The sequence below is a fragment of the Pteronotus mesoamericanus genome, unplaced genomic scaffold (genome assembly GCF_021234165.1).
Source record: "Pteronotus mesoamericanus isolate MK-2021 breed Mesoamerican mustached bat unplaced genomic scaffold, CSHL_Meso_final scaffold_1066, whole genome shotgun sequence".
Classification (NCBI taxonomy): Eukaryota; Metazoa; Chordata; class Mammalia; order Chiroptera; family Mormoopidae; genus Pteronotus; species Pteronotus mesoamericanus.
The window spans coordinates 1,738,158-1,808,683 of NW_026555299.1; the positions used below are offsets into that span (position 1 = coordinate 1,738,158).

Below are 70,526 nucleotides of genomic sequence, written 5' to 3' on the forward strand. Positions count from 1 at the left end.
TTCTGTACTCAGCAGCAGGAGGCAGCTGGTCCCTGGGGTGGGGCAGTTGCAATAGAATTTTTTGACCTTCTAGTTTGAATTCTGTCTGGCCCTGGCTGGTGTGGCTCAGTGGACTGAGTGCTGGCCTGTGAACCAAAGGATTGCAGGGTCTATTCCCAGTCAGGGCACGTGCCTGGGTTGCAGGCCAGGTCCCCAACAGGGGATGCATGAGAGGCAACCACACATTGATGTTCCTCTCCCTTTCTCCTTTCCTTCTCTCTCTAAAAATAAATAAATAAAATCTAAAAAAAAAAAAAAAGAATTCTGTGTCTGGCTGGAAGAGGGAACCGGAACCCAATAAAAACACCTTCCCAACACCCCGCACCCTGGTCAACCTCATCAGAATATAAAATAAACTCACTTTCTCAATCCCCCATTCCTCAATCCTACCTACCCCTCCCTATGATGAAGAAGGACACAAAGTCAGGAATTGATGCTGAATCTTTTTTTTTTTTTAATTTTGCCTTCTTAAAGCATATGCTGAGCGGATGGATGAAGCAATTTGGCAATTAAAAAGGCCCAGCGGCTTGGGCAGCGGCAGGGGGAGGCCAGGTGAGGTGGGGGGGACCCTCTTTCCCTGGCCAGGGAACAGCAAAGCCCGCACTAACTTCATAAAATATAAAACAAGAGAGGGGCGAAGGTAAGAGGGAGACTTGTAAAATACAATATCTTACGGGATTGGCAATAATAAAAAATAAGGTTCATTATTTACAAACAATTTCTGTTCTTGGTCTCTGTACAGTGGGGGTGAGGGGTGCGTCTGTGTGTCGGCATGGTGATGTGGGGGGGGCGGGGGGCGGGGGGCGCAGTGGTCCTGCTGGTCAATGTGAGAAAGGGGCGGGGGTAGCCCAGTGAGTGGTTTATCTGAGAAGGACGGACGGTGGTGGGATGGAGGGTGAGATCGGAGTGGTTGGCCCAAGGGGACAGTCCAAATGGTGGTGGGGAGGAGAGGCCCCAGTCAAGGTCTGGGGCAAAGGGGGGCTGGGGAGAAGTGGAAGCCTTTCTCCTGAGATGGGACTCCAGGGGGCGGGGGTACAAGCCGGATCCGGGTTAGTGAGCAAGACAACCCCTCTTCAGGGCTGCCAGGGGGTACGTCCTGTGTCTTGGGTCTTGGCGTGGCCTAGGAGAGCTTGATGGTGGTGTTTGGGCCAAGATCCCTGCAGAGAAAAGGAAAATCAGGGGTGGCTCTGTTGAAGGAGGACCTTCTTGCCGCTCCGTGAGTGGGGAAGGTGTGGCCGGCCTGGGAACCAGGGGTGGGCAGGGGGCAGGAGGTGCCTGGGACCCCAGGAAGGGAAGGGACCACCCACCCACCTCTCGTGGAACCAGTCCTTGGGGTGGGAGAAGTCGGGGCTGGTGCCGTTCCCACCGACGTCTTGTGGCCAGGCCTCACTCAGGTACTTGGTGGTCTCGTGGGTGCTGTCCAGGCGGTCATGCTGTAGGTGGTCTTGGGGTCGCTGCTCCGCTGGCCCCCCAGGCTTGATTTCCCAGCCATCCGGGGGCTCCACAGGCAGCAGGGCACTGCGGCCATCCTCCCAAGAGCCTGTCCCCTCATCGTAGAACAGGAGGCTTCGGGAGGGCACTGGAGAGGGAGTTTGGGGTCAATCCTGGTGACAAGAGGCTCCCTTCCCGCCCCAGCCACACTCATGGCCTAGTAGTTGCAGACATGAGCCCTGGAATATGAAAGGCCTGGGTCTGAATCCAGCTCTATCAATGCTGAGCTGTGTGACCTCAGGCGGGTCAGCTTTTGCCTTAACCTTTCTGAGCCTCAGTTTGTTCACCTGTAAAATAGGGATACTAGGACCAACTTCATGTAGATCTGAGGTTTGAATGAGATAATACAGGGGAAGTGGTTGAAACTGTGTGTAGTAAGCACCCAGGGAAAGATCTTTCTAAGCAGAGGGTACCTTCTGGGCTAGGGCACTTGAGAGCTGGTTTTGAATCCTACTTCTAACACTAAATTTCCATGAGACCTTGGATAAGTCTCTTCTCCATTCTAAGCCCTAGAGTGCCCTTCATGGAAATGGTGGGAAAGAAAACCCAGGCATTAGCCTGGAATTGTGCCAGGCACTAGCCCTGTAGGCCAGCCTACTCCAAAAGCACTTCCTACCCGAGATGTTCAGACACTGGGTCTGTAACCATTGCATCCATTAGAGGAACTCATTCCTCCTCCGGCCTCCTTGGACTCGGGCTTTGTTCATTGACATTGACATGCCCGCCCCCAACTTCTATTTCTTCCTCTGCTCAGTGGTCCTCTATGCCAAACTCACAGGGGCCTCCCTGGCCTTGGAAAAACAGCACATGGCTCTCAAGACCTTGCACCTTCTTAGTCACTGTCCTGTTCTCTTCTTCTCAGGCTCAGGCTGCACACGTCCAGGGAGTGGTTCTCATTCCCCGCCGCCACTTCCCCTTCCCCTTCCTCCCCTCGAGGCCCCCGCAGGCCTAGGTCGTCCTCCCCGCAGTAGCTCTCCTTGTGGAAACTCACTCTCCCCATCTCCCAGCTCTCTAACTGCCCATCTGGTTCCTTTTCCTCCTTCCCTGCCAGATGATGAAGCACGGTTGGGAAGTTCCTCTCTAGGTCCACCTCTGGAAATCTATATTCTGCTCAATACACCCTAGACTAGTTCTCCCCTTCCACCCATGCGTTGTATCTGTGTTGAGAGCGTTTGCACACCATGTCATTTAATCTTTTCAATAACTATGCTCAGTAAGTGCAGGCCCGTAACTCCCATTTCCAGAGGAAGAGATGAAAGCTTAGAAAGCTTAAGGCACGTGGCCGAGGTCACACAGTTAGCAAGTGGCAGAGGCAGGTATGATGGACTCTGAGGCGCATGCTCTTAACCACTGTGCCTCACAGTCCCCCATGGGATGGTAAATATCTGAGCCCACACCACCGCTACCCTCTTGCTGCCCAGGGAGACATGACCATGGCCCCGGGCACTCTTTCCTGCTCATGCTGAGTCGTGCCTCAGAGTCCTTCTCAGCACAGTGCTCAGGCAGCCACCACCATCTTATTGGAACTGGCCCTTGAGCTGAAACTCATTTGCTGTACCAGGAATGAAATACAGATGGCGCTTAGCAGAGGCCCCACACGCCCTGGCACCATAATCCATGGGAGCGAAGGCAGGACTATTCCTGTTATCCCCTGAACTGACCCCCTGGCTACTTCTGGGTGGGCTGGGAATCAGGGGGTCTGCATTGCAGTCCCAATTCCATAACTAAAATTGAACAAGTCATAGACCCTTCTTGAGCCTCAGTTTCCCCATCTGCACAATGAGGGGGTAGAACGAGATGAGGCCATCCCTAAACTTGGCTCCTGCCTTGTGTCTGGCTTCTGCCCAGAAGCTGGGCTTGGGGAGGGCGGCCCGGCTCAGGGCACTCACTCTGACTGGCTGCATAGACGCTGTCAGTGGCCGCGGGGTCTTCCTTCACAGTCTGGGAGCCAGAGGAGAACTCAGGGAGGCAGGGCACGAGGGAGCCCAGCACCAGAACGAAGCACAAGGCTGCCACCTGGTAACGGGGAGAGACTGGTGGTCAGATCCCCGGCAGGGAGCAGCTGCAGTCCTGGCCTCCTCCCTCAAAGCCAATGGATGCGAAAAGCTCAGTGTTTTTGTAAGAAAGCAGCTCCCAGAGCCGACCGCCCACTAGATGCAGGGCATCCCACCCTCTCTGGAGAAGGTGGAGGAGGCTGCTCAGGCCATCTCAGCCTGTTGTAGGGGCCACCACAGGCAGTGCTGGGAAAAAGAAAGAAGGGGCCAACTTGGTCAACCCCTGCAGGTGGAGGAGTCAGGCAAGGAGGAAAGGGGCAGGTGGAGGCGGGGGTTGGCGCTGGGACAAGGGAGGGGACACAGCATCACTAGAGCTTCTCTGCAGGAGGAGCTAAGAGTCACAAGGCCCAGAGTAACCCCTGCTCCCATGTGGCTCGGCCGCCAGCAGCACAGGCAGGATCTCCGAGGGCCTGGGGAATGCACAGGCTGGACATTTCCAGGAGGGGGTGGAAGAGGGACTAGCAGAAGCCTGAGCCACATGCAGGGCATTCTTTTGTGTTTTCAGAGATTTGCTCGGCCTTCTCTCCAGCATTCATTAGAGAAAGAACCAAGTCCGTACTTCCCTGTGTCTCCCCAGACCCTTTACCCCACAGGGAGTGGAAGCTGCCTCCTCAAAGGACTTGCCCTGCCATCCTCTAGCTGGGTTCATGGCAGTCACTACACAGCACATTTAGAACTGGTCAGAGAAGGCCATGTTCTAGAAGGTTCCATGGGCTTGGTGAAAGAGGCCAGGGTCTGCTGGAGCCAGGCCCCTAGGCACTACGATGGCATGCCCCAGTGGCATTGCTCAAAATAATGCCCATCCTTCGAAGGTCTGCCTGCCACCCTAGAAAGCCAGCCTAGGGAACAGGAGTCCTCCTGAGGCCCTGAATGAGGGGGCGGCACCTACCATGAGGCATGTCCCGGTCTGGGTGGCGGCCATCTTGTAAGGTCTGGAGATCTTGTTGGTGACCAGAGTCTGGAGTTTCTGCAGCTGCTGGAGCAGGGTCCTGAGGAGGGCACAGTGGTCACCCGGCAGGCTCCGACCCAGCAGGCATCTGCCTCCTGGAGCTCTCCGGGGAAGCACCTGGGCTGGCTCCAGACTTGCCTTCCACATCGGGGGCCCATTTGAATCAACACAGATAAGGTCACCTCCTGCTTGGCTCCTGTCTGGTGTAGCTCGGAACCTGAGGCCTGTCTCACAGTGGATAGCTGGGTCACCCTGTGGGAGCTCAGGGATGGTCTGTGAGGCTCCTGGCCAAAGCGGGGTTGGAGGAAGGCCTGTCCCACCTGCGCTGTGGTCACCTTTTTCTGACCCCACATCAGCCATAGCAAAATTGACCTTCCTCCTTTGCACCTACAACAGCCTGAACAGAGAAGGACATGTCTGGCAGCTGTCTGGTACATAGTGAGTGGCCAGTAAATGGTAGCTACCATTTTGGTTAATGTTATTGCTATTTTTGCATTTATAACAGCACCTGTAACACTTCATTTATTTATGGCTTTCCATGCCAGTCTCCTCAGCTAACTGTGGGCTCCCTGAGTAAGGACTGGGTCCCCCCCCCCCCCCCCCCCATGGACTCCTCTGGGTATACACGGGAGGTACTCAGCCCATGCTTGGTGAGCAAACATTTAATCATCTCTTTTCTCCCCACAGCCAGGCGGAAGGGATTGCAGTTCCCATAATGCACAGCAGGTGGCGAAATAGCTCCAAGGGCCTGGCCGAATTTGGGGCCAGAGAGGAATCTGGGCCAGAGGTAAAGGAGGGGTGAGGGTTCCTGGCTCCCCTTCCCTGAGTAGGGGGCATTCCCCAGGTCAGTCAGGGGAGTAGCTGGATCCCGCTGGAGAAGCTGAGGGAGAAGGAAGGAAAGAAGGAAAAAGCCTTCTGTTGAGCACCTGCTATATACCAGCTGTTGTCTATTTGTTTTAATTAATCCCAGCAAATAATCATTAAAGACCTACTGTGGACTCGTGGCTGGGCACTATCAATAATTCAGAATAACAATTAAAAAAAGAAAAACTAACATGAATTGAACATTTTTAAATGCCAAGCGCAGTGCTGGGCCCATTAGTTGCACCGTCTCACCGAATACGTGAATTCTATGGTCTCCATTTAGACAAAGACGCTGGGCTCAGTCACTGAAGGGGCAGAGTGGAATGCAAGTCCAGAGCTGTGACTTCTTGTAGCCACTTCATGCCAGGCGCTGTGCCTACACTAATGTTTCTCAAACTTGCTTGTGCATGTGAATCACCCACGGATCTTGCTGAAATGCAGATTCTGATTCAGTTCAGTCTGGGGAGAGTCCTGAGATCCTGCATTTCTTAGAAGCCCCAGTGGTACTCTTTGTCCTAGAAGCTCGCTTTGAGTGGCAAGCGTCTACACCAGAGGTTCTAACTCTGGGCCGCATCAGAATTACCTGAAGGGCTAATTAAAACACAGATTTCTGAGCCCTCTCCCTGGAGTTCCTGCTTCAGCAGCCCTGGTGTGAGGCCTGAAAAGAAGCATTTCTAACCAGTTCCCAGAGGAGGCTGCTGCTGGTGGTCTGAGGGCCATACCTTGAAAACCACGGTTCTGTACCATCTCATTCAAAGCTTCTCCCCAGCCCTGTCTGCTGCATAGAGCTATGTGCGGATGAAGAAGAATGGGAGTCCTGGGCTGCAGGGTTCTTGTTTCTGGGGTTCATCCTGAACTCAGTTACCTCGCCTCCCTTCTGCCCCCCAGATGCACGCCAGAACTGGGCATCGGCTGCAGAAAGCGGGGGCCAGGCGGGATGCAGGCGGCAGCACCCACCTGTTGGCATTCTCCAGGGTCTCCACCTTCTTCCACAGTTCGTTGTTCTCTGATGTAAAGGTCTCCACCCTGTGGGGGCCAAGCAGGCGCAGGCTCGGGGGCAGCCCCCAGACTGGCTGCCGCCCCCTCAGTCCTGCCCACCAGCATCCCACCCCAGAGTCCTCTGCCCCTGGAACCCGGTGAGAGAGCACTGGGGAGAAGAGGACAGGCTGGAGGGGGGCAGGGCCCAGGCCCCCCACCCCACCCAGGACCCTTACTTTTTTTCTAGACATTCCACGTATTCCTTCTTCTTACGACGGCTTTCCTGGGCCGAGATCTAGAGGGAGAAGCCCCCCCAAACAGGGGTTACTGTGGACACACATCCTCTTCCTGGGGTCCCCCAATTTCAGGGCTGGCATCACCACGTGATCAAAGGCCCGTCCCCCTGCAAGGCAGTCCCAAGGCAGAGCTGGGATCCAACGCTTGCTTTACCTTGTTCTTGATTTTTCTGCGGACCCTCTTCAAGGCCTTCTCCTCGGCTTTGGTGAGGGGGAGTTTCGTGGGGATAGGGTAGCCCTCAGCAATCAGGGTGCGCTTCTCCTCCTCTGTCAGGAGCAGCGGTCCTGAAGTCCCCTGTAATTTCTGTGGGAAATAGGACATGATGGTTAGGAACCATATAGCCCTGGGTTCAAATCCAAGCCCTGCCATTTATTCTGTGTGTGACCCTGGCAGAGCGCTCAACTCTCTGAGCCTCAGTGTCCTCATCTGAAAAAAGGACTAGATCTGAATTAAATCCAATAGCACATAGAAAGTGCTTAGGGTGCTGCTGGGAGCCCAGCATATGAGGCACTTGGTACATGGTTGGGGGGCTTCCTAGATCCCACCCTGAAATTCACAGTCTCAAAACTCACTTGTCCAGGGCCCTAAATGGCACTGCCTTCATATCCCTACAGCCTTGACTGGGAAGGCTGAACACCCACGGCAGGGCTCAGGGCCTATCTCCAGTTTCCTGGGGACTCTGGGCCTCCTGAGCACGGGTCCCCAAGTAGTGCTCCTAGGAGGCAGCTGGGGTCACCCACTGGGACATCAGGAACATTAAGTTCTAGTCCTGGCTCCGCAACAGTGCAGGTTAAGCAGGCCTCTTGGCCCTCTCTACCTATTTTCTATTTCCCACGAGACAGGATTAAAAGACTCTCACTGCCGTCTGCCAGGCAGCCACCTCTCTGACTTCTGATGAGAGTGGGGGTCAGGCTCGGGCTCCCCAGACCCTCCCCCATTGGCCGTGTGCCGGAGCGGATTCACTCGATTACTTTCCCCAGCCCCACCCCGAGATGCTTACGTGAGGGGCTGTGAGTAGGGGAGAGGTGGAGATGGCCGTGGAGGAGCGGGCCATGGGCCGGACAGGGCTGGAGGGGGGCAGAGAGCGGGGACTCTGGGAGCCGTCACTATCACTTCCATGGCTGCTGGGAGGCGTCGGAGGCATCTGCACCAGGTCCTCTGTGGGGAAAAGGGGAAGCCGGCTTAGCTGGGCTGCACGCCAGCCCTGCCAGGACCTGAGTTCAGTGGAGCATGGGCCCGAGCCAGCCCTGATGCGGTAGGCAAGACTGCTGGGGCCTCGGCCAGCTGTAGCAGCAGGAGCCCCTCTGTGGTGTCAGAATTATGGGAGCTGACGCCCCAGAAGCTGATTCCTGGGTGTCACCTCGTCTCTGACACCAGAGGCTTGGCTCTTTGGAGCCTGATCCTCCGTGTGGGTAGACATCACGGAGGCTGGATTCCTGGAGACCCTCCCCCATCCCAGACCTCACAGGGTCCAGGGTCTTTGAGCCTCCAGCTGGGCAACCCCAGGAGGCGACTGGAACCTGTCCACAGCCAGACCCCTGGGGATCACACTGGGTCGGCAGCCACCTCTGTCCCTCCCTTCCTTCCACCCCAAAATGTTCAGCCATAGCTGACCCAGCGCTTCCATTTCTGACTTTAGGCTCTGGGCTGTCAGCAGACCAGCCAGGAGCACTGCTCTCTCCAGCCTCGCCCTCCATGCTGCCCTCTGTGGCCGTAGTGCCAGGAAGCTGGACGCTCTGCATGGGGTCAGGTGGGAGCCTGGGCAGAACTTAGCTGTCGGGAGAGCCCCCAGGGCAGCACAGAATGCCCAGATTTATGGATGGATGGATGGATGGATGGATAGGTGAATGGGTAGCAATAGAGTGAAACTTCAGTCAGTGAATGATGGGAGATAAGCAAAGAGGGTGAACAGGTGCTGATAGTGCTGATGACAGTCAGAGATTGGGTAAGAAGGGGACTGGAGGGATGAAGAGTGGGCAAGGCAGGGAGGAGAGGATATCCTGGGGGGAGGTGGGGTGTCGAGGGAGTTGGGCTTGTTGGACCAAGGTCGCAGGGATGCTGTCTGCCCAAGGCTGGAGACGAAGAGTCGTCTCTGAACACACTCACCTGGTGTCACTTTGAGGAACTGGTTCACCTCCTGGGGCTCTGCTTTGATCACTGGCAGCTGAGTCATCTCTCCCGGGGCCTGAGGAAGAGACAAGTCCAGCTCCATCAGCTGCCCCTGGGGCTGTGCCCACCGTGCCGTCCACCCCATCTCCTTCCACCCCGTCTCCTTCCCTGAGTCTGGTGGCCTGTCCTGCACAATAGGGGAGGTGACTAGGCTTAGAGTTCTGGGCATAGCCCAGAGGAAGCAGAGGCAAGGTCCTGAGCTTGGAGAAGCCTCCTCGGACCTCGGAGAAGAGAATGGCGTAGCTCAGAGAAGGAGGGCTTCTTGGGGCCTCCGAGGCCAGTGCCATCTTCTTGGTAGAGGCTGACCCTGCAACTGACTGTGAAGGCCAGGCAGGCCTTGGTGTGCGGGTTGCCATGAGAACGAGAGGTAATGCCTGCCCCGTTGTAGCTGTTCAATGAGTGGTGACAGTAGCACAGATGAAGGAGGCATTAACTGATTGGTGGCTGAGAACACTCCCTGAGCAGTCGAAGTTTGAAATAAATCCTGAGGGATACACAGGAGTATTGCACATAATGGATAGAGCAGGCGGTGAGTGAGAGGACAGGCATTCCAACCAGAGGGAAAAGCCTCTGCAAAGCCACAGGGGCCAGATGGAGCACGGCTGGATCTGGAAACTGCAAGTGTCCAGAGTGTCCGGAATGGAGGGATGTGCGCTGGGGCGGAGCGGTAGGGAACGAGACCAGGAGATCGGGGTGAGAGTGAATCCAGACAAAGAAGTTTGAAGCGGTGAGGAGCCCCTATGGGTTTTAAGCAAGGGAGTGACAGAGCTCGATTTACACTCTAAATAAACATGCATTTCTATTTCTCTGTATTCCAACTTGCTGTCCCAGAAAGGATTTCAGTAACATGTGTGGTTTCCTGCCAGTAGGCACGTCAGTGGTGTTCTCTTTGAGGAAGGCACAGTGTTGGGTGCTGGATTTCAGGACCGTCTCTCCCCTCAGGGTCTGCGGCCAGTAGAGAGAAGCTGACATTATGGGTATGACGAGGAATCCCAGGTTTATGCGGATGAATAAGAATCCCAGAAAGTTCAAGTTGGCCGGGACCTGGGAGGTTCCCTGGTCTATAGCCCAGCTCAGCCCTCAAATGACGTGAGGGGACAGTGATGCAGAAGGGTGATGGCACTTAGGTGGGTCACACAGCTCACGGCTGTCACACCACACCGACCCCCATTCCTGTGCCTCCCCTAGAGGGTGGAGACCTCACTGGAGTGAAGGTACGGGCTTTGGAGCCTGGCAGCTGAGCCTGGGGTGCAGCTCCATTGTTTCTGACTGTGTGACTTGGGGCAGGTTGCTTACCATTTTGAGCCTCAGTTTCCTTTTCTGAGGCATGTACCCAACCTCTAAGACCCTGACTGCTGTCCTGCCCTCCCCTCTGGCTTTGGCAAGGCCCGAGGCATCGCCGGGCCGGTCTTGGATCTAGTCACAGAGGATCCTCCACATTTGCAGCCAACTCTTGATCCTTGGGGACAGAGGTGGGGTAAGGAGGGGTAGGGAGGGGCTGCCCCCGCCTGCCTGTGGCCACACTCTAATCAGCTCTGCCATATGGCCAGCAGGGGGCAGGGCCAGCCCAGTCCAGAGCAGGGATTTAAGATAATCCTTGTATTGTAGACTCAGGGACAGAAGCTCCTCGGAGGGAGCTCATGCTCCCACTTTATGGAGAAGGAGGTCGAGGAAGAGGGAGTGAATGCCATGTGCCCAGAGCACAAGTGAGAGCCTGGCAGGGCCTCTCCTAGGGGTCTGTGCCCTGGGCCTCACCCTCTCAGATAGGTCTTTAGACATCAACTTGGATCTATCTGTCTCATGTGGGGGTGGCATGAGAGTGTGGGTTAAAAATATTAATCTCATGAAATCAAACAACGGAAAGATTTTATATTTCCATTTCGGTCTTTCTTCTTTTTTAAAAACGCTGATGCTTCAAGAACATTAAGTGGCCTCGGCGAGCTCCATCTCTGGGACTCTGCGCGTGGCCCCTGACGCCCGGCTCTGCCTGCCCCCCCCCCATAGGCCTTTCCCACACACAGTGAGGGCGCCAGCTTACTGGGAGGGCTCTGTGGTTTGTGCACATCCTAGGTTGTGCAGGGGCGGCCCTAAGGGGTGGCAGGGGCCCAGGCTGGGAGTTCCGAACCTCAGGTCTGAGGGCCACTTTGCTCCCGGTTCAAGGAGCCCTGGGCGGCACAGGGCTTTGGACACTTCTTCTCACAGAGACCCACCACTCTTTCTCCCTCCCCCAGGCCCTAGAAAACAGTCCCCAGGCTCACCTGGTGGGGGACAGGCAGCCTGGACAGGGGGCTGAGGCCCAGCAGCGGGGTGGTGGCCATGGCGGCAGCGGCAGCCATGGCTGAGGAGGCAGCCAGAGGGTCCACAGGCAGTTCCGGGCTCTGCTCCTGCTTCACCATGACAGAGCACAGCTTGTGCCCCAGCACCCAGGCTCCACGTTCCACATCTGGGGGAAGGGGGCAGGACCAGGCTCAGGGGACTCCCGGAGCACAGGCTCAGCCCCGCTCCTATCCCCTGGGAGCCAGAAGAAGTGGGGGCCTCTCCTTCATTCAGCAGCTCATAGACTGGACTTGGACAACAGACCTGAACGCCTCCTGACTGGCTGTGTGACCTTAGGCAAGTTGTTTAACCTCTCTGAGCCTTAGCTTTCTCATCTGTAAAGGCGCCTGTTCAGAAGTAAATCTTCAATAAACAGTAGCTATTGTCGATATAATTATTGTCATTCGGTAAGCATCTGCTGAGCACTGTGCCAGTTGGTGGGCACCTAGTGAGAGTCATAAGCATTTTAGTGCAGTTGGGATGGAAAGGAAATGGGGTCAGAGAGGCCAGCAAGGGTGGCACAGCCTTGATGACCGCGCTCAGAGTGGTGACTTTGTTCTAAAGGTAATGAGGCGGCACTGAAGAGTTTTGAGTATGCTCAGATTTGTAATGTTGAAAACATCGCTCTGCCCCTGGGTGGAGACTAGGCTGGGGCAGGCGGGAGAGAGGCAGGGAAGCCGTAGGAGTCTGTTGACATCACCCAGCTGGACAGAGAGACAGGGCCTGAGCAAGAGCAGTGGCGTGGGGATGGAGAGGATGGAACACCCGGGAGAAACTTAGAAGGAGGAATTCACAGGACCTGGTGACTGAGGGCATGGGGTGGGGGTGATGGGTGATGCTCAGGTCTCCCTTTCTAGCATCTACCTCCTGGCCTCACCTGGGCCATGGGGCTGGCAGACATCACCCCTTTTCCTGCTGGGTGCCCACAGTCCTCCACCCCAGCTCGTGGTGGCCCCCGCACCTGAAAGCCAGAGAAGCACTGGTAAGGCAGGGGTCTGGGGAGCCAGCAGGCAAGGGAAGGGCTGTAGGGGACTCTGGCCTTTGGGACCCACTGTGGGTGGGAGAGGGGTCAACGGCTGCCTGATCCCACCTCTGAGGCCAGGCTCCACCCTGCTGGGAGCCTGACTGCCTCAGCTCTGGGCCACAGGCTGCCCTTGGGCTCCAGGAACACCCACAATCTTCCCAAATTACAGGGCCAGCCCGCTGGCCTCCGGGAAGCTGCCCCCTGCAAAGGGCCCACAAACAAATTACTCTAAAAATAGATTGGGGGTGTCCAAGCAGTTGCTGGGCTGGAAATGTGGGGGCAGATGGAGAACCCACCCCGGGAGGGGGGCCATCCCACACCCTGCTCTTCCCCCTGCTGGCTTGAGGCCTCCCTGAGGCGACCTCAGAGCTCTTAGCTGAGGCCAGGGCACGAAGGGAAGCGGAGACCTCAGCAACCACAAGCCCTAGTGCCATTTAAAACCTAAGAGGTGTCCCTGCCCTGAGGGGTAGGGCTTGGGAGTGGGGTACGAAGGCCTGACTCTGCCCCTGGGGAGCCTCTAAGACCCTCAGAAGCAGCTCACACTTTGTGCACTGAGCACAGCTCTAAGCCCTTGACACATGTGAACTCATTTATTCCTTCCAAAAATTCTATGGGGTAGACACCGCTATTTCTCCCATTTAATAGATGAGAATATTAAGAAAATCACTCAAGACCATTGTCCTCTGAGAGGAAAGAGGAGTAAAAACCACTGCAGCATTAATAGGACTTCTAGAGACACAATGAAAATAGCCACTAATTATTGATATATATTATGTGCTGGGCACTGAGCAGGGTACTTTATGTATTTTTAACCCTGTCCAGAATTCTCAGACCACATTTTATTCTCATTTTATAACTGAGGAAACAGAAGCCCAGGGAGGTTAAGAGACTTGCCCAAGATCACCCAGAAGCTCTTGGAAGCATCAGGACATGCACCAAAACCTGTGTGGTTCCAAACGCAGTGCTCCTTGCTGCCCCCTTGAGGCCGGTGGATGTGGCGGCGGCAAGGGTGCGAGTTCAGAGTCGGGCTTTGCTTGCTTCCGAGTCCCTGCCGGGCATCTTACTGTGTGTGTGACCAAACAACTCAGCTTTCCTGAAGTCTCATTTCCCTCCTCAGTCAAGGGAGGATTATGATAAAAGTGATTCCTACCTCAGCTATGAGTTGTGAGAAATGAACGAGATGATTAACATGGGAGCACTTTGTAAACTGGAGATGTTATAGAACTGTTTATTGCTGTTCCCACTTGTAGATGAAGAAACTGCGGTTTATTGAGGCTAGGAGGTGTGTCCACCATGGCCCAGCCAAGTAAGATGGGGCTGATGGGGCCGGGACCGCCTGTTTGAGGAAATGCCCAAAGGGACCATTTCCGGGGGGGGGGCACAGTCTTGAGTTCTCAAATGTTGATGACATGAGAGAAAAGACATAAAGGGCCCTTTGCTTAAAATCAAGGCAGGCTGGGGGAGAGGGGAGCTTAGGAGAACCCCACCTTCAGTAATAAAAGTAGGCGCAGGAGTCTCTCCCAGGTAGCATCTCAGAGGACATCACAGTATAAGGATATGGGACGGTTCCACATAGAGCCTTGGTCACTAGTCCACATTTACGGTTTAATTCCCCTCACTGTTCCCTCTAAGTCAGCGGTCCTTAGACCCAAGTGTGCTCCAGAATCCCCTGGAAGGCTGAGCTCTACCTACAGGGCTTCTGATCTAGAACATCTGGGGGGACCTGAGAATCTGCATTTCTATCAAGTTATCAGGTGACACTGCTGGCCTGGGAACCACCCTTTGCACACCACTGACCGAAGTCAGCAAGAAGCTCTTGAGAAGTACCCATTGGGTGTGCTTGGAGGGAGAACAAAAAGGCAGGGGCAGCGTGGCTGAGAGGTGTTTGTGGGTGGCTCCCTGGGCCATGGGAGTCTCGGCCTGTGATGCTCCCCCTGCGGTCCCTCAGTAGCTTCCCTCTCTCCTGGGCCTTCTGGGCCTGTGCTGTCCCTGGGCCCTTCCATCCTGTTTACCTTGGGTGGTGTCCTCCATCTTGATGGGTACAAGGGGGCTCTGAGGCGCTGAGTCGCCGCTCAGGGAGTAGCTGTGCTCAGCCTGGATGCCTGGTGTGGGGGAGTCCAGTTCCATGTCCAGTAGAGGGCTCTTCTCATCCAGCACGGGGTCATCAAAGAAACTGCTGAACAGGTCGTTGGAGAAGTCCTCCATGTTCTCCGCAAAGTGGTCCAGGTGCTCAGGGAAATGCTAGGGAAAGAGGAGGTGTTGGGGGGACAGCTTAGCTTGGGAAGGGGGTACAGACACTTCTGTGGTAGTGCCTCCAGCCCTGCCACCACCATGAATGCCCACATCACCTGTACCAAGTATTATGATTTCTGTTAATACCAGAACCACTGTCATCACGTGACCACCGCCACCTTCACCGCCATCTCCAGCTCAATGTCATTATCCTCAAGGGTAAGCTATGGATGGTGTGAAAAGACCGCTGGCCCAGACAGTAAGATGGACAAGGGCTCTAGTTCTGGCTCAGTGACCTTGGTCACATCACTTTGCCTGAGTCTTTCTCTCAGGCCACTCCACTTCCTTCATGGGAGGACTAATTAAAAGAATAACTATGTCTTTGAAACAGCATGGTTGAACCTGGAAGGTATTATGCTAAGTGAAATAGGCCAGGCAGAGAAAGAGAAATACAATATGATTTCATTTATATGTGGAATCTAATGAACTAAACAAATGAACAAAATAGAAACAGATCCATAGACACAGAGAACAAACTGAGAGCTGTCGGAGGGGCAGGGGGTTGGGGGGATGGGTGAGAAAGATGAACGAATTAAGCAGCACACACTGGTAGTTGCAGAATAGCCAGAGATGTAGATTACAGCATGAGGAATACATATAGTCAACAATAGTGTGATAAATATGCATGTGGCCAGGTGGGTACATAGAACAGTGAGGGGCACCACTCTGTAAAGTACATGATTTTCTAACCACTTTGCTCTACATCTGAAACTAATACAGAATAATATTAAATGTAAACTGTAATTGAAAAATAATCTTTTAAAAAAGAAAAAAAAGAATATGTCTATGGCAGCAAGTTTGTACCCCGATGGCAGTATTAGTGACTTTTGTATTATCTTTTGCTGTGATGCAAGTTCGGAGGATTATGGAGGCCTCCACTTCCCTCGTTAGCACAGTCCCCACCTGTCCTCATGCATCCAGTGTCTCCCTTTTCTAAGACATTCTTTATTCCAAGAGACTAGGCTCTGGAACCATATTACTTGGGTTCAAATCTTGGCCTCGAGACTTCTAGCTATGACTCAGTGCCGTTCAAACTGTGGGTGTTGACTCGTTAACGAGTTGTGAAATCAATTTAATAGGTCATGACCAGAATATAAAAAAATAGGACAAAATAGGGTAGAAAAATATCAGAGTACACAGCACACAGACAAGTTAAATACCTAGTATAATTTTTTTATCTCAGTTATGTGTGTGTGTTTGTTCTTGGCAATGATGTTGAATATATTTCTTAGTGATCCTGGGAAAGTTGATTAACTTGTCTATGTTTCATCTCCTCCTTTGTACAGTGGGGATGATAATAGTTCCTCTCTGCTAGGATATTGTGAGGATTAAACAAGTTAATACAATTGACCCTTGAACAACATGGGTTCCAACTGCGTGTGTGCACTCTAGGTAGATTTTTTTCACCTTGTAAATAGAGGATGTAAACTTATGGTATTAATAACCGTACTGAAAGTGTATTTTCTCTTCTTAATAACATTTTCCTTTCTCTAGGTTATTTTATTGTAAGGCTACAGTATACAATGCATATAACATGCAAAATATGTGTTAATTGTTTATATTATGGACACAGTTTCTGGTCAACACTAGACTATTAGTAGTTAAGTATGGGGGAGTCAAAAGTTATATGTGGATTATCTTTTCTCTTTTTTTTAATCCTCACTTGAGGATATGTTTTATTGATTTTATTTATTTTTGATTTAATTTTTATTGTATGTTTTCACATTACTATTTAGTTCTCTTATACTTGCTTCCCCCCAGCAATCACCACACTGTTGTCCATGTCCATGAGTCCTTTTTCCTTTTTGCTCAATCTGTCCATCCTCTAACCTCCCCTCCAACTAGCTGTCAGCCTGCTCTCCATCTACGAGTCTGTCTCTGTTTTCCTTGTTAGTTCAGTTTGTTCATTAGATTCCGCGTATGAGCGAAATCATATGGTATTTGTCTTTCTCTGACTGTTTTATTGATTTTAAAGAGAGAGAAAGGGAGCAAGAGAGAAACATCAATGTGAGAGAGAAACCAGGTATGAACTATAACGTAGGTATGTTCCCTGACCAGGAATAGAACCCACAACCTTTTGGCGCACAGGACAATGCTCAACCAACTGAGCCACCAGCCAGGGCGTATGTGGATCTTCAACTACATAGGGATGGCTCTCCTAACTCCTGCACTGTTCAAAGGTCAACTTCACATGTAAAGACCATAGAACAGTCCCTGGCACATAGTAATTACTCAACAAATGTTACTTCTTATTAATAAAGCACCTAGTGGCTGGGACAAAGTAGGCTTGTTTTTTTCTCTCTAAAGAATTACAAACATGTACGGAAATGTCACTGTTGTTTATTCATTATTTACTGACTGGATGAATTTGCTGGTGGGTTGGTAGAGATGGTGGGGGGCTTTACTTCCAGCCCTGGGATCCCACCTGGTGAGTGTTTAAGAACTGGCTTCTGGGGGATTGGTCTGAGGTCTGGAGTTGTTGGCTCCTTCTAGCTTGGACTACTCAGAGCCTGTCCCAACCCAGAGGAATGAGTAGAAGGGCCGTATCTGAGAATAAGGTCCAGAGCCACAAGAGCATCTGTATGCAGGGAGCAGGGGATGTGTGCAAGCTCTGCAGTCAGACAGGCTTCCTTCGATCCCTAGTTCCACTACTTGCTAAGTTATTTCACTTCTCTGTGCCTCAGTTTCCTCGTCTGTTAGGGGGAATATTTCCTACCTCATAGTGGTGTTGTTGTGTCGAATATTTATTAGATGCTTAATACTTACCTCAAAGGATTATGAGGATAAAATGAGCAAATACATATAACTTGTGTACACATAACATACGTATATGCAGTAAATACATGTAACACTTACAACAGTGTCTAGTATGTAGTAAGTGCTTGATAATTATTAGCCATGATTATTATGAAAAGCCTAACTCTGAGCCTGAAGTGAACTGAGCTTGGAGCCCATGGGGGAAGGTGGTTTGACCTTTCCCCCAAACAAAGTGTGAGCAGAGAATCCAGGACAAAATGTGTTCAGAAACCCCATTGATTCAGGTATTCTTTCCTCTTCCTAGTTCACCAGAATTTATCATCATTATCCTACACTTTGTTGTGCTTTCCTATGCGTCCTTTTTTTTCAATTGTCACAATTACTAAATGAGATAAGTATTTGCATTTGACTGGTAGGGAAACTGAGGCCCAGGGAGTCGAGCAGAACTGGGAATTGTGCATACCTCCTGACTGTACAGTCCTTTCCCACCTGCAGCAGACATTCCCCTGTTCTGGCATTGCCTCTTGGCCAGACTGTACTGTCCCTCCTGAGACAAGGTCTCTATCTTGTTCACCTGCTAGGGGGACAAGGCCCTGTATACCCCAGAGGGCAATGCCATCAGTATGTCCATTGTCCATCAGTGAATGCCTGCGGGGGGAGGCAGAACCAGGAGGTCAGAGGCCTCAGCTGATCAAGTCTCTAAAGAATACCTGTGATCCCAGATGAAGGCCATTTAAAGGGTACAGCCTCCCCCAACCATCCAGCCAGGGACAGGCAGGTCTGTGCTAGCCACGTGGTCTGTGCTAGCCACGTGGTCTGTGCTAGCCACGTGCTCTGTGGAGTCTGGGCCAGACGAGCTGGGGTCGTTTTGCCCCTTCTCATTCCCTCCCTCTGTCTCTCTCTCACTCCATCAGGCCTGGTGTGGGGCCCAGTGGGAAGGGGTTACAAAGAGAGGACAGCACAGTGAGTCAGCAGCTAAGGTATTTCTCCAGCAGCTGCTTCTCAGGCGATAAGGGTTTGCCAAGCCTGTCCGTGAGGCCTGGGAGAGGAAAGATGCTTCCTCTAGCCTGGGCCCGGGTCCCTGACAGCCTTGGCTCCAGGCGGATGACCCAGGTCCTTCTCAGAGACCCCTTTTGCGGTGCCCGTTGGAACCTGCTGGGGGAAGCTCAGTTGGTCCCCTTGTGTGAGAAGCCCCCACCTCACCTGCTGGAAACAGCAGCCAGGGCCCAGCAGGATGGAGCTTCCAGAGTGTGGGAGCCAAGTAGAAGGGGAGGGCGGCCAAGGGGCAGGCAGGGTGGGGGCGGAGGACACTCAGAAAATCCCGCCGTTCCTCCGGGCCTCCTTGAATGCTGGACGCCCCTCTGGTGGCAACAATGGGTATGTCCTGTTACTCCTGCTCATGGGAGCAGGCCAGAGGGACTTCCCTTAGAGAGCTTGGTAGCCCCACGTCTATCTGGTGCCTGGAGCTGAGTTATGGTTGATTTATATCATGAAGTTGGAGGCAGAAGGGATCTGAGAAAGCTCCTGGTCCACGCCTTCCTCCCCACTTTGCTAATGAGGAAACTGAGACCCAGGGAGGGAAAGCCACCTACCCAGGATCACACAGTGAAATGGCAACGCTGAGGGAGGGTTCTTCGCAGTTCTGGGGCTGACAGGACGAGGGGCACCTTCTTGTTGGCCCCTCACTTCTTTCTCTGTGTCTCCCCCGCCCCATCCCTGGAAACCCAGCCTGGAGATCTCCTGAGCTCCAGCATCGCTTCTCGTCCCGCACTGCCAACCGCTCCCCCTCCCTGGGCCACACCCAGCTCTCCCTCCAGTTTACACACAGAAAGTTTAGGTTTCAGATTATTCGCTGGAAATTATTGGGGGTGGAGGGCAGGAATCCATAAATGTCAGGGGGTCGCGGGTCATCGTTCTGAGGGGGATCGGTCCTGAGAGGGTAACCCTTCCTACGGAGGTGCCTTTCCAGGCAACGGGAGGTGGGAAGCCAGAGAAGGAAACACTGTATTATGATTCGTTTCCCTCCTCGTTAAAGACTTTTTCCTACAGTCGTGCCAACGTAAGCTCTTTCTCGGCTGCCACGCGCAGCCAGCACCGGCTCCTCTCTCTTGGAGGAGCGGTCCTGGGCTCTCCTGCGCGCACCCCTCCCTTCGATGGCAGCCTCCCCTACGCCCCAAGCTGGTCTTGGAAGCCGGCCCTTTAAATTTACTGAAGGACAGGGTTCCAGCCCGCTAGGCTAGGCCCCCAAGAGGTTAACACCTCGTGCTTGGGGCCGCCCCACGCGGGAACCCAGCCTGCTCATTGGTGGACCCGCGGAGCTCCTGGCCAATGGGAGGAAGCTGCGAAAAGACCGCAGCTGCAGCAGCTGGGGCGGGAGGGGCAGGAGGCGGGCAGGGCTCGCACGGAGGAGGGTCTCCGCCTCGCCTACCGCGCGGGTGTACGCGAAGGGCAGGGCATATTGGGTCTCCCGTTGTGTCCTTTTCTGCACCTGGTGGGGAGGCAGGAACGACCCCTTTGAGCCTCCAGGTGGGCCTGGCGGTCCCACAGTGTCCTAAGACTCGTCTCAATGGCGCGGTCCCGACCCCGCACCACAAGCAGGGGAAAGTGGAAAGGAAGAGTCTCCTCAGATGTTCCCGGCTCCAAGCGGAGGTCCGGCCCCAATTCTTAAGTCCCTTCGCAACTTTTCCAGCTCAGTTCCTTCCGCCCCTCCTTGAATACTCCTACCACGCGCGCGTGGACGGGGCAGCCGGCCTCGGTCTCTCGGTCCCCGGAGGGGGTGCTGTGTGTGTGTGTGGGGGGGCCGGCATTCTTGGGCTGCCTGTAGGACCGCCTGAAGCTCCTCAGCTCCCTCCCCTCATTCCTCCATTGGGTCAATGCAGAGAGAGAAAAGCTCTGGGGGAGTGGGAGGAGGGTCTCCGCCTGAGGACCTGAGGGAGAGCGCCCCCTTCCCTCATGCCCCTCGACGCGTGCACCCCATCTCTGGTTTCTGCCCCCTCCCCGACCCGGGCCGATTCAGTCTGCGCTTGGGGAAGAAGAGGGAGGAGACCGGAGTGGGCCCAGGCTGAGCTGTGGGATGAGCAGCGGGGGGAAATCCCGAGCCCAGACATTCCTTCTGAGAGAGTGAGCTCTGGGGAGAGATGGGAGGAGAGTCTTCTTACATTTCTCCCTTCCCCTTCCCCGCAGTCCGGGCCCCCAGTCCCCACCCCCCATGCACACACTGACCCATACATTCCTGGACAGTTACTTGCCTCGTGGTCACTAGAAAATTGCCCCCATTTCAAACCGAAGGGCCATCAGAATGAGTCACTGCTGTGGGGTAGGGTCAAGAGAGAGCAAAGAGGAGCTTAGCAGAGGGGAGGTGGGCCACTGGGCACCCAGCTGTCACACAAGCCCTTCCTGTCCTTAAGCATCACAATCCCGGCTGTGGCGTTGCCCTCGCAGAGCTGGGCCTGAAAGCTGTCCCGTGAAGGGGAAAAGGCTGGGGCCTTGGACTCAGGAACCCCAGAGGGCAGGTAGTGTTTCCTCGCCAGCTGCAGTTTCCCATCAGTTAAAACCTGTGCTCCTGCTGGGGCCGGGGTGGCTGGGACCTGGGGTGGCAGGTAAGCCAATCCTCAGAAAGTGGGCTCTTTTTCTCTGCCCTGGTCTCCCTGGGGACGGGTAAGGGATGGAGCCGGTTCTCCTGGTCCCGGGAGCTAGCCCCTCCCTGAGGCTTCCTGGCAGGGCATGGGGTGGGGTAGGGGGAGCACATTGTTCCAACCTCCAACCTCACTCATTCCCCCGTTCCCCACAGGCCCAGGGAAGGCGGCTGCTTGAGGTTTCATATTTTCCCCCTGCTGAACTAGTTACCACAGAGCCCCAGTCCAAGTAAGCAGAAATACTTGTGTGTGTGTGTGTGTGTGTGTGTGCTTGTGCACACACTCACTCCTGTACACATGCTACATAGACATGGCTGTGAGGTTCCTATTTACACAGGCACACACTACCCAGGGAAAGGTCTACACCCATGGGCACATTTAGACAGTTCTATATACGGCCTGGCACAAGGTTATTGCACATACACTCATGGGCTCACGTTGGCTGACACTGGCAGGCACGAACAGACCTAACTAGGACACACTCCTCCGATGTGATCAGACAGAGAGACTCCCATATACACATGGTCAGTCACCCCAGACAAAGTCACCAATGTAGTCATGCACACCCTCACATGAACACAAGCAGAATCTCACACGACCACAGAACTGCTGACTGCGCCAAGCCACGTGCTGGAGATAACAGAGTCATGTGACCCCCACAAGGGAGATTTGGGAGTCCCAGGCTCGCCTGGGACTGGGACTAGAGAAGGGGACAATACAGGGTGAGGTTTTCTTTGCATGTGCACTGGAGAAGGGAAGGGACAGAGGAAAGGGTAGGCTGGCATTCACCAGAGGCTGCTCCTGCGCAGAGCAGCGTCCTGAGGAGGGTGAGCATTCTCTCTAGCCCCCAGCTCCGTTAGTCTGGTCCCCCAGTTTCCCCTCCTGACACTGGTAACCCTTCTTTGGTCAGGACATGGGTCCCTCAGGAAAGAGAAGATCTGGCCTGCAGATTCCTGGCCAGAGCCTGGCATCTTCTGAACAGGCAGCCCAAGTGCTGTGGCCCAACCCTCGGGTGGGTGCCAGGTGCTGTCTGGGCAGGAGGAAGAGATGGCAGTGAGTGCTGCTGCCCAGGGCTGGGATTAGCTGTGACTGGCACCTCTAAGGGCACAGCAGCCCATGGTCTGGCTGCTGGAGATGTTGGTCCATACGCAGTGGCCCGAGGATCCCTGTGGGACAGCTCAGGACACTGGAGCTAAGTGCCAGGGCTGTCACTGGGGGCTGTTAAAGAATAAGGCCATCTAATCACATCTATTTATTTATCACTTAGGCATTTGTTCAGTACTCACTGAGTAGTACTGTGTGCCAAACCCTTGTGGATACAGGGATAAACAAAGCGCAATTCCTGCTCGCAAAAGGCTTTCTCACTCGTGGTGTGACTACCCAATTTATAAAGGTACATCCAAGCTTTGAACTTTGATCTGTCTCAAGAGCATTCTCCCCCTTGTAGTCAAGAGGGGTCTTCAACACAAATATGACGGTGGGTCTCCCCTGCTCAGTATCCATTGATGGCTTGCTACTGCCCTTAGGATCATTTCCCAGTTCCTTAGTGTAGTTTGAAATGATCCAGCCAGGTTGCTGCTATGTCTTGCTGTGTGTGATTCTCATCTTTATCTCCAAAACTTAGCATTGGTCCCAGCACATGGTAGATGCTTAGATATTTGCTGAGTGACTGACTGAATTGGTGGGTGAATGAAGGAATGTGCCAGCGAGCTAAGGGACTGAAGCCTTTTTTACTTTTTTAATTTTAGTTTTTATTTATTTTTTATTTTTGCAGCTGAGCCTCCAGGAATGACTGCCTTGAATTCCGCTCTGATGCCAGCTTACTCTAGCTCCAGCAGAGTTTCCATGCCCCTGGGCTTCTTCCCTCAGCCCCTCCCTATTGGGTTGTTCCTCCTCAAGGCCCTTTTGTTCTTAAGCCCCAGCCAGACCAGTACTGGGGACCACAGCCCCCTACTCAGCACTGGAGGAGCTGCCCCAAGCTTAGGTAAGGCCAAACAGTATAAACAGCCCAGTGGCCAACCGGCTGAGCTGCTCTCCCCGCTTCTGGCCAGCTGGAAGGCCCTCTGTTGGAACCTGCCACCCAGCCCTGGCTGGAATTCCCTTGGCCTCTTCCCTCTCCTCAGTGCGCTCAGCATTCAGCCTTTGGCTTCCTTAGCGTCCTGGCCTGTCTGACTTGTCCTCGGGTTTTATTTTTGGAAGAAGCTGCATTCTCTCTCCTTATTTACTCCCTTCCTTCAGGAAAGGTGTGGGACCCCTAGGCTCGGCTGGGGATCAGGTTGCAGTTTCAGCTCCTAGGGTCTGGACCTCTCTGGGGCTCCAAGGGAGGGGACCTCCAAAGATCCCTGACCCATCCGATGCTTCACAGCCAGATGCCCTCGTTCCCCCCGCCCCCACCCAGTGTGTGACTAATGCCTCCCCTGCCCTTCTTGAAGAGCCCCACTATAGCCAAGAAAAATCATTACAAGTTTAGAGCTGAAAGAAAGCCTGGCATCATTAGTTCCATCTCTTATTTGTAGAGGCAACATAGTTCAATGGTTATGAGCAAGGGAAGCAGACAGACCTGGTCCTAATCCTAGCTGTGCTACCTACCCTATAGCCTTGGGCAAGTTGCTTAAGCTCTCTGAGCCTCACTCACAGCTGTAAAATAGGGGTAGTTATATCTACCTCACCATGCTGCTGTGAGGATGAAATACCATTTGTAAAGAGCTTTATACAATGCAGGCCACATAGAAGGCTCTCATTAAATGTAGCTGTTCCTGTTGCAGAGGGAAACAGAGCTTAGGAAGGGAGTGGATGTGCCCAGGATCACAGAGCTCAAGGTAGGCAGCCATTTCTGGAATCTTTCTTCTGTCTCCATCTCCCTTCCAAGGAGAAGGGAGGATACTGGCATCAGCCCAAAGGAGGAATCTCCTTGAGTCAGTCTCATGGGCAAACCGCTGGATCTTCTAGGTCTGCCTCCTACCACCAGCCCAGGCCCTCCTCTGGGGAAGGCATTTCTTCCACGGCCCCAGGAACCTCTTCTTTTGCTCCCTGAGGATGAGGGGTCTGGAGAGGACACCCTAGCGCTCAGTCCCAAGGTGGACTCCAGGCCAGTGAGATTCTGAGGGGAGGGGGGAATGCTGGGTCCTGACATCACAGAGCAGAGAGGCTGGAGCCACAGCCATGCAGGCCAGCTGGGGCCCTTCCAGAACGTCCAGATGTCTCAGGAATGTGCTGAGCTGGGAACTACCTCGCTCCTTCCCTCACCACCCCCAACCCCTCATCCCCTCATATGCTCACTCAAGCTCTGCCTTCGCCCCACCCCCTTCCTTTTTCTACCCTTCCTCTTTCATCTCTCCCTGGGCGGGCCTCGAGTCCACTGTCCCTCCGGTATGTTGCTACAGTCCAGCTTCCTCTCAGACTGCTGAAGAGGGTCACTGAAGGCAGGAGCCCTTCTCCTTCTGTGGACCCCATGGGCTGACCATGTGGGGTGGGGGGAAATGAGAGCTTGAGCTAACTGGGAGGGGTAAGTTCTGAGCAGATAGTACATGCCAGATCCCAAATGTGGAACTGATTTGCAGCCCTGGGAGAGAAAGAGGTGAAGGCTTTGGGGCGGCAGAGGGCAGGGCTGGGCTTCCTCTCTGGGAGGATGATGGAAGGGACTCTGGGCATCTTGTCCCAGCTGATGGGTGGGAGGGCCAAGGAGGTGAGGTGCCAGGCTGGGCTGGGCTCAGAGCCTTCTATTCCCCTGGGACCAATAGGACTATGCTTTGCATGATAATGGAGGGTCATGAACTGTAGGAGGGGTGGGGGAACCCCATTAGTGTCCCAGGATTAGACTAGGAGGAAGGCCGTGGTTTAGGCTAGGGCTCCCAGCATGAAATGGGACAGTCCGTCCTTTTGCAAGGGTGCGGTTGCGTCGGACCTCCCCAGGTCAGCCTGGTCTGAGTGCTGGGGATGGAAGAGTCGGAGGGAACTGGTTACTCCTGGTCCAGTGTGAGAGTCACATCAGGGCAGAAGGTGGATGGAGAAGGTGAGAAGAGACATGGGGTCAGCGGCTGCCTTGAGTTGCTCTGGGTTCGGGAAGGGCCCACAATTCTGTCTCCTTTGGGGGAGAGTCCTGCATCATCCGGACAGGCTGACAGCTGACATCCCCCCGTGGATGCTAGGTCTCCCAGCACTGAGACAGTTCAGAGTTGCTGGGACCTCCACTGTGTCCAGCTCCGAACTATCACTGGCTCCCTCCCACCTGCTGATAAAACTCTCAGCTCCTAAGCACCGCCTTCTACTTACCACTACAGCTGGAGCCACTCGTCTTTGTCTTCCCTCCAGCCTAACTGGATGACCACCCCCAGCTCCTCCAATCTGCTGTGAGCTCCATGAGCAGAACCTTTGCTTGTACCATTCCTGCGCCTGGAATGCCTTTGCCTTTTATCTCCTCATTTTAACTTCTATAAAGCCCAAGTCAAATGCTACTTCCTCCAGGAAGCCTTTCTTGATCACCCAGCTGGAAAAGTCTTGTCACTTTTGTACCACCATAGCACTTATAGACTCTTAGGCCACTTGCTAATATCATGCCTTTAACTTTAATTATGCACACTGGGACCCATCTACCTTTCTAAACTTTAACCTCCTTGAGGGTAGAATCTTGGATGGAGCACATCCTTAAACTCTCTGCAGGGCCTCACACAGGGTCTATTATACGTTATGCCCAACAGTAATGATAATAATAGCTAATATTTATATCCCAGGAACTGTTTTAGTTCCTTCCATGCAGTGTCTATCTCATTGAAGTTTCAGAAGATAGGGTGGGTACTAGTACCCCCATATAATAGTTGAGAAAACTGAGGCACACAGAAGTAGCTTACTCAGGTTCATTCAGTTAGCAAGACGTTGAGCCAGGTTTCTAAACCAAGCTCTGATTGCTTTAACAAACACTAGTTGTTTGAAGGAATATTGATTTCTTGCTGCCCCATCCACAGTACAGTACTAGATACAAAATATAAGCCCTTCACTCCATGCACTGGGTCCTCACTGGGTCCCTGGTTTTGCTCATTTCTGGCTCTCCCTCTCCTGATGCCCCCAAACACAGAGCCCTTCGAATGGGCCTGGCTTCTTTTGATTTTGCCCCAAAGAGTTTTCCAGCTCCAGAGAGGTCAGACACATAAGAAAATAAAATCCCTGACCAGTGTAGCTCAGTTGGTTGGGCATCGTCCTGCAAAGTGAAAGGTTGCTGGTTCGATTCCTGGCCCAGCACATGCCTGGGTTGCAGGTTCCATTCCTGATGGGGGCACGTATGGGAGGCAACAGATTGTTTCTCTCATATCGATATTTCTCTCCTCCTCTTTCTCCTTCCCTTCTTCCCTTTAAAAATTAATAAATAAAATTTTGTTTTAAAAAATCCCTATGATCAGGGCTCAGCATAGGGATGGAGAAGGTGGGACATTCCTCCAAGGGCTGTCCAGTGCTGGGGACCTTCCTTTTAGGCAATAACAGCAATAATCAGAAAATTAGAAGCAACAACTGTTGTTTATAGAGGATTTACTACATGCCAAGCACTGTGCTAGACTTTCTACAAGACTTATCTAACGGAATCCTCATAAGAAATCTGTGTTCTATGGTCATCTCTACTTTATGGATGAGGAAAATAAGCTGGGAGAGGTGTAGGCACCTGTCAAGCTCACACAGATGACAAACAGTGAAAGCAAGAATTTGATCCCAGGTCTGAGCAGCTAAAGGTGACCATTAATGGCTGCACCACCCCTCCTCAAGCACAGTTCGACTCCCCAGGGCCTGCTGAGATATCTACCACCTGACCTGTGGACTAGCTGCCGCGTCCTGTTGGGTCTGGGAGTAGGCACCGGGTCTCAGGATATTCTTGATCAGAATCTGCCCAAAGTGGAATGGATTCAGAGTTCACAGCTCACCTCTTCCCCAGATTCATGCAGTTGGAGGGACCAAGATATTCAGAGCTGAGTCTATTTCTTCAGCTGGTTAGTTTTGACCCAGGTATCCATTTTATTATACTTTATAATTCATATACATGCATCTATATATTCTTATTTGTATATAATCTATTTCATAATAGCAAGGGCGATTATGGTAAAGTGAAAGGTAGATGTGGGATTTAGGCGAAGATTTACTCCTTGAATAAATAAATACCATTCTTTTTTTTTTTAAAGTACCATCGAAGTTGGAAGTGTGGAAGTGTCCTTTCTTCCATTATCCATCCACCCACCCATTCATTTATCCACTACCCCGCCATGCCTGCCCTTCCTCCCTCCCTCCCTTCCTTTCTCCCTCCCTCCCTCCTTCCTTTCCTTCCTTCCTTCCTTCCTTCCTTCCTTCCTTCCTTCCTTCCTTCCTTCCTTCCTTCCTTTCCTCCCTCCCTTTCTTCCACTCATCCATCTGTCCATCCATTCATCCAACAAATAAACATTTCCTGAGCACTCAGTCACTATAGCTATAATTAGGCAATAGATAAAAATAATTGCTTGACACTCCCTGCCCTCAAAGAACTCTCAATCTAGGTCAGCAATGAGGAAGCCACGGCCCAAGGTCACACGACAAATTAGGGAAATGAGGTGAGGAGAGGTGAGGACATTCTAGGCAGAGGGAAACACATGGGCAAAAGCCTGGGCCTGTCTACCTCCAAAGCAAGTCCCCTCACTTGCTGCTTTCAAACGGCCTCCTGGCTCTCCTCAAGGGCCTGAAGAGCCTGCCTTACTCCACCACTGCTTTCATTTTTGTTATGCTTTTGGAAAGGGATGAGGTGGACAGCTGCTGCTGTCCAGCTGTTATGTCGGACTACAGAGCCCAGCCCAGATGTCTTAGCCTCTCAGTGATGGGTGAAGTAGCTCCTGGGCCAAGAGCCAAGGGCCAGGGAAGCTGCAACGAGGGCTCTGTCCCAGGAGAGTTGAGAGAGGAGGTACATTGAACCCAGTAGCAGGGAAGCCTATTATTGCCCTGTTAAATTGGCCTTATTAACGATATGATGTGTTCAGGTCATGGGGATCAGGATCTTTGACAGTACAAGGAAATCAATACTTTTGATATATTTTCCCTGATGATCAGAGTTCTGGGCCATATCTTGCCTCTCCCAGCTTCTTCTGAACCAGATACCCCTACCCTTACCTTCTTCCCATTCCTGGTCAAGGGTTCTGCCACTTTCTCTGGCTTCCCCTAGCTTGTCCAAGGGGGTTACACAGTGTTCCAGCCAGAGCAATGCTCACGGTCTTGACTTAACTCCACCCAAATCTTCCTCTTCCATCCTGCCCCCTGGAGCGTAGAGACTTCCAGAAGAACAGCCTGTTCTCTAGCATCTGGAGCTGGTTTCTTGAGGGAGGTTCAGGGGCAAGCCAGGTCCCGGAGAGGGATGCTCTGGAAGGGCCTCAGTACCAACACTTGCAGGAGGCACACAGGACGTGGAGGAAAGACACAAAAGTGGGTGGCGTCCTTCATCCTCCCCTCTCCTGGCACAGTAGCCAGGCCAGGCCAGGCCAGACAAACAGACCCTCCCAGGGAGTCCTGGGAGCTGCAGAGAGCAGAGGTCTGAGCTCTCAGGTGGGCTGGGGGCAGCATCCCAGAGGGAGGAGGAGGAAAGGGCACAGGATGGGATGTGGGAGCCGCTCCTCTATAGGCCAGGCAACCTGCTGGCTCTGTTCCTAACGCTCTAGGCATCCACAGTGCCCAAAGGATGGGAGTAGCTGAAGATGAGGGTGGAGCCCCCTCTGATATCTGATATCCCAAACTTCCTTGCTCTAGAGAGCAAAGTTCAAACCAGTACAAGAACAAGAGAGCAGATGGTTTTCTCCCCTCCTTGACTTCTTGGGATCCCAGCCCCAGGAAGAGCATTAAGATGTCCCCTCCTCTCTAATTCAGTTTTTCATCTGCACAGAGACAGTGATGCCTGTCCCCTCCTCTTTAATTCTCAGTTTTTCACCTGCACAGGAACAATGATGCCTATGCATGCTCAATGAAAGGCTGCCCCGCTGAAGTGGCTTCCAGTAATTCCTTTGCTGATAGGGATAGGGGCACTGAGGAGGCAGAGTGTGGAAGTTACCTCCTCTGAGAAACTCTCCATGACTGCCAGCTCATCTGGGTGCTCCTCCTCAGGCTCTCACCATGCTCTGCTCCATCATGGCACCCCACAGTACTGTTACTGTCTCTTCCTCTCTGTCTCTCTCTAGTTCTGGCTGGACATCACTATGCATAGTGACCAGCACAGGTGCTCCTTCTCTCCTTCGGGTGCCCAGATGTTAAAGGACAGGCTATGTCTATTGAAGAATGACCAAGCAAATCCCCAGCTGGTCCAGGGAAGCCAGAAGACCTCACAGCAGATCAGGGTACCGACAGCATCTTCCTGGGGTCCAGCATCCCCATCACCCTCAGGGCTGGCCAGGCCAGGACCCTGGGAACCTTAGGGTCCCTTCAGGAATTATCAGTATAGTTCCTGAAAACATAGGCCTGTTTTTTAAAAATCACCCTTCCCCTTCTCTTACTGGGATCGCCCTGGTCTGAAGTACAGTAAATCCATGAAATGGAGCAAAGTCCACTACAATGTGGGCCAAACCTTAGCTTCTGTCCTATGCTTGGGGCCCATCTCAAATAAAGGCGAGCAAAACCCTTAACTGAAGGGTCGATAAAGAAGCGACTGCTCCTTTGGAACTTCCTCAGTTTGGCCTGCAGCATGCAGCAAGTAGTTTCACAATCTTTACTTTTGTGCTTTTTGTGATAATAGAGACCCACTGAAATATACTGCTTTTCATTGATCCTGTAACACTATAACTCCAATTTTACATGAATGAAAATTTTGGACTCCACTTATTGCCTTATGGTAGAATTTTACTATATTAAGCACCTATTGTGTGCTATGGTACTGTGCTAGGTTTACGGCAATGGATAGAACTGACATGGTCTCTGTTCTCATGGAACTTGCTTTTTCACAGAGGAAATGGACAATAAGCCAATAGAGTAACTGCAAACTGAGATAAGAGCTATGAAGACATCAAAGGATTAAAATGGAAAACAACAAGGGGTCCCACTTGAGGTGGCTGGGGAATCTTTTCTAAAGAGGTGACATTTGAACTGAGGAAGATACAATGGAGAAAATGGAAGGGAAACTATTCTAGGTGTCAGAAACAGCATGTGCAAAGGCCCTGAGGTAGGGCTAGGAAAGACCTAGTTTTAAGCTGGTGATTGTAGATCCATAAGTCCCAGAGCAAACTGAACAAGAAGAAACTGGGGAAGATGGAAGCCCTGAAACCAATGCTCAAGGCTGGGGCCTAAATCGCAAGTTGGAATCTTCTGTGGCTCAGTTAGCTCTAGACTGTCCTGTACCAGGAACTGCAGGTGTCTGTGCTGCACACAGGCTGGGGTTGGCTCAGGCCATGACAACTCATCGGAAAGCATGGAGAGCCTTCCTGAATCTCAGAGACAGTGCAGGCTGCAGGACTCTGATGGCTGGGAGTAGATGAGCGGACGCGCCCATTTTCCCTCTCCCTAAAAATTGTGGGGTCTGGCCTGGGCCCCCCTTCCTTCATTCAGCAATGGCTGGTTGAGGTCTACTCTGTGCCAAGCACTACATGGCACTGGGGATACAACAATGAACAAGACAGAGAAATTCTTGCCCTCAGGGAGCTCATTTCTCAGTAGGGGCAGCATCCTCCCCCCCGCCCCCGAAAAAAACCCTGCCCAAAACAAACTCAGTGTTTTGGAGGAGTAGGTATTCAGGGAGATCTCCCTTCCCCAACAGGAGCCCTGAGACTTGGGCTCCTCCATTAGTTTTTCTCCATTAATTCTTTAGTGGATTCTACTCTGAGACCAGAGTGCTTTGGCCCTTGGGTCCTCTTTCTTATTGGTGAGAATTTAAAAAGAAACACACAAGTAGGCATACATGCTCACACACACACACCCATCCCCTCTTAAGGGCTGTTAAAGGCCCACACACAGACACAGGAACACCCAAACGCACATACTTCTCTAATCTCCCTAAATCCCCCAATGCCCGGGGTGGTGGTGGCGGTTTTCTGCTTTCCCATTTAGCTCAGGAGAAGACAGGCTGGGGGCCTGGGGAGCAGTGATCAGGCTTAGCCCCACAGCTCCCCTCTCCTGGGCTGGCCCCTCCCATACCTGGCCTCCCCAGCTGCTGGGAGATAAATGAGTGTGCTGGGCAAACATCCTCAAAGCTTCCTGCTGCGCCCCTCTGAGACAACAGAACTCTTCTTCTTCCTCCTCCTCCCCACACCCTCCCAGCTGGGGCTTCTCTGGGATCCAAAGCCATTTTCCTCTAGAGAAATCACAGTCATCCCTTCCCCTCAGCCAGAGGAATGAGGCAAGAAGCACCCAGAATTAGCAGCTCTATCTGGAGATGTGACCTATTCTCTCTCTTGTCCTTGATCCCAGTTCTTTGAGCACCAGACCCTTTCTTACCTGCCCAGGGGCTGAAGAATCACAGGGTACAGGGAAGAGGGCTCTAGGGTCGCCACTTCAGGAATTGTGGAAGATGTGGGGAAGAGAAGCCCTCACATCTGGCAGGAAGTGTGGCCCCTTCTGAGGGGTGTCTCTGAGAATCACACAAGCAAGGTGGCAACAACATGGGAGTATCTTCACAAAAGAAAAAATAGAGCACCTGGCCACCTCCAAGCACACTTGACTTGACTTTGTGTACTAATTCTCCTGTCTCTGTCCAAGTGAATGTGTGCTTCTTACATAGTAGTGTTCAGGGAGAGCATGCTTTCTGATTGTTTGCCTTTTTGTTTTGAGAGAGAGAGAGAGAAACATCGATTTGTTTTTCCAATTATTGATGCATTCATTGGTTGCCTTTTGTATGAGTCCTGACCCAGGATCAAACCAGAAACCTTGGTGTATAGGGACGACACTCCAACCAATAGAGCTACAAGGCCAGGGCCTTGATGTTTGCTTTTTGCACAAAGCAACAGAGCATATACACTTTCCATATGACTTTGTGGCCTTTATCTGGATTTTAAAAAAGGATAATGTATACCCTGCTCTCCATCTTCCAGGCTGAGAACCATGCATACTCCATCCCTTCCCATCCTTAACCCTGGAACCATTTTTCTGTCTTTGTGCAGAATGAAGAGGGAGTTAGGGGGTAGGGTTGGTATGGGGTTTCAGCTGCCAGAGACATTAGACACTAAATGGAGGCACCAGAGAAGAAGGTGACTTGCTTAAGGTCATATAACAACTCCTACCTGAGTAGCTCTTACAGCCATCCTACCTAGTCTCTGGAGCAAGTTAACCATGGAAACTTAACTGCCAAGTATTGTCCTACATTAATCTTTAATTAATTCTGTCAATCCCTGCAATAACACTATTGGGAAGGTTCTATATCTCCATTTATCAGATGAGGAAACCAGAGGATGAAAAGTCACTGGTCTGAACTGGCCAGCTGGCTGGCGGGAGAAGCACAGCTAGAACCAAACTTCCTGATTCCCAGCCTAGGAATCCTTTCTCTCTCCTCTTAGAAATCCTTTCCTTTCCCTGCCTCTCCTGGTCTGGCCTGGCCTAGGCCTGAGGTCAAGAGCTTTTCCAGCTGGGCTTTCCCTCTCTAGTCCCAGTGCTGGATACCACTGTCTGATCGTGCCTCCTTTCCTGCGCTGGACCAAGGCCCAGATGAGCAGCTGGGGACGCAAGGCTGAATGGAGCAGCAGGAAGAGGCTGTAGGCGGCAGAGTTCATTCAGAAGAAAGCCTAACTCAGAGCTGCCGAGAGCTCTGAGGGAACCTCACAGGGGGGCTCTACCACTCCCCTTGGCTGCAAGAACACAAATTCCAACAAACCCCCTCCCTCTGACCAGCAACTCTAGGAGGGATGCGCGGAACCCTAGACTGCTGCCCCTCTATCCCTAGGATCTATGCCACACAATCCTCAGATCAAGACTTGATCCAACCATTGCCCATTTTATAGACAAAGAAACTGAGGCCCAGGGAGGAGAGCTGGCGGCATGGCCCAGGCTCACGGAGGCAGAGAAATCCTTGCCCTCAGGGAGCTCATTTCTCGGCAGGGGCAGCACAAACGAACCACCCCCAAACCCCCTGCCCAACAAGGCAGGAGCAGAGGCAGGACTAGAGCCCAGATCTTCCCACTACCAGTTCAAGCCCTCTCCCCTCCTCCACTTGGCTTCTCTGCTGAAGTATGCTCCCTCTGCCTGGGACCAGGAGCCCTCCTCAGGGAGCGGGGTGGCCCTGCTCTACTGCCTAATGAAGATCTGGGAGACCTCACACCTCATGCCTCTCAGACTCAGGTTCCTGACCCTTGGCTGGTTTCCCCATCTAGTGACCGGGGAAAGTTTAGGTGGAAGTCCAAGGTGCCCAACCCTTTAAATCTCTATGTCCTTAGCTCTTATCTGGCCAAGTTTATCTTAGTCCCAGCAGATAGAGGCCAGGAAGAAGAGACCCCTGAGATGATCTCTGGATTTCAGTGTGAGTGCCCGTGCACGTGCACGAGAGACTGGAGGTTCACTGCAATGGGGGCACCCTACCAGATTCTCCAAGCTGCCCACATTTTAACGGGGAAGGCACTTCTGAACCCAAATGTTTTTTCCTGTTATTGAGCCCATGCCCCTCCCCCACGGCAGGGCCTTTGGGCTGAGCCTGAGAGAGGGAGGGAGAGAGGGAAGAAGAGAGGAGCCACGTTTCCTTAGGGTGGGAGGGGAAGAGAGAAGGGGGAGAAGGAGTCGCAGAGAGAGAAAGTCAGCGAGACAGGAGGGACAGAGAGACAGACGCAGAGACACAGAGATGGGGAGAAAGACCTCCCAACTGAGCGCTCGTCCTGTGCTGCTCTGGCCAGCTAAACGTCAGGTCCCTCCGCGGGGCGGGGGCGGGGGGGTCTCGTTCCTGACTTTGGGGCGGCCGAGGCAGCACCCTAAGTTTCCAGGTCTGGCTCAAACCCTCGTCTGGCCCCGGTTCCCCCAAGGGGCATCGGGTCTCTGGCCTTTCGAGCACTCCCCTGTGCGCCTCCCAGCGGAGAACCAGCTGCGGGTCCACTTTGCGCCCAATTTGATCCTGGAACCCCGGGCGGGGGCAGGACTGGGGAGCTTAGATTGGAGGAGCAGAGAGAGCAGAGGCCAATGCATCCACGGACGGAGACCCCCGGAGGGGCGCGCACTGGCGCAAGCTCAGAGGCTCCGGTCCAGGCTTGGGGACTAGCGAGGTGTTGAGGGATCTAGTCACCAAATCACAGAGCTCTAAGCACGTGTCCCTCCGGGGGGCCCTGCATTGAGCCCCTTACTCTGCTTCTGCCCAGTGTAAGCCCCCGTCCTTCGGGAGGGTGGGTCAGGCGAGCGGCGAAAAGGGGTGCGGAGTGGTCGAAGGGGCACGCAGACCCTTCATCTTACCGCATTGTTGAGGAAATCCGACTCGTTCAGATCCCCCAAGTCCAGGAAGCTGGATCCTGGGAAAAGTCTGTCCGCAGGGAAGGGCTCCAAGACTGCGTCCATCGCGGCCGGCTCCGGAGACCCTCTTCAGCTGGGCTTCCCTCACTCCAGGGCGGCGACGCGCCCGGCCCAGAGCTCCTGCTTGAGCGCTGGCTAGCGGGCGGGGGCAGGTCCGGGGCTAAGCCCCGGGGGAGGGGCGGGCGGAGGCGGCACGGCCCCGGGTAGGGGGCGCAGGGGGCTCGGGGGCCTTAGGGGAGCGGCGCGGAACGGGTTGGGCTCAGGGGCCCCGGGCGCACAGCGGGCATTTAGCCGACTCCTCTTCCTCCTGCTCCTCCGGGGGCACAGCTGGCTTCCATGGGGAGCCCAGGAGTGGGGCTGAGGGCTTGAGGAGCCCCCCGGACAGGGTGGGAGCCGGGGACGGGGGAGCTGAGCGCTCCCCCGAGACTGGGTGGCTGACGGGCGCTCCGCTCTCTCTGCGTCTCTCTCTGCTTGGCTTCTGTCACTTTCCTCTCAGTGCAACCGGGAACCCCTGACTGGTTAGCCCAGCTGGCCGGTGTGCCACGCCCCCACATCAATATTCACGATAATTTCATATTAATAAGACGAGGGAGTGGCCTGAGGAGTCGTCCCTCCTCTTTTAAAGAGACAAACTAGTCTTCTTTGCCAACCTCTGTTCTCTGATGCCTCTCAAAACAGAGGCCTAAAGCAAAATCGTCCTGGAGCCAAAAACGGCGTTCCTGGAACCTCAGCGTCTTGTAAGGCTTTGCCAACCACTCTCCCATAAGTCGACGAGGAAGCTGGGTTATTTCCATTCTTCCAGCCTTGTGCTAGAAACTGAATCAAATCCCAACCCGGGAATTCCATCTCACAGGCCCGTTAAAGGTCTCTTAATGGGGAGATTTTTCACATGTTTCCTCCTCCAGGAAGCCTTCTTTGACCCCCTGGCTGAAGTATTTACCACCATTATACACTCTGAGGACATCATGTGCTCATCTCCATTGGGCTGAGTCTAATGTGCTATTGTCACTGTTTGTTCTCCTGTCTGTGACCCTAACTGGACTCTGAGATCCCTCAGGGCAAGGACTGTATGTACCTTGCCTGTGTGTGGAGGGGCCAGTTGAACAGTGGAGATGAGGCAAGGACCCCTCTTCTCATCAATCAAGTTGCCCTAATATTTTGGAAGAGCAAGAATTTGGAGAACAGTGGCCTTGGAGCCTGCATGAACCAAGATGCTGTCTGGCTGCGTGATCCACGGTCACGGGACACTCCCAGGCCCCCTGGATCCATTGCCTAAGTGGCCTTCTCCAGAGTACAGCTTAATCTCTCGAAAGGGCTGATAAACAATTGCCAGGCACCTGAACAAATGGAGGTGGTTCAGAAAGGCACTCCCTCCGAGGGCTGGGCACACTGGTTCCTGGTCAGAAGTCATTAATAGGATTAAGTGTGTCCTTGCAGTCTGGGGCTTTTAAGTAGCTCAGGAACCAAAAGATCTTTAAGAAGCAGAGATGTCACTGCACTGCAGCTAAGCCAGGGATGTCACTGAAATGGCTCTCTCAGTGCCGGGGCGGGGGCGGGGGGCGGTGGGGGTGGGTGCAGGGCAAATACTGAGGCTGAAAAAGCAACAATTTGCTTGGGTGGGCAGGCAGGCATGTGGCTTTTCCCTCATCTCATGACCCAGTTGACATAGTTCTGGAGAATGAAGCTCTGACCCTCCAGGCTGTCATATGACTGTTAGCTCTGAGGCCTCCTGGTGAGTTTGTTCCTGAGAAGCTGGGAATAGAGCCCATGCTCTGCGGACCAGTCATCATCAATGCAACTCTCTCTGGGAAGTGAGGCTGAACCCAAAATGAATCAGTTAACTCTCAGAACAACGGCAGATAGAAGTAGGGTGCTGAAACCATGGGATTTTTTTCCAAATGTGTCCCATCTCGTCAACAGGGGGACATTAAAAACACTGGCTGTGTGGCCGATCCTGTCCAGGGAAGGGGGCGGGAGTGGTCTCTGGCTGGGCGAACAAGCCAGTCTGGTGGGTGAGCTCAGGCCAGCAGGTGTCTGGATTCCTGGCCCCTGAGCTGGAGTTCCTGCAGGCCCCCAGGAGGAACAAAGGTACTTCTCTGCCTGAGGTTGGCTAGAAATTGTGCCTGTGTTCCTCTTAGCCTGCTCTGTAATTAGAGACACAGGCACCATTTAAGTGATTGGGGAAGATTATATAGTTTTAGATAAATAGGATTAGAGTGTCCTCTCTTTCCTGATTCTTACCCAGGTTAACACCCCAGGAACCATTGAATATAATCCTGGGGAGACATTCTGGTTCCAGCACCTCCTGTGGAGTCTGAGAGACAGGATCTTCAAGAAAACTCCTGGGGGTGAAAGGGCAGAGAGGAGGAGGGAATAGGCAATGCGGAGCCCGGCAAGTCATGATAATCGTTGTTTCAAAGTCCTGCAAAAATGAGAATGGCAGAGGATTTATTCAACACGTACTCTGCAAGTGTTATTGAGTGACTGTGATGGGTCTGTAGACAAGACACTGGAGACACAAGGGTGACTAAGAAGGTATGTTCCAGAGTGGATCTTCATTCACTCCGAATGAAGCCTGGGGGAGGGGGCCTTCAAGATGATGATTTCAACTAGTGGTGAGGACTATGAAGGAAATAGAATACTGTGAAATGACCTTGTGGGCAAGGAAGGCCTCTCTGAAGATGTGACATGTGAACTGAGAACAGAACTGTAAACTGGAATCATTTATGGGGTAAAATGGAGGGAAAAGCATCAAAGATAGAGGGAACAGCAAATAGAAGAGAAAGAGAAAGAAGTACTGGGAGGGGCATGAGAGCAAGATGATGAAGGTGAAACCCCATGCCCTGCACACACCCAGTAGTTGTAGTCATATGGAGGCTTGAGGCTCTACTGTATTTCAGTACTGAAAAGAATTGTGCAGCTCAGAGTAGAAGGCCTCCCTGAAGCCTTCTGGAGCAGTGCATGCCTTCCATATTGCGTCTTAAAGGTTTTCCAGGAGAAGAAATGGAACAGCTGAAATTAGGTCTCAAGTCTGGGTTCTGACTCAATGGGGAGCGCCTGCTCCTGCTCTGCCAGGCCTGGGCCTGCTCCCACAAGCCAGCTGCCCTCAGGCCACTTCTCTACATCTCAAGGGCAGGGGAAGGAGGTCCACATTGGTTCCACAAACACCCTCACATGCTCCAAGTCAAGACAAGCATAGTCTGTGGCCCCTCCTGTTAGGGACTCGGGAACATCTGGTTGTTGCTGTGCCGCAGCTGTTCCAGCTGTGTAGCGAGATTCATTGACATCCCAACCCAGGCAGTGACGCACAGGAGAGAAAGGATAGAGATAAGCTTCCTGTTGTCCCAGGCACTGAAGGTCAGGATAGAGAGAAAGGCTCCTGCCAGGTGAAGTTGTGAACAAGGGTGGTGGTGGTGGTGGTGGTGGTGTGTGTGTGTGTGTGTGTGTGTGTGTGTGTGTGTGTGTATGAGAGAGAGAGAGAGAGAGAGAGAGAGAGAGAGGGCACTTGGCTGGGACTGCCACACTTTGATACCCCTGGATAGTCACTACCTTTCTCTGACCCTCAATTTTTACACCTATAAAATGGGAGAGTTGTCAATGACCCCTAAGGTCCTGTCCCCTCCAAAGATCTTCCAAATGCGCCCTTACCAGGACCATCCCTGGCAGGCAGCTGGGGGGTGGGGGCAAGGACCTGCCTCTTTAGGAGGCCTGGCACTCATTTTTCAGGCTCCTATCTAGAGCCTCCACAAGGGTGCAAGGGTGGGTGTTTGCACTTGGCAGGCAGGCCCCAGGTGGCGGTGAGAAGGTCACCCAAAGTAAACCTGCCTTGTTTGCCTGGCTTGTAAAGGGAAAAAGGCTTTGGCGCACTGTAACAGGAACTTCTGAGAAATGAAAACATATTCATCCTGGAGATTAGGCTGACTTCCGGGGCACAGACGGAGCCCTTTGTTCTCTTGTGGCTCCCCAAAATTGCTCCCCCCGCCCCCGCTGGGGCTGAACGCAGAAGTCCCTGGGATGGTGCCCTGCTAGGAGGGTGGAGATGGGCTTCAGAGCCTGGCTTTCACACTCCTCTGTCCCTTGACCTGCGGTTTCTTCCCCCTCTCCATCCTGAGCCATAAAACCTCTTGCTTTGTGCCAGGCTGTAAATACTTATCTCATTTAATTCTTGGATCAAACTTGTGAAATAAGTATTCTCTTCACTGATTCTGACATGCACCTTTTAATGACTGAAATCAGAATATGTCTTATAATCAATGGTATGTTATCATTGAATGGACAGTGTTCTTTCCTTCTTAATGTACATAAAATAAGGGTGTACCATGTAATTGATGACATCTGAGATTCAAGGAAAAAATGATACTCTTAGCCTTCCTAATCTGCAGGTGAGAAAAATGAGGCTCAGAGAGTGTACAACTCACTACTCCTTTATTGCACAGGAAACCAAGGCCTAGGGCCATAGAAAGCTTGACTTCGGTTGCCCAGCTTTGCTGGGGCACAGATAACACTGAAGTCCAGGCCCCAGGCTCCTCACCCGGGGTCCTTTCCACTCACCCCAGATGAACTGCGCTTTCTCACTAGGGGGAGGCAGGACCGGAGGGGGAGCATTCCAGGGCCTTCCTTGGCAGCTGGTGAATCACTAGCCACCTTACCTTGGAGAAGGGCCTTAAAGATAGATTTTTTTTCCTTCTGCAAATTCTCTGAAAACTGAAGTTCCTTAAGGACTAAGAAAACATTTGCCTCCCTTCCAGCTCCTTTTCCTGGTAATTATTTTAGCTTCTCTTTCCCTGAATTTCTGTTCTACTGTCCCATCTTTGGACTGAAGGCTGGCCCGCCCCTTGGCCCTGTCTGCCTGACGCCTGGGGAACGGCCCCACCCGCATCCTGCTTTGCTCTTGGTCCTGCTCTGAACCCTCACCCTTTTCTTCTACCTCAAACCACCTGCACAACACTGCTTCTAGATGCCTCTGTCAGCCAAGCTGCTGGCTCCAACCCTGAAGTTACGCATTCAGCCATGCAGCCTTCCGTGCCCCTTGATCTCTACAGTAAAGTAAAAGGAGAAGGATCAACAAAACCAGCCTTTCCTCTTGCCTCAGTGAGTCCTCAACTTGTCGGGGACACTCCTGCAAACCCTGCCCCACCTAGGGCTGGCAGAGCTGGGGGTATGCGACGGAGAGGAAGAGCAGGAGCATGGAAAGGCAGACCTACTGACTTGCCAAGTCCCTCTCCAGTTCCCCTTTCCTATGCCTCAGTTTCCCCAACTTCACAGGCTGATGAGGCTGAAGTGGCTCCTCACTAGGAAGTGGAAAGGCAGCCTCAGACATTTAAATCAAAGGCTTTTGCTGCAGTGCAACCAGGCACAGTTCAGTTCAGTTCAGTGGGCACTGAAGAACAGTCCAGGTTAAACCAGGGTTTAGATTCGTTGAAGTAAAGTGAGGGTTTTAGGCCAGACATTCTCTCAAATTCTATCTTACCAGCTCTGAACTGCTATGAGTCTGACTTCCTCTGCCCAGAAGGCAAATGTGGGACTTGGGCGTGAGGAGCCTATGTGTCCTCTGGGCGTCGATTGGCCAGGAGCTGAGCGTGCAGCCCACGGTGGTGTGACTGACTGGGCAGGCGCGCATGGCTGGGGTGGATGATCCTGTGTCTGGACGTGTTGACCTGCATGCGGGGCTTCTGCCGTTTGTGCACGTGTGCGAGCCTCTGCAGGAGAATGTGCCAGCTTGCTTCCAGAAGCAGGCCCACCCCTCCGTGCATACCCATGCCAGCGCGTGCGGCTGCAAATCTGGTTTCCATCTTCTTCCAATAGGCAGCAGGCCTGGGGGAGTCTGAGCGGAATATTAACTCTGCTTTTGCACACGGCTGAGCTCCATGAATGTGTTGGTCTGAGGGAGCAGCCTGAAGCTATGTGGGCAATGAGGGGGAAGCCACTGCACAGGAGCGGGGTTCCCTGGGTTTTATAGGTCTGCTGGGGAGGGGCAGAGCCCTGAGACCCAAAGGGTGAGTGGCAGGGGGAGGGAGAGAACTTCTGAGCCTGAGGATCTGGGAACAGCAGACAAGATACTGGTTAGGTTTAGGGTGATCTCCACATTTGCCTCACCCAGGGCCTGACACCTTTTATAGATGTTCAGTAAGTGCTGAATGATGGAGTAGCTGACTGCCTGCATGCATGACAGATCTCACAGATACTTCTTACCTGTGAGGAGGTGGAGGACCAAGTAGGAGGAAGAGAAGAAGTGGGCACATATTAAACATTTACCATGTGTTGGCCACTGAGAGTCACCATTAGACGTTTTATTTTATCTCAAAGATGCGAAGGCCCTAGGAGATAAGATCGCTCTCCCTGCACACACATTTCCCCTTCCCCAACTTGCCCCTTTGGGAAGATCCAGAGGAGCAACTTTTCTTTGACTTCAGGGCCCAGAAAAGCTGGCTGCTTCTGAGCTGTGGGCCTAATTTTAATCTAATGAATTACTCTGGATTTTGTAGCTCGAGTTTCCTTCTTTACTTGAGCCGCCAGGAAGCTCGGAGATGAATTTGTTGGGGCCTACCTCTTGTAACAGGATCTCATGTGGATGCATTTTACAAACTAACTCCATCCCTGGCTTCAGCTTAGGTTTTTAGCCCCCTTTCTCCATATCCTTTCCCCTCTCTTAAAAGCCATCCGATTTCATTGTCTGTAAGGTTTCTCAAATACATTTAACACACCCCAGAAGTGGAACAAGGTATAAATACAAAAACATTTTTACGTATTTAAGGCTCAAAGAGGTTATGTTATTTGCCCAAGGTCACCCAGCTATTAAACAAGACAGTTGAGAATTTGATCTTGGGTCTGTTTGACCTAATCTTTCCACTGCACCAGGCTCCAGGACTGGACAAGTTGCACGTTCGGGGAGGCTTTCTGGTGAATCAGGAGGAGCCTGGGGCCTTTGCAGTCTCAGCCTTTAACTCTTACCCACCCTCAGCCAGGCTCTCCTCCTTGAAGAGCAGACCCAGGTGGAGGTTCCCCTCCCATGTCAGGCACAAAGAGAGAACTCTGGGGGCCCTGGGCATCACCCCCTCATCCTCAAGGAGCAACCCCAGCCCCCAGGGCTAAGCTGAACAAACAGAAAAGCAGCAAAGCTGGCCTTGGCAATCACCAGTTAAAGCAAATATATATTCCAGATGCTCCGAGGAACGCTTCTGGAGCTTCCAGAGCTGAAGGGTGGACCAATTCCCTGGAGAAAATGAAAAGATGTGGGCCCAGGGGAGCCATGTTTTTTTCCTCAGCTCTATGGCAAGCAAGGATTCAAAGATCAGGGTGAGGGACCCCAATGGTTGCTTATCTATGTCCCCTTCTCTTGCTGTACCCCTTCACACCTCCCCACCTGGTGTCTGTGGTCCCTGGGGAGCCCCTAGAGGAAGACCTAGAGGTTCCCAAGGTAGGCCTCCACTTTCCCACTAGTCAGTTCATTCTTTCCAGGGCCTGACACCACACATGCGCTATACGAACCTGAGGACCCCTGGGGAACGCACAAAGGATGAGTCTAATCTAGAGTGGAAGAGGGTGTTGTTCTGAGAGCTGCAGTGGAGAACGACCATCTCTGATGACCCAGGGGACACTGGCAGAGAGGCACAGTCACATAGGGCCAATGAATAAAGACTCAGTTCCTTGGGGCTGTGCAGATGAGCCCTGAGCTCCCCTATGTGGGATGCCTTCACACACCAGCAGGCATGGTCTGGAGGAGAAATAATCATAGAAATTATGATTTTTACAAACTGTCATTTTTGGGGGCCCTGTTGCCCTTTAGTGCTCTGCCAGTTTGTAGTGCAAATCTCAACCTTTGAAATCTATAAGGAGCTCCTAAGATTCACAAGACAAAGACGAAAAAATGCAATAAAAATAGTGGCAAAGAGTATGAAGTGTGAGTTTGGTACATTTATTCGATAGCGTTTATCACTCCCCAGGATCTGTGCTAAGCACCTCTTATGTGTGCGCATTCTCATGCATGCCTCACCACAACCTTTACCTTGATTACCCTGTTCTCCTGAGGCTCAGAGAGGTGAAGTCACTTGCCCAAGGTCACACAGTGACTTGATCTGACTTCATGGTCCACGTTCATAAGATAGGAGTTGGGACCACAGCCAGCGTTTACTGGAACCCAAGACCCTAGGAAAACCTGGCAGGGACTAGGGAGGAAGAGTGAGGGAGGGACAGCCACCCAGATAGAACCTTCTCTACCCAGCAATTTAGGAAGGAGCCCAGAGTGAACCCCCAATATCTAAGTAGAGGGGTTTTTGGTTTTGTGTTTTTTAATTTGTTGAATGGATAATGCATTACATGACTCAAAAAAATAAAAATAAAAATGGAATACAACAAAAAGTAATCCTCCTGTCTCTATATATCCTAACCACTAAGTTCCCACCCTTCGACCAACATATAATCAATTTTATTACTTTCTTGGGCATCTTTCTGTGGTGTGTGTGTGTGTGTGTGTGTGTGTGTGTACACACACACACTCTCTCTCTCTCTCTATACTCTCTTTTTTTTAACCAAAAAGGAGCATATTATGTACGTTCTATATTTCCGCCCCACCCCTTAACCCATATTGGAGATCTTCTCATATTAGTACATAGACACCTTCCTCTTTTATTGGTGCATAGCTACCCATTGCATGACTGTACCGTAATTTATTTACTTGTCCCCAAATGATGGATATTGGGTTGTTTCCAATTTTTATTATAACAACCAATAAGGCTGTAATGAAAACCTTGTTCATGCACTTTATATCTGTAGGATAAATTCTCAGAAGTGGGAGTGCTGGGCCAAAGAGAATGTGCATTTAAAACGTTGATAGATATTGTCAAATATTTAATATCATTTTACACCCCCACCAGCAATATATGACATTGCTGGCTTCTCTACAGCTTCTCCAACAGAGGATGTTGTCAAACTTTTGAATGGTTTCTGGTTTGCATTTCTATTATTAGTGAGGTTGAGAGTCTTTTTAGATGTCTTAGAATAATTCGTGTTTCTTTTTCTGTAGGCTCTGTTCATATCCTTTGAACTTCGATAAATTGGTGGTTGGTCTTGTCTTATTGATTTCTAGAAACTCTTTATATAGCAGAGAGATTGTGATATAACTTGCAAGGGCAGTGGGGCCACAATTGGCATCCCCTCTGGGAAAGGCTGTGGAGGTAGGTTCTTCCCCACATCTCTACCTTATCAGGCCTAATCATCTATTCAATGAGGATTTTTGAGAACTTATTGAATGCCAGACTCAGTGCTTTGGCACCTGAGACCACGGTGAGGAGGCAAAGCCCTCAGCTTGCCTGAAGCCTGGTGGGACACCAGGTCTGTAATCAGACAGGTTGCAGTCTAGTGTGAAATAACTGTAGCTCAGGGGTTTGGAATGTAGCATGGAGGAGGGAGTCACAGCCTCTGCCTGTCGCAATAGACTCTGACATCTGTCTCTATCTGGGGCTGGCTCAGAGCGACCAAGGCTTTGCCTGCCTCCCCTCTCTCTGTGGGTTCAGCCCTTAGACTCTGACTGCAGGAATGCTCTGAACCAGGAAGATGGCTCCCTCAGTACATATTTACAGAGTGCTTACCACACACCAGTCCAGGTGCCCATCTTGTTTATTCTGCCTTCACATGGCTCCTCCCCTGCCCTGTGTTGGTCCCCATTGCCTGATTCTACCCACTGCTCAGAAGATTGAAATCTTGATGGCAAGATGAGAGATTTTCCGCTGGTTTTCCTCCCATTGGTGCTTAGCATCTGGTGACACTCAGTGAAGGCTTGTTGGATGATTGATGTTGGATGGCTTGTTGGTTGTTAGGGAAGTTGGAAACCATGGCTCATCTGAGTGGGTAGCAGTGTGAGGAGGCAAGAAAGGCACCCATTAGGCTTGGGAATGGATTGTGTGCTAAGCTGAAGCCCCAGCATCAGCGCCCAGCCAGGAAAGGGTTAAGCTTGCCAGAGTTTTTGTATATGAAATGGCACCAGAAAAAAAAAAAATGTGCAGACTAGCAATTGAGTCCTGTCTCATCCTGGTTCAAATGACATTGTCTGAGCTTCCCCAGCCTCGCCTCCTGCACTAATTACAGACCTTCCCTGGGGAGGAAGGCTGGGGCCAGGAGGTCCTCATTACAGGCTCCCTCACTGAAGGGAGCAAACCCCAATGACCAAACCCAATGACCAAACAAACTCCCTCGAAGAGAGACCCAGGGCTTCCTTTGATGGACCTCCCTGATGCTGCCTGGCAGGGAAAGGGTTAAGCATGGACTGGAGGGACAGGCCAAAGTGTAATAATGGAGGAGCCAGGCCCATGCTAAGGACCCCCTCTACCACCAACCAGTTCCACTTGCCAGGCCCGAGCGCCCTTCTCATCTCTTGCCCCCCAAGATGGCTGCCACAAGGGCTGTGTCAGGGCCTTCTCTGTGGTCGCCTGCAGGCTGCCTCTCCCTGTGGCCTGTGGAGACCTCGCCTTCTTTAATCTTCCATTTATCTCCAGGCCTCGCCCCTCCGAGTTTGGCTTTGATGTGGGGCCTGCTCTCAGGGGCGAAATCAAAGGTTTCTGAGGCCTGGGCTGGACTCTGCCCACTGCCCCCAGCCCGGGCGGGCCTAGAGTCCTCCAAGCCATCAGGGCTCGACCCCAAGGCTGAGCTCCACACACAGGGCCCTGACCTCCAGGCAAATGGAGAGACTGCTGCCTGGACCCCAGAGAGGAGGAAAAGGCTCAGAAGGAAGAACTTCGTTATCACAGTGTGTGATTTATTTGTATACCTGTCTCCCCCATGAGACTATGAGCAAAACAGTGCCAACAACAGCAGCGCTACTATGTGCCAGCTAAAGACCAGGCACCAGGCTAAGCACCTGCCATTTATAACATTATTTAATCTGTGTAACTGTGTGCTGTAGGTATCATTTTAAAAGGGAGGAAAGTAATGGTTACTGATTCATTCATGTTCATAAAAATTTATTGAGTTCCTACTATGGGCCAGGCATTGTTCTAGGCCCTGAGGGTGTAGTCGTGAAAAAACGGGCACCTTCCTACCCGTCTGTATTAGTTGGGGACACACGTCATAAACAAATGGTCCAATACGCATAGTATTGTGTCATGTGATATTAAGATGGTGCCATGAAGAAAAGTATCATCCAAAGTGACAGGGACATTGTTCTGGACTCAGTGATGTATTCCTCTGTGAGTAGACAGAGAAGTGAGCCAAGGGAGAGAGTTAGCTAAGTGATTCTCTGGAGAGTGTCCTGGAGAGGGAAGAGGAGGAGCGAAGGTCAGAGGCTGGAGGTACTTGTTTTGCTCCAGGCACAGCCAGGAGGTCAGTGGGACAGTGGTAGGAGGCAGAGGGCGTGGCACAGATGAAATGCCCAGCTAATGCTCGGGGAGCGATGGACCAGTGCCCGTGCTTCCACTGACCAGGCAGTGGGGATGGCCAGTTCTTCAGTCTGAGTCTCAGGTTGTCCTTCTGGAAACAGGGAGAAATAATAGCTGCACCTGGCAGGGATCCAGTGAGAAAGGACTTTGTACAGCGTGAGGTGTGGGAAAATGCTCTGCCACCTGACTTCATCTGTCCTGGCTCCCGTGCTGGCTCTTCACAGGACTGCTTAATGACACCAATGTGTCCTGTGGCTGTTTGTCCTGCCTCAGGGAGCAAGGCAGGTCCGTGTCACCTGTCTTGGGTATGTGTGTACCTGTGTGTATCTGTTCACCTGTGTTGATATCACCTCGAGAGCAGCTGCTTTGGCCAGATGGGCCGTGGGAACTTACCTCCAGAGTCTGAGGAGAGGAAGTGGAAGACACAGAAACAGCAGCTTCGCCCGACCCCCATCCATATTGGGGCCCCTGGAATTCCCGTAGCTCCTTCTCTAACTCCTGTCCCAGCTCCTCCTGAAAGGTATGGGGATTGTCGGTATACCTCTCATTTTTATCCCTCCTGCCTGTGGACTCTTGAGGGCTGGGACTGTTCCTTCTTCTTTGTATTCCAGAGGCAACACAGTATCTGGTGCGTGATACGTGCTTAGTTAGAGATGGTTGTATGAATGAATGGGCAGTAGTGCCTGGAATCAGAGGGACCTGGAGTTAAAAGGCTTCTGGACTTGACTTTAGCCAAGCTCTCATCTGGGCCTCAGTTTCCTCCTCTATAAACAGGGCTTTTGTCTACATTCAGTTATTCAGTCACTCACAGTCATCACTTGTGAACCTTACGTTACTGAGGTATGTCCTGGGGACACTGACATTAATTAGAACCAGTGTCGTTCTTAAGAAGGGTGCCACAGGCATGGATCACAGTAATTGCAATGTAAAGTGATAAATGTCTTTATGGAGGGCACCAGAGTGGCTTAGAGGGAGGAGAGTGTGGTTTGCTTTGCATTTGAGCAGGGAAAGGAAAGATTTCACAGCATAAGGGGTTTTGTGTGGATCTTGCAGGATGAACAGGTGTTTGCTAAGCGAACAAAAAGAGAAAAAGGTATTTCAGGCAAAGGCAACAGCATGGCAAATATCCTGGAGGTGTGGCACAGCCTGGCACCTTGTGAACACTGCTGACAGGTGGGTGTGGCTGAGAGTTACCAAGGAGGGTTGGTGGGGAGAGGTATAGGGCAGCAGAGAACGGCCCAGGGCTAGATAGTGCAGGGCCTTGGAGGCCCCTCTACGGAATCCTAAGCGCTATTTCGAATGTAAATAGGAGCCACTGGCTAATTTTATGGAGGAAAAGAGCACGATCAAGACTGCGTTTTTGATAAACAACTCCACTTTCGTGTGGACACTAGATTGGAGGCGAGCAGGCTAGAATTAGCAGGCAAAGTTATGAGGCTGCTGCTGTTATCTAGGCAGGTTTTGATGAGGTCCTGAACAAAGTTAACAATGGCTTAGGGTTATCCAGCACGTACTATGTGCCAGCCAAGCTCTATGTTCAACATTTGCAAATACCGCGTTTCATTTTCATAGCTCCCCTGTGAGTAGGTGCGATTACGATTATCATCCCTGTGTTACAGATGAGAGAGTGGAGGCTCCGTCCCAGGCTAGCAAGTGGCAGAAGGAGGACTTAAGTCCTCCCACCCTGACTTCAGCTCCTAATATTTTGCTAACTGATGAAGGCAGTGGGTAGAGACAAGGGCTTGGAGCCCAGAACTGGTTAGGAGGTGGGCCTACGAGGACATTGGTCAATGGCATCAACGGTGAACCCAAACAAATGAGCAGGTTTAAGGGCTCCTCCAGCGATAGGTCTTGGATTCTGGGACAGTGTCTAAGCTCAGGAAGGAGATTCCAGTATGTCACTGTCACTGTTACTGTGGGCCTCCCCATGGGGTGCTGGCATGATGCCGGGCTCCTTCAGGGGTCTCTGCTGGAGTCATCATGGCCTTTGCCTCTTTTCCTGCAGGTGTCCTGGTCCTGTGAGAACATTTTTGCAGTTTCTTCTGTCTTTCCAGGACCCTGCCCCTTGCAGAGGGCAATTGCTGTTGTGTGTACCCTGGTGGGTGGGTCAGCTAGCTCTGGTCGCCGCAGGGCCTTCACTTACCGCAGCGTGGGCCAGGGGATGGGATGCCCATCTCCTTGGGCCCTGCGTACCCCCTACCAGAGTGGAGCAGTCTTCTGACCCTTGGGCCAGAGCTGAGAAAATGAGATCTGCTTCCTATTAAGTGGTTTTCAACCGGCAGTGTGGACTATGTTTGTGCTTCCTCTCCTGAGCCGCAGTTTGAAAGGCTGGTTCCCCACTTACCTCTGTGGATTTTTCCAGGCCTGGAGCTGGCTGGGCCCACTGATGTCAGGAGACCGATGGATTGCGAGCAGTGGGCACCGTGGCCTCCACCTGGAGCTTCGCTTCATCCTTGCCAGGTCAGGGCATTGGTTTTCTTTTTTAATAAATAAAACTGAACCTGACTCACAACTCAAGAGAGGCCACAGCTTGCTCAGAGCCATCAGCATCACCATGGCAACATGGCCAACCATAAGCACTTGAAAATGTAATTATCAACAGGGACCCTGCCTCTTCGCACCTCACAGTAGCTTCCAGCCTCCAAGCTCCCTGACCTTCAGGGCTGGGTGAATGGCCCAGGGCTAGGCCCTGGCTCCCGCAGAAGCCGGGACTTGAAAGCAGGAACCTGAAGTTCCTACTCACACTCACCTTGCCTGCCTGCTGCTTGTACTTCTTCTGAAGGAGGGGAGAAAATCTCTTTCCCAGGGAGGCAGGCACTGGGGGTAGATGTTAAGTGCCCTTTTTGGAGTCCCACAATCCATGATTTCTCTTGGGAGGCTAAAATTGTGTGGTGTGCACAGCTGCAGAGATGATGAAGTCTAGAATTAAAATGTATGTGAGGATGCTAACAATAATAATAACCATTTAATGAATGCCTACCACCATGAGTCAGGCAATGTATGAGACGCTTTACCCACCTTGTCTCCAGCCCCGAGCTGTAATTACTTACCTAGAGGCGATTTTAATAAATAAATTAATTTTAATTAATGTAATAATAGTATCTAGATTCGATTGAGTGCCAGACCCTCTGCTTAGCACTAATGTTTATTTTCACAATGGAGATTATTCCCATTTTATGAAAAAACTGAGGCATGTAGAGGTTAACTGAGCTGCCTGAGGTCACTCAGCTCCCAAAGCCTGGAACTGAGATTTAGGTGCAGGTGTGTTGGACAGGTGTCCTTATTATTTTGTCATAGCCGAAGGCTTCGTGGAGGTTCAAGGTTTGCCTGGTTTAGGAGACTTCCTCCAAGAGCCTTGGCTGATTTTTTTCCCTAAGATATGGTTCCTGATCACCCTCACCAGTGTTACCTGGTGAGCTTGAAAGAAATGCAAGTTCTAAGCTCACCAACATCTATTGCGCCAGCCTTTTGGGTGTGGGCCCTAGGATTCTGCATTTTAGGCAACTCTCCAGGTTGAACTGTAACATCTGAGAATTTAAAGTTGGCTGAGCTCCTGGAGAGCGGGGACCATATCTTTTCTGAGACACGCCCAAGGCCTGGCACAGGCGCAGCCCTAGTTGGGGCTCAGAAAGCATTCGTTGAGCCTCAGTGAAGAAAAAATTGGACCCCATCGAGTCCCCCAAGCCTTTCCAGGGCTGGGCTGTCCCCTATTCGCTCCCTACCCCCCCAGCCACATCTCCCTACCCACTCCCAGCCTCCACTCTGAGCAGACCTGCCCACCAGGCTCTGCTTTCATGACTCTTCCCCAGCAACGGGGGCAGCAGGCTATGCTTGTCGCTAAAAAACTCCATTTGTTAGTAGAAACGAATTCAGTCCCATAAGCAGGTTTGCAAGGCAGATACTATACTGACTCTCCAGCCAAATGTCTTTTGTGGGTACCCCTAAGGTATGGAGGAAAGCTCTCTTCCTCTCACAAGTTTTAGAAGAGGTTTATTTACCAGAGCAAAACACCCAATCAAGTAATAAGGCACTGGGTGGATAAACAGTGCAACATGTGTATTATGGAATATTAAGCAGCCATTAAAAATTAAGAAATTTGAAGAATATTTAATGATGTTGTAAAATGTTCATCAAAAAGAGAGGAAAAGAAGATATAAAACTACGTACCAGGAAAGATATTTGTGACATGTAACAGAGAAGCCAGTTGTCCCTAATATCTGTTCTCCCCCTTTGCTATAGTAATAGGACACCTTCTTAGATTATATCCTATTTCCCAGGGGGCAGTGGGGACTTAGTTCTGACTAGCGGGGTATAAACAGAAGTGATGCACCTAAAATCCAGCAACTGTCCTTTGAGAGAAGGGGCTCTCTTCTTCATTTCTTCCTTCTGGAGCAGCTGTCCCAGGTCACGCGTGACAGTCATGAGCTAAGGATGGAAAGCCCCACTTAGAAGGAGCCTGGGTCTTTGATGGTCAGCAAGCTTCCATACCAGCCTGGGCTGCTTATCTCTGGCAGCATTTGCTAGAGAGAGAAATGAACATGTTTATGCCACTATTACTTTGGGTTTTCTGTCATTTGTAGCTGAAACAATCCTGATTAATTTAAGATATATAGTTAAATAAACAAAAAAAACCCCTACAAGTTAAAAATAGTATGACTAGCCCTGGCTGGTGTGGCTCAGTGAATTGAGCGCTGGCCAACAAACCAAAGGGCCATTGGTTCGATTCCCAGTCAGGGCACATGCCTGTGTTGTGGGTCAGGTCTCCTGTAGGGGGCGCGTTAGAGAGGCAACCATGCATTGATGCTTCTCTCCCTCTCTTTGTCCCTCCCTTCCTCTCTGTCTAAAAATAAATAAGTAAAATCTAAAAAAAAAAATAGCATGACCAATCTAGCATGGTGTTCAGTAGGAGCCAGACTTATTGGGTGATCACTTTGTGAGGTATATAAATGTCCAAACTATGGCTATGTTGTACACCTGAAACTAATATAATACTGCATGCCAACTGTAATTGAAAAATAAATTTTAAAAAATTAGTACCTTCCACAAGGCTAGCATCTAAAGGAAACACAAATAGGGAAAATGGACAGCTTTGATCAAACTTTAAAAAAAAGTATGAACCATATGATTCCAATTTTATTTTAAAATGTGTATTTCTATATTTACCTATGTACCTGTAGAAAACTGGACAGGAAGACTTAAAATTAAACATTAGCAGCAGTTATTTCAGGATGGGGAGGCTACCAGGATTTTGCATAGTTTTTTGTTTGCTTATCTGTATTTCCTAACTTTTCCACAACAAAACTGTAGTACCTTTTAAATAAGAAAAAATAATGAAAGGTATAAATTGTGTTATCCTAATGGAATCCATATGGATCCAAATGATAAAAAATATACCTATTCATCATTACCTGGAGAAAAGACTGAAAAAGTTTACTTAAGTAGATATTAACATTCAAGGGCATGGGAAACTAGTCAAAATATACTAAGGAGAAAAAAAGTTATTAAACAATATGATTCCTTTTTTTGTAAAAAGAATAAAATGAACCTAAAACTAATACAATGTTGTATGTCAATTATATCTCAATTAGAAAATAAGAGAATAAAATGACATAAATATTTGCTAGGAAAAAGACCAGAAGGTGATAACCCAATATGTAAATGGTCCAAAAGAGAGATTCTGGTGGTTCTTTTCTCTTTATACTTTTTGGTATTTAAGAAACACTTTTCCCCATAAGCCGGTATTCATCTTATTTTTTTTTAAATGTTTATTTAGAGATAGAAGAGGATGTTCCAAAGACCAATAAGACACACAATCCCACTGCCTAGAATTAAAATGATTAACAGTAAAGCCCTCTTTATGAATGTCTATCACAATCATTAAAGAGATTAAATTAGAGAGAACTTGCCCTGTCTGGGACAGCCCAGGGCGGTGCAGTGGGAGGGCAGGAAAGGAGCACTCGGGGACTTAACTTCCTTCCACCTTCAGCCAAAGGTTTGGCTTGAAGTGACTATTTCCAGGACGGAGGCGGCCCGGGTACAAGGGTGCCAGATTTGCCTGGCGCTTTCCCTGGAACATCCAGCGGCAGGCAGGGCTGGAAGAAGAGGGTCCCAGTAGAGCACTTTCCTCCTGAGGTCAGTTGGTGCCCAACTGGTGTTTACAAAGAGGGTGGGGCCCCGGTCGCCTGGTTCTGAGGCCTTTGCTCTCAGGGGAGCTGGCCCACGGCAGGCCACAAGCAAATGGTGGCAAAACCACTGTCTCCTGCAAGGCTCAGAGGCCGGGCCACAGCTGGGAGGATTCTGGGAAATGAGAGCCTCGCAGCTAGGTGGTAAAGTGGTCAGTGGAGGTTAAGGAGATCCAGAGGAGGAAGGGAAAGAGGGAAGAGGCAGAAGCACTCACGTTTATAAGAGCTTGGGTAGTGATGACCTCCATTTGAACTGACTTTGGAAAAGAGTTTCCCATTGTTTCTTCTTCCTCTTCTTCTCAAGAGAAACATTGATGTGAGAGAGAAACGTTAATGGATTGTCTTTCGCACTCCCCCTAAGGGGGACCTGGCTCCCCCCTGCGCCCCCACCCCGGGCCAGGAATCAGACTGGCAACCACCTAACCAACCGAGCCACGCAAGCCAGGCCTCCTTTCTTCTTGACATTGTGGAGGGTAAGGGCCTCTGGGCCCACAACCAGCTCTCCAGGTGAATGCCAGGGCATCTCCCAGGAACTGAGAGGGAGTCGAATATGGAGCCGCTCAGCCCTTCCTACCTCAACTGCTGAATGCACAGCCCTTCGCTATCCTCTCCTGGGCCAAGGTGGGAGAGGGCAGGGGGCAAGCCAGTGTGTCCACATGAGCCTGTGTGCATGTGAGTGGCTCCACGCAAGCACACTCACATGCGTGGGCGAGGATGGGCAGGTGGCAACCTCCACGTGGACTACATTTTTCAGGCCTGCCCCTTGTCTGCAATATCTGGCGCACATACCGAAGGTGGAACGGGCCTGGGAGTCATGGGTTCCTGCTGGGGGCTGCTCAGATGGGTACAGACAGGGTCACCTAATCTGGCACCCTGCTGGGGCTCCTGCCCACCTTCATGCTCAGGGGTTCCCTGCCTGCTATGATCTGAATGCTTGTGTCCACCTTAAAATTCGTAAGTTGAAATCTTAGTGCCCAAGGGGATGATATTAGGAGGTGGGGCCTTTGGGGGGTGCTTAGGTCCTGAGCATGGAGCCCTATGAATGGCATTAGGGCTCTCATAAAAGAGACCCCGCAGAGCTGCCTGGCTTCTTGTTGTTTATAAGCGACCCAGTCTTTGGTATTTTATTATAGCAGCCAGATGAGGTAAGACACTGCCACTGACCAAGGAGACCCTCATCCACAGCTGGGGGAGGAGGCAGCGACCTTGACGGTCTCCTTCCAGCCAGATGGGGCAAGGTCTGGTCAGGGGAATAGAAGCCACATTCAGTAAAGGAAATGGTTGGAAGTGTGTGGAAAGAGCTCACTGGGAGTGGGGTGGCCAAATAATTAGCAGCAGCAGGTAATACCCATTACTCATGAGGCTGGGAGAGCAAAGGGAGGAGCGGGTGGTAGCTCAGGGGCTGGAGCTGCCTGCGAGGAGCAGGAGCCATGGAGGGCAGAAATCCATGGCCAGAAATGCCACCGGAAGCCGGGGGGCGGTGTATGTGGGTATGCGTGTGGGGGCTGGAGGGCTGGGAGAAATACCCAGACTCTTTCCTCCCTCTCCTGTCGTCCTGCAGTGCCTTTCATTGGGTCAACCTAGTCAGAAACTCGCTGTCAGGGGAGGATGGGGTGTGCTATTTGCCCTCCAAGATAGCGAGCAGAGCAGAGTAAGAAACAGACGTGACAACAAACAAAATGAAACAAATGACCAGAACATAGGCCTCTCCAAGTGGCCTCCTGCACCCTTGGCCATTCCCCGCCTGCCATAGGGCTCCTGCTGGGTAGGGGGCGGGCAGATCCCCGATGCTGACAACCACACTCATGAAGGGATCCTCTGCCCACTCCTGGATGGGTTCAGTAGACCCTTTCTGACAGTCCTCGTCACCCCCTGACCCTTGTACTTGACCGGGACTACCTGTTGGTCTTTGCTTGCTTTGTCCTTCAGTCCAGCCACTGTGTTTCTCTCTGGTCCTAACTTCCTCTCCATCAGCACTGACTCGTGGGCCTCGGGCCTCACCATGGCCTTTCCCCATGCCTGCCCAAGTTATAAGGCCAGAGAAGATACCGCCAAATTCCAAAGGTCTCCCACCAAGCATCTGGTTAAGAACGTGAGATCAAATCTGGCTCTGTCACTTCTAAACTCCAAGTAAGTGATTTCACCTCATTAAGCCTCAGTTTGCTTATCTATAAAATGGGCTAATGATGATATATACCTGCAGGGTTGTTGTGAAGACAACATAAACTAAGATAGGTAGAGTGTTAAGCACAATGCTCAGCATACGGTGAGTGTGCTATGAATGGTCACTTCACAAAGCGTGGGAAGGAAAGCCTGGAGTCACTGCAGGCTCAGGAGGAAGCACTTCTGGGCCCTCAAGGTCCTGGCTGATCAGGGTTCATTCACTGGTTGTTTCCCGTAAGACTTAATTTTCCCACATTCCAGTTGGCTGAGGAAAGAGGCAGCCTTCTCCCCAGTCTGCATGAGTGAAGCTCTCAAGCCTGGAAGGAGGAAGTATCTTACAGGGAACCGTATGCCTCCCTGCCCCGATTTTTGGCACCACTCATGGCAGTCTGGATGGTTGAGCAACGGGCCCAAGGGGCCTGAGGGTCCTTGCTGCAGGACCTGCTGAATGTCTGAGCACTGCTAGCCCCTGCTTGCCTGTTTCTCAGCAGGACTGACCTCTAGTCTCATTGGGAAGGACAACGTTATGACAGTCCAGGCCCTTCCCAGAGTTTTCTCTTCTGTGCTTGGGGAGGAGGTGTATTTAGTATGTAGTACAGAATCTTGGGACTTCAGAGCTTGAAAAGACTTTAAACAGAACCCCAGACAGTTTAGTGCTAGAAGAAGCCTCCTGTGGAAGCATAGGGAGTTGGGGCAAAAGCCCAGAGGGACCCCTCAATAGACTGTACATTGCTAGCGCTAGACAGGTCTTCTGCCTGAACATCGAATGATTCCTTCAGAGAGAGCCTCAGGCAGAGCCTTGGGACAGTAGAGCCGGAAGGGACTTGGAATGCTTCTGCAGGGAGGTGTGCTAGAGTTTATCTAATCCACTCTCTGATTTTATAGCTGAATCCTAAACTTTTTGTATAAGCAGCCAATGTGAGTGTGTTGGGGGGGGCTCTGAGAAGAATTTTCTGGAAATGAGGTCCATGTGACTACTTTAGGTGTTAAGGCTGGGCCAGAGAGAATGGGAAGTGCTTATAGTTTATCTATGTGGTAGGGAAGAAAAATAGCAATTGGGGCTTCATTCCACAAATGTTGATTGACCTCTTCCATGCCAGGTCCACCAGGGATACAAAGAGAAGTGAAACACCATAGTGTAAGGTGTGACAGAAAACCAACTCAAGCTAGGTTAAATGGAAGAATATTTATTGGATCACACAAATGGAAGCCCAGAGGGTGGGTGAGTGTTATGGACAGAATTATGCATTCCCGCCTCCCAAACTCATGAGTTAAAGTCTTAACTCTCAATATGGCTGTATTTGGAGATAGGGTCTTTAAGGAGGTAATTAAGGTTAAATGAGGTCATAAAGGTGGAGCCTTAATCCAACGGGTGTCTTTAAGAGAAGAGACACCAGAGCTTGCGCACACAGAGAAGAGACCCTGTGACATCACAGTGAGAAGGTGGCTGTCTACAAGCCAGGAAGAGAGGCCTCACCAGAAACCAACCCTGATGGCACCTTGATCTTGGATGTCTGGCCCTTCAGGACTGTGAGAAAAGAGATCTCTGTTGTTTAAGCTATGAAGTTTGTGGCAGCCCAAGCAGACTAAGGCAGTGAGCCTCAGAGCTCAGTTCAGAAGCTCTAACTCCACTTCCCTGTGACTCTCTCAGCTCCACCCTCCTCATGTGCAGCCCCATTCTTAGGCTGGTGGTGAGAGGACCACCATAGTTCCAAGCACCATGACCTCCTGAGGAAGATAAAAAGAGAAGTTCCACGATGCTCTTTCTTAAAAATAACAGAGCTCTTTCCCAGAAACCCCCATATCACCTTGCCTTGTAACTCATTGGCTCTAACTAGGACACAGGCTCAGTCCTGAACCAGCCTGAGTCCTGGCTGTGTATTTTGTAGAGTTTGGGAAAGTTGCTGTAACAAAGAGACTCCAAATACAGAAATATAAGCAAAATAGAAATTTATATCTCTTTCATATGATGTAAGAGTTCAGAAAAGTAGGAAAAAAAAGCCTTCAAAGACAGCTAGGAGGGCTCCATCAATCTCTGGATGTGGCTTCCTTCTCTAGGGAGACTGGTTCTGTTTTTATCACCTCCAGGCTGGGGGACGGGCAGAAGAAGGGTCAGGGGAGCCGTGCACATTCATTTTGAGAGCACAGCCTAGAAGTGATACAATCATTTCTGCTCAGAGTCAGTTGGTGAGAACTTAGACTAAAGCCACATCAAGCTGCATGGGAGACTGGGAAACGTAGTCTTATGAGGTAGCCATCTGCTTGGCCCAAATCAGGAGCTCTGGTATTCAAAAAGGGGAGAGTGGGGACCAGAGAAGTCTCCACTGCACACTGATTTATTCAGGTCCAGTTTCATGAACCAATTCTTGAGAAGGGTGGGAGGCCCAACCCTGGAGCTGGGCAAGGGCTCAGTTCCCACTGAGGCACATGGGCATACTTAAGCCTCTGTACCTTGGGTGTGTCTGCTATAACAGCTTAGCTTGTGCACTAAATAGTACTGTGCCTTGCATTTCTTTAGCTTCTCTTAGGAAGCTGGAAGGGGTAATAATGGGTGTTGGGTAATCAGCCACCAGTGCCCACTACAACATCTGCCTCTGAGGTCCTTCCACTCTGTTTAAACAGATAACTAAGAGTCAGCGTGACAAGTGACAAACCAGCAGCAATAAATGAATCCCAATAAAAACAGAGAAAAGAATTACAAGAAGTCTTCTAACAAGAGCTAGAAGAGAGTCATGAGATCGTTTCGTCTGGGTCTTAAAGGATATGTGGGAATTCCCCAAATAATTTTGGTTGGGGAAGGCCCGTTCAGATAAAGAGAAAAGCAAAATGACAGAGGCGTGAAGGCCCCTCAGGTGTGGCTAGGAATTGGGAGGATGGGAGGTGGCTGGGAGCCGTTAAGGTGGAAAAGCCATGGGAGGCGGCGGCCTGTTGACAGGCCTGTGAGGCTGTGCAGCATTTTTTAGCCGGCAGAGACACGGTCTGATCCATGTCTTTCTCTGAGGAGGAGGCTGGAGGATGACTCGTTAGGAAGCTATTTGACAAATTCAGTTGAGTAATGAAGACAGAGCCTGCATCAAGGCTGTGGTGGTAGGAATGGAGACAGGCAGCTAGTTCGCAGAGCGATTGACAAAACTTGGTACCTGGGTGGCTAAGGGGGGTTGAGTAAGGACAAATGGGGTTTTAAATATGGTTTAATATGATTCTAAATGTATATACTTGTGCTAGAAACCTGGAGAGGGAGTAGAGGAAAAGTAAGCTCTGAGGCGAGAGGAGAAAACGACTTCCCACTGTCTAAGCCTGCTTCGTGACAGACTTCTTTGGGTTCCTTGAATGTACGACATTCACTCTTAACTCAGGGCTTCTGAACACTCTGTCCCTCCTCCATGGAACACTGCCTCACCCTCAAATCTCCAACTGGCTAATTTTTCATTTCCTCCAAGAGCCTTTCTTGACCCTGTAACTGAGGAAAGAAACCCCCTCTTTTATTTCCTTATAATACTCCTTTTTTTCTTTACATACTTCTCATTCAGGGTCGTTTAATGTCTATCTTCCCCGACTCAGCTTGTCATTTCCATAAGGGCAGGGACATGTCTGCCTTGTTTGCTTCATTCTCAAGGTCTTGTCTAGTGCCTGGCACATGGTAGGCACTCATGGTGGATCTGAGGTATTCAACGGCTGTCATTGGCAATGGGAGTTAGCCAATAGTTTTTATCAGTGCACATTCAGATGTGATGCAAGGCCATGAGGCCACCATGGGGACAGGTGATGTGACGCTTTTAGAGGCCTGGATCACTCTAGACCACTGGTTCTCAACCAGGGGCAATTTTGCCTCCTAAGGACATTTGGCATGTCTGACATTTTTGATAGCCATGACTGTGTGTGTGCACGCAGGGTAGAGGATACTCCTAAACCTCCTACAATGCACGAGACAGCCCCCACAACAAAGAATTATCCAGCCCAACATCAAAGAGTGCCAGGGTTGAAAAACCCTACTCTGGAGATGGGTGAGCCAATTGGATGGCTAAGTTTCTGTTTGGCCTACTGGCTGCTATGGCCCCATTGAGTAAGAGAAGCTCAGTGGCTGTCACAGGAAGTAGGGACTTGTGATGTGCGGCCAGGAACCACCTTGGATTGGGCCTCAGTCAAAAGCCCCAACACCTTGGGCAGTTTCCCCTTAACTGAACTCCGGGCTGTAAGCCCAGCAGGCCCAGCCTGGCCCTTGCCTCCCTCTGACTCACTCCACCGGGTTTCTCTCTCGCTCTTTGGTATAAGTGGCCACCACACTCTTCCCACCCCATCTGCCTCGCTGATTATTTTCAGCTTGGCTTGCAGAGGCCCAACGCTGCAATTACACCCCGACCTCAATGGCTCCTTCTGAAAATAACATTTGGATCGAAGAAAACCTCAGTCTGGTGGGCTGGATTTTATACTAAACAGTTAAAGAGTGGGTGTGGGCATGGGGGTTGAGGGGGGGCAAAGGAGTGGCACAATGGTACAATTAAGAGAAGAATCTGGAAGAAGGGGAAGGAAGAAGAAGTGAAGAGGGGGAAGGGGTAGCGGTGGTAGGGGTTGTTGCATAAAGAAAATATATGTATGGGCAGAGGTCAGCCATCTTTTAGAAGTCTGGGGCCAAGTCTTCATTTATGCCTCTAATTGAAGGTTTTGTTTGATGAAATAACCACCCCCCCAAGCCCCCCCCCACCCCCCACCCCCACCCAATCATTGAGGCCTGGGAAATGCACATCTGCCTTGGGCCAGAAGAATTAGTCTATGGGCATACCAATCTTTATCCAAGCTAGTGACCAGATTTTCCAACCCCAAAATAGGAGCCACATGGTTTGACATAGGATTTTTGTTCTCTTTCCAGGTGAGAATGGCAGTCTGGGAAATGTAGTTCGATGATGCTAATAGTTGGAATTTCTAAGCAGTTCCAGAGCCAATGGAGGAGAGTAGATAGGACCTTCAAAGTAGAGATTCTTATGGAAATCAGATTTATAGTTCAGACAAGGGAATGAAACACTAGAAATGAGAACCTCTGTCCCACCTAGGGGGGAGAGGAGATACAGGGGGTTAGGAGAAAAATACCTGGAAGCATCTTTTGGATTCCAAGGAGGCAGACAGAGATAAAAAGGCTGTGTGAGGTGAGATTTGGGAAAATGGGCAAGAAGGAGTTAGAGCTCAGGTCTGGAGTCAGCCATACTTGAGTTCAAATGCAGACTAACCACCTGGGTGATCTCCAGCAGCACCTTAGGCCCTTTGGATAGGCCAAAAGTCTAGGCTCTAGAGTGAGGCTAGCACAGTTTGCATACCGACTCAGTGATTTTAGGCAAGTTACTTAACCTCTCTGTGCCTCACTTTTCTCCTCTGTAAGAACCTACCTTCTAAGGTGTCAAAAGGACTTGGAATAGTTAAAGCGCTTAGAACAGTGCCTGAGACGTTGGCAATCACTCAACATATGTTAGCTATTATTATTATTACCTCTGGAGGTTTTCTCCGAACATAGCAGCAAGAAACTTTTAGCTAACATGTACACTTTTTTATTTGGATAGTTATAAATTTATTTTCAAGTGTATTAAAATACATTTTTTTGATGTGCAAATACCAGCACATCAAAGCTGTGGTTTTGCTTAGGGCAAAGCTATGTAGAAAAAGGGAATCAAGTTAATTTAAAGAATAAGGAAAGTTAGCAAAGTAAAACAAAAGTCAGTTAAAAATACACACCATAGGTGGACTGTATTGAAGAAAATCATGCAGACAATATGTGAATGGCTGAATAATTCTGAAAATAATCTATAATGCTATGTTCCCTTTTAACAAAACAAAACAAGAAAAAAAAAAAGCTTCTAAGGCACAAGGGTGGAGAAAGCAGGCTGGGAACATAAGGATCAAGACGCTATCGAAACTTTGCCTCTTTTCCCCTATGTAACCACTGTTCTTCCCTTCTTGGTGAAATTTGTAGGAGGGCTCACGCAAGTGATACCTGAGGCTCTAATGAGCTTTTGAGCCTCGACAGCCCTGTGGATCGGGAAGGCTCAGGGGAGGGAAACTGAAATGAAAAGCCCCGCTCTAGAAACCGAAAGCCAACTCCCCGACTTCACTCTCCCGTCGCTTTTAGGGCGATTCGGGCCTCTCTAATTTTTTTTGGATCACTGGGTCAATCAGTCAGCCAATGCCTCAGGAGAAGTTTAATTAAGCTCAGATCGCCTGCGCGGGCTGCCAAAGGTCTCCCGGCCCGCCCCGCTCCCAGCACAGCCGTGCAAAGCCTCTCCCCAGCGCAGCCAGGCAGGCCGCAGCCCGCGCATGCGCGGCAGCAGGGCGCCCGGCGCCCCGCGGCAGGCTGGGCTCCCAGAACTGCGTTGCAAACTGTTGCATCAGACAGCAAGCAGCCGGCCAGGCCGCCAGGGTTTCTAGGAAGATAGGAAGGGTTTGAGATCTTCTGTGGTCTCTTGGGAGCGCTGGCCGTCACTGACGGTGTTTACACTCTGGTAACACGATCCCCTGAAATCTCAAGCTTGCGCCAGTAGGGGAGGGCCTTTGCCACAGGTGAAATTCGCTGAACTCCTCTGCTTCAGCCCCACCCCATGGCCCCAGGCTGGACCAAGTGAACTGAACTCCGTTGGTTTTATTAATAGAATGGGCCCTGAAGGAATGAGCTGGGTTTGATTTCTCTTCCCAAGTACAAGAATGCCCCTGAGGAATTTCTCACTCTGTGAAAGTGCAAAACTAATTTCCCCAGACAAGTGCTGTTGCCGGTTCCCAAAAGGGCTTGGAAAGATCCCAGCAGGAATGTTCAGTGGTTTCCAAATCTCTTCACCCCAGCAGCGGAAGACGCAGACACTGACCATCAAGAACTTCTTGGTGGGTGGACGCACATCTTCCCCAGATAGGTGTCCTTTTTGACATAGCTCAGGCCCCCGAGTTATGGAGATTATGCACAAGAGCCAGAGGATGCACAGCCAGAAACTTAGGCAGATACCACACATGTAATGGGTTCTCTAGATTCAAATGGTTCTGCAAATCAGGTAAGGAAAAGTTGTCCTTCTTACTCTCTGTCCTTCTGGGCTCTGAACCACTGCCTTCCTGAAGAGGAGAGAAGATAATGCTGGATCTAAAAGGGTGGGGCAGACTTGGTTGGGGGAGTAAGAGTACTGATTTGTTATCTACTTTCTAAAGGGAATTCCAGGGACACAGTCCGAATTTGATGGTTCGATCCTCTCCTCATTTAGTTATTTTTTGGAATGGGTCAAGACTAAGATAATTCAGTATTAATAGATTTTCCAAAAAGACAAAACTGGCGATTTACCTTAAGCCTTCTGTCTTTTTAGGGTGTTGATGGTAAAAATCTATTCCATTGGAAGAATCTTGAAAGCTAAAACGGGCTTAGTGTTCTTCCTTCCCTTCATTATTGTGAATCACTCAATCCCAAGATTCAATTTAAAAATGACTCAAAAGCTGGTAAGCATCTTCTGACACATGTCCCTTTGTCAAATAGTCACTGTTTGTTTAAGACATTTTCCTTTGACTAGTGAGGTATTATGGCACTATGGGATTTTTCATTGTAATTGATGCTTCATAAATATGGCCCAGACTGTTTTGGTCATCAGCAATAATCTTGTGAACTAAAGGAGTGACTAGAAAAGAATGGAAAGGAATGTGGGCAAGTGCTGGAGTTGGAGTATTTCCAGGTCCTGTTTCTGAGGCTATATCAGCGCCCAGAACCTCTGCCAAATGGGCGCTACCAAGGTGGTGTGTAGGGTCAGGGGGTGTGGTCTCAGGGAGCTGCCAGGAACTTGTAGCATCTCAGATGTCTCAGCAATAGTTCTCACCTGGGGAAGCAAGTCATCTCCTATTGTGGGGTCTCTCCAGGCATAAGAGTTGGAGCCATGAGGTTAGGAGCCAGGTGGAAATGGGAGAAAGTGAACTCATAAGCTCATGTTAGATTCTCTGCTGCACCCCCAGCACCTACAGATAGTGGGCTCTCTATGCATGTTTGTAGAATAAATGCATTGAAAAAACGAGGGAAGGAGCAGAGAGAGAACAGGTCAAAGAAATCCAAGGATTTTTTAAGAGGCAACCTGGGATGTCCAGGGCTCTCTTGGTATTGCGTATGAGAGGAATCCCTCTAGTTCAAAGGCATAGGGTAAGGGATTGAAAACTGTTAAGTGACAATTCTCATGAGGTCCCTTCTGCCTTGGTTTCCCTGTTTGGAAGGGCCTCCAGCTGGTGATTCCAGTGTGTGTGTAGTCACTCTGTCTAACCAAGCCTAATGACATCATCAACGATTGCCTCACCTTAACTGGATTCCCAGAGCAAACTTCTGAAAAAGTGAGGGGTCTGAGGGAGGGTGTGTGACTAAGATCCAGAGGACAGGAAAATCCCCCAGAAGCCACACTTTAAAACTATAAGCAGAGTGGTGCCCAGATGGTTAGATGATGCAGACATAGACTAAAAGTGATTCGTTTTCCACATTTATTGGGCACTCACAGATTCTAGACACTATACCGAGCCCAAACCCAGACAAAGCTCCCGTTCTAAGAGCTTATGATCTAAATTCCTTGTGGAAAGTCTGTCTCTGAAATGTTCAAGGCACCTCATTTAATCCGCATTTCCACTTCAAGTCATGTACCTCCTTCCTGAGAAACCCACCACATTTGAAGTTTGTAGCTGGCCTTCCTTCTGTTTTTACTATTTACGTGCCAATTTAAAGGGTGGAGAGAGCCACATTAGTTTTAAAATAAAACACAAATAGCAGAATGAGGCTTGGTTAAAGTAAAAACCACAGGAGGGATTTTTTTTTTCCTCTCATACTTTTCAGATTTTCCTAGAACCACCTTTATTTCCTCAGAGCCCAGACATAGAAAGTGAGTGGGCCTCTCTGGATGCCCTTCCAAGAGAAAGCTAAAGCCTCATGCCTATTCTGCTCTCACTGTGCCTTTAGGTTTTGTTTTTCTTTTTAGACAATGGAGTCCCAAATGGGGGCTTAGAAAACGATTGAAGCCCCTAATTTGCATGTGGTATTTTTAAGCATTCAGAGTAGAGTTCCGTTTGCTTTTGCACGGTTTGTATCTTACCTTTTCTGTTCATTGTATCAGCTTGTACATTCTGGGTGACAGAGACATGGCTTTAAGGACAGATTCCCCTGGTGGATTCCCAGCATTGCCACTTATCAGTCTTGTGACCTCATCTGTCAAATGAGAATAATGATGCACACTTCTCATGGCTGCAGTGAGGATTAAGGAGTCAAAACACAGGGCTCAGCACAAAACAAGGGCTCAGGACTTAATATACTGTAACTATTGTGAAAATAGATCCTTTCATCTATTTGCTCCTTCCTTACCCACCCCCTTTTCCTGTTTTGGAGAAGGAAAGAAAATTAGTTATCTATTACAAGCGGATAACTTATCCCCATTTTACATCACCCAAGGACCCGTGAAAAGGGGAGAGAAGGCGGAGTTTAACTTGAAAACACCGGGGTCTTTTAATAGAATGGGGTCAGTGTTCTTTCCCTTTCAGCAAGAGGTGACTGAACCCGCAGTGCAGGGACTGGGGAAACTTCGAAGGCCAATGGTGAGGTGGCTGGAGCACTGATGTTGGGAACAGTGGTCGGGAAAGAAGGTCCAGAACTGAGATGAGAGCGCCATCCACTAGGAAAAATAGCTTCGGGGGTTCTGAGTCTACAGGTCTGCCGGTCGAGGCCCGCCAGCCTGGTGACCGTGGAACTCGAGGCGCGTGCGGCAGCGCCCTCTGCCGGCCGCGCTGGGCATGTCAGCTCCGCGCCGGCCCAGCCGCCCTGCAGGTGGGACTCGGGATCCCTCCCGCTGCCTGCGCCTCCGCCTCTGCTCCATCCCCTGGCAAGGACCGCGCTCTCGGGTCCCCGACTGGATTTCGGGAGACGCGTCCCTATCTGACGCCTGCGGGCTGAGCAGAGAGGATGCTCAGAAACAATCGATTCACCTGGGGATCGGAGGCCGAGGGAACCTACCCACACCCTGCAGAGGCTGCGCCTCTTGATTCTCGGGGCCAAAGCCTGCCGGGCTGTCGGAGGCGGTTTGGAAGTGGCATCGCCTATGGCCAAGACCGCGGGTTCTGCCGACAGAGAGGAGCCCTGGGTTCGCTTTCTGCCTCATCCATTTTCCAGCTAGGTGACCTTGGGCAAGGTACTTAAATTTCCGTGTGCCTTAATTTCCTCATCTTTAAGGTGAAGAGAATGATCCCAATTGTAATGGATTGCCATGAGGAGTACGTGGGATCAGCCAGCCTGGGTTGGAATTCTGGCCCTGACATCAGCTAGCTCTGTCCTTGGGGCAAGTAACTTAACCTCTCTGTGCCCCCCGTTTCCTGCAAAATAGGGGAACAGCGGTACTTACCTCCGAGGGTTGTTGCCTGCAAAGCGCTTAACACAGTGCCTGGCACAGAGTAAGCGCTCAATAAATGGTGGCTATTATGGTTGTTGTCGTTATTATTGTTCTTAAGTCCGCTGAGCACACGAGGAGCACTAGCTGGCGGGTATTATTTGTCTCTTTCTTGGGTCCTGCTATTTCTTTCCGGGCATTGTTAAAATCTTTTACCATGCGCTTGCGTCCTTATCAGTTGCCGAAGGACAGCCGGCCTTCCCGAGCTTGGAAAATCGAGGTTCCCCTGGAGGAGGGCCAAGGACGCGGCCGCGGGCTGCAAGGACCGGGGCCTCCCCGGAGGACGCCCGCGCCACGCCGCCTCCACCCGTGCCTCCATTAGCGCGCGCCAGAGCCGCAGTGACGTCGCCGGGTCCGCGAGAGGTGGGGGGGCGCGGCCTGGCCAGGGAGGCTGGGGTGGGGGATGACCGGGGTGGCCCTGCTGTCCCCGGCAGCTGCAGCCGGGGCAGCCTGAGGAGCTGCGGGGAGGCTGCTTCTCGGACTGGCTCTGCTGCGCCGGCCTGAGCCGGGCACGCTCGGGCTCTGCCTGCAGCCTGGCGGGGAGGCCGGAGGCGCCGACACCTGCCACCGCGCCCCGGGACCCCTGCAGCCGGACCTCCCTGCGGCCGTTCAGCGTCTGCGTGGTCCTTCCCCTCCTGGTCTTCTCTTCCCTGCACCTGCCCCAATCCCCTTCTTTATCGTCCCCCAGCGACCCGCTCAGCTTCTTCTTCCTCTAGCCTCCTGGACCAACTTACTTGCTGTGACGGGTTAATAACCACCCACAGGAGGCGCCTCCCACACCCAGCTTTCCCTCCGCAGCCCCTGGCGCGCCCATGCCGTTGCTGGCTGGACAGTTCCTCTTGGCTTGCCCTGCACGAACCTCTAACTCGCCATGTCTTGCCCCTATTATTGCCCATCTTGGAGATGGCGCTACCACCCACCCCATCGTCCCAGGCTTCTCCTCGCCTTCCCTCCTAAATACGTCTCCAGGCACTCTCGGTTCTTCATCCTAATTCCAGCCTGGTTTCGGCTATTAACATTCTCCTCAAAGACCTCCTCGTCCGCACTCCCGCCTCCTTCACATCCGCCCACCGCACACACTGCTGGAGCGAGCCACCTGCAATCCGTGTCTGACGGTACCGCTCTCAGCGTAAGGTTGCCCTGAACCCAGCCCCCTCTGTCTTGGACACGCTGGTCTGCCACTTCTTTCCAGTCTGTCACCTTTAGAGTCGGGGCCAAGATTTTGAAGGTCGTCAGTGTCTTTATTGCTGTTGGGCCCCACCCAGGGAATTTGCATCTCACCCCCCCTTCTCCCGTAATTGGCTGCTTCTTACTCATTCTCCAGTACTCAAGAGGTGAGTCACCTGTTTAAGAAAGTCTTTCTTGTTCCGCTATCTGGCTGAGAGAAGTGTCCCTGGGCCCCCGAAGCCTTCCATCCCTGCTGCTTTCCTCGTATGAGGGATGTAGACACCTGACCCTTCCAGATGGTCTGTGAAGCTCTGCATGGTCCCATCCCCCTCCCCCCACCCCCTCCCCAGGTCTCCCCTCCCTTCCTCCCTCTGCTCTGACCACGCTGAGGGGCTCAGTTTCTAGTCTCTTTGTTCATTCGCCCTCGCACCCCAGGGTCTTTGCACAGCCTGTTCTCTGCCTAGTACCCCCTTCCCCCCTTCCTTACCTACTCAATTTTTGGCTGTCATTCTAGGTAAGCACCATTTCCCCAGGACACCTTCCCTGAGGCCTCCCTCAATTCAGTCAAATCCTCCTTTGATAGATCAAAGCATATAAAAATCCAGAGAATAATATCAATACCAGTTTACTCTCTGCCCCTCCCCTACCACCACCTCCCCCTTTGCCAAAACTTAACATTTACCAAATTTTCTTCCAATCTTTTTTTAAGGACATAAAACCACAAATCTAGGTAGAGCCCTCTGAACCCACCTCTGTCCTTCCCCTAAGGTAACCACTCTTCCATTTGGGGTTTATCATTCCCATGCAGGTTTTTGAATTTTTACTGCATATATCTGTGCCTATAAACACTTCATAGAGTTGTTTGGCATGTTTGCACACTTGGAAGAAAGGGCATTGTCTTGACTTGACTACATCATTGTGCTGCTTGCTTTTTTCACTCAGCGCTATGATTTCAATATGTACTCACACCGATACATGGAGTTCTAGATCATATATCTTCACAGCTGATTAGGATCCCATTGTATGAGTTCACCACACTTTACTTACCCATCTCCTTCTGGAGGACAGTAGGCTTACTTTCAAATTATTTTGTTCTTAAAAGCAATGCTACAATTAATAATTTTTATACGCTTCCCCTTGTGTGAAAATGAGCCACCTGGGTAGATACTTGGGTGTGGAAGTGCTGGGTTCAGGTCATTTAAGTCGACAGTTTCACTTGGCCCAGCCAAACAGTTTCTCAAAGTGATCGTACCAAGATAGCAATGTATGCGTTCCCATGCTCGGCATCCTCAGCAACCATGGGCAATGTCAGGCTTTAACATTGTTGCCAAGCTGATGGATGTGAGATGGTAATTTCAGTTTTAATTTGCAATTCCCTGTTTACAAGGGAGACTGAATATACTTTCATTTGTTTATTGGCCATTTGCTTCCTGTCTTTTTTTAATTGCCAGTTGGTGTATTTGACAGTGCTTATACTGGATTATTTCTTATTAAGTGTAGGAGTTCTTTATGTATTCTGGATACTACTCCTTTGTCAGGGGTCAGGCTGTAGCCCATCTGGCCTCTTTTACTCCACTCAATTGCAATTCTTTTTCCTTTTTTGAGAGAGATCAATTTGTTGTTCCATTTATTTATGCATTCATTCGTTGCTTCTTGCATGTGCCCTGCCTGGGAATCGACCTCGCAACCTTGGCATATTAGGACAGTGCTCTAACCAACTGAGGTAGCTGGCCATGGCTGTCAATTGCAATTTTAAACTTGTGTGCTTACTTGATTGATGTCTTACTTTCCCACTAGTCTATAAGCTCCTTGAGAAGAGGGACCATCCCCGGCAACTAATACAGTGTTTAGCACACACCAGGAACTCAGTAAACACTTTGGGACCGATATCATTTGTCTTTCTATGCTCGCTTTGTCAGATCTCACCTTTGAGATGAGGAATCTGAAGCTCTTTATTCACTTTTGTACCTCCGTCTTTCTATTTATTTATTTTTGTATCTCTTTCAACATAATACCTCTGGCACAGAGTATATATCCAGTCATTTTTGCTTAATTACCAATTTCTTTTGAGCTTTCTCTCTTTCCTTTCTTCTCAGCCCCTATCGTACCTCTAAGCCCAGTTATAGTATTTATAAGATGAATAATAAAAACCTTCTCATCTGTTTAGGACAATCATACAATATAATGTATGTGAGTAAGTAGAGCAGTGCTTAGCACACAGTTGGTGCTCAATAAGTGGTGACTTTTGTTATTCTCACAACAATCATTCTGGTGTCTAAAGATATACTCTGTTTAATTTTAACAGGCAAGAGTTCTTTCAGACAGAGAATAAAAGTGAATTTCCTGAAGATCTGGTGAGCGGGTTTTTCTTTGCTTTTTTTTTTATTCCTTTATTGGCATTTGACCCACTACATAAGGCTCAGTACTGACACAATCTCTGAAAAGCATCAAATATCATTCTTCTCCTTTTCTTTTATAAATTCCAGACATATCAAAGGCACATGAACCATACATAGAATCAAACCTTTAAGTGGAAACATACAAAGGCCAGTTCCACGTCTTTGGCCAGAAGTCAGAGAGCAGAAAGGAGGTCTGTCAGTGATACCCGGGCGGGAGCTAGTGGCTGAAGCCAGGGACAAAAGCAGAATTCTTACATCAGTTCCCTGCGTGCCACTGATTGTGTGACCTTTGATATATTTAGAAAATGAAGATAATAATTCTTGCTTTTTCCTAGAGGTCAAACTTCATTAACTACTTATTTTTAAATGCCTTAAGATTCTCAATAGGAAAGGCTGTTTGGCCTTATTCAAACAACTCTTCCAATAGGTAAATGGCCCAGCAACTTCTGTCCACGTGACACAGGAATCTGACCTCCATTTTACCATAAAGAGAGGCCAGGAAGTTGGATCTGCTTACCTGGAATTGTAAGTTGCCATCAGAGAGGGAGAACTCCCTCATCCCTGGCTTCAGTCTGGCAGGAATGAGAAATCTCAGGGCAGCCTCATTTCATCAAGATGGGCCACTGCACAGGGGCCCCTCATGGCTAGGGTTTCATGTCCGCTCAAGGGAAGCGGGTGGCTGCACTGTGCCCAGTGCGATCGGCGCCCGCCAGAAAGAACAGTTAGAGCCACAGTGACTCCTGGAAGCCACCTCCCGGCCCAGAGAGCCCCAAAGGATCTTTGCTGGGAGATGTATCAGGAGAAGGTAGGCTGAACCAGGATCTGATCTGGTTCATCTCCTCAACTCAGAAATCTGGGTATGAACGGACCAAATGGGACAGAGAGGCTTAGACTGCTGTGTGACAGTTCCGTGTGGCAGCATCCAAGAGTGAAGCTGGTACCCCCCGCCCCGGCCCCCGTAGCTGTGGGACCTAGCAAGAACACGTTGGAAGAGAGAACCCTGGAGCCAGAAGACCAGGCTTTAAAATCCAGTGGCAAAACATACCAGCTGTGCAGTTTGGTCACTAAACTCCTCTGAGATTCAGTGCCTCAACTGTGGGTGGGGATAATAATAAGACCAACCTGTCAGGGTTGTAAGAAAGATCAAACAAGAAAAGGCATGTGACAGGGTGCCACTCATGGAAGGGGTTCAGTCCACACTCAGTAAAAAGATTAAAACACTAAAAATGCATTTAAGACTGAGCAGAACTCACTCCATTTACTTTGAAAGCTATTTCCTTTCTCTTTATTCTTAAAAAAAAAAAAAAGATTTTATTTATTTTGAGAGAGGGGAAGGGAAGGAGAAAGAGGGGGAGAGAAACATCAATGTGTAGTTGCCTCTTGCGTGCCCCCTGCTGGGGACCTGGCCCACAACCCAGGTATGTGCCCTGAGTGGGAATTGACCCAGCAGCCCTTTGGTTCGCAGGCTGGTGGTGCTCAATCCACTGAGCCAAGACTCCTTTCTCTTTATTCTTATAGTAATACTTGTACATGATACAAACAAACAAAACACAACAGCATGAAAGAGGATACAGTGGAAAATGAACATCTCTGTCATTGGAATTGAGTGTCACCTGTTTCCCTTTATCTGGTGTCAATAAATATTCCCAAGTTCTTGTGTATCTTTTAGAGATATTCTATGCATCTTTATGGATCTATGTGGATTTTAAACTGTGCTGCCTTTTTACACAAATAAATTGCTATATACTCTAATTATACTTTGCATTTTTTCACTAAACAATGTATCTTAAAACTAATTCTTTATCTGTGTATAGAGGTGCCTCATTCTTTCTAAGGCTGTGTAGGCATACACTGCATTTATTTAGCCAGTCCTCTATGGATAGACATTTAGGTTTGGGTAGTTTTCTATGGCTGCTACAACAAAGTACTATGAATTTAGGGACTTAAAACAACACAGATCTATTACTTTCCAGTTCAGAAGTCTGCAATGGGTCTGGAAGCGCTAGTATTGAGGTGTTGGCAGGGCTGTGCTCCTTTGGAGACTCCAGGGGAGAATGTGTGTCCTGGCCTCTCTAGCTTCCAGAGACCACCCGCATTCCTTGGCTTGTGTTGCCTTCCTTCATCTTCAAAGCCGGCCACTATAGGTCAAGTTTTTCCTCAAATCATGTTACTCTGACTCTCCTTTCCTTCTTCCCTCTTTCACTTTTAAGAATGCTTGTGATTACATTGAGCCGACTGGGATAATCTAGGATAATCTCCCCGTTTTAAGGTCCGCTGTTTAGCAATCTTAATTCCATCTACAACTTTAATTTTCTCTTGCTATTCATAGCCACAGGTTCTGGGGGTTAGGATGTGGACAATTTGCAGGGCCAGGGGAGTGTGGGGGGTGCCTTATTCTGACTACCACAAAGACAGTTCCTGTTTTTTGCTATTACAAACAGAATTGATACATGTCCTTGTATAAATGTTGTTTCCTGTGGGTATATAAGTAAAAGTCTGAGAAGTGAACTGTCTGTGTAAAAGGGCATGTCTTTTAAAACTTTTGGAAGGTGTTAATCAAATTTTGCTCCAAAGGGA

The 70,526-nt window shown here is 50.7% G+C and overlaps 1 protein-coding gene across 1 annotated transcript; it reads right to left on the reverse strand.

Annotated features, from left to right (window-relative positions):
- Positions 1-479: 479 nt before the first annotated feature.
- CREB3L1 (cAMP responsive element binding protein 3 like 1) lies at positions 480-34,445 on the reverse strand. Its single transcript, XM_054587186.1, has 12 exons — positions 34,201-34,445; positions 14,194-14,422; positions 11,100-11,284; positions 8,779-8,857; positions 7,673-7,830; positions 6,826-6,975; positions 6,612-6,670; positions 6,355-6,423; positions 4,474-4,573; positions 3,420-3,546; positions 1,351-1,618; positions 480-1,196 (listed from the first exon to the last, which is right to left on the reverse strand). Exons 1-12 carry the CDS (start codon positions 34,300-34,302, stop codon positions 1,160-1,162), a joined length of 1,563 nt encoding a protein of 520 aa, XP_054443161.1. The 5' UTR covers positions 34,303-34,445; the 3' UTR covers positions 480-1,159.
- Positions 34,446-70,526: the final 36,081 nt, after the last annotated feature.

Bases quoted from the DNA above. Each gene is read 5' to 3' on its own strand.
- CREB3L1 (XM_054587186.1), bottom strand. From the start codon at position 34,302: ATGGACGCAGTCTTGGAGCCCTTCCCTGCGGACAGACTTTTCCCAGGA. The intron at 14,423-34,200 runs GTAAGATGAAGG...CTCTTTCCCTAG, and splicing joins CGGATTTCCTCAACAATGCG to CATTTCCCTGAGCACCTGGA. The intron at 4,574-6,354 runs GTGGGTGCTGCC...TGCCCTCCTCAG, and splicing joins ACCCTGGAGAATGCCAACAG to GACCCTGCTCCAGCAGCTGC.